Source organism: Ailuropoda melanoleuca, chromosome 11 (genome assembly GCF_002007445.2).
Source record: "Ailuropoda melanoleuca isolate Jingjing chromosome 11, ASM200744v2, whole genome shotgun sequence".
Lineage (NCBI taxonomy): Eukaryota > Metazoa > Chordata > Mammalia > Carnivora > Ursidae > Ailuropoda > Ailuropoda melanoleuca.
Window position 1 is genome coordinate 93239247 of NC_048228.1, and position 72089 is coordinate 93311335.

The window sequence follows — 72089 nt, forward strand, 5'->3', positions numbered from 1 at the left end:
CTTACTCTTCCCCATCTGCACACTACCATTGCAGCTGGACGCTTTTGCAGCTGGTTCATTCCATCCTCCGATATGGATTTATGTTCTAGGAAGGTAGCATTCTTGACGGCGATTTTATACATAAAATGCTTTTCAACTGCATTTACTGCATTAAGTAAACGATGGAGAGAATTATTATGATTTTAATTATTATAATTTCACAGGATTAAAAAGCCTTAATTTATGCAGCTCTTTATTGATGACAAAAAGAAAGGAACTCTAAGTGATGAAGTATATCTTACTTAAGAAATGAAAAATTAAGCTCTTGAACGACATTAGTGGCAAGGAAAATTCTTCAATGAAGAGAATTAAATGTAGCCTCTTGATCTGCTCTTTGATGGCAGAAGGATAAGTATGATGTGCTATGGTAATGGTATGATCATTTTATTGCAAAATGGCCAACAGCCAATCACTAACTGTGTCGAATCCTAATTCTTGACTGTGCTATGCATTCTTTAACTTGTGTTTCATGTTCGAAGCAAAATGAAAAAAAAATATATGATCCTTTCTGTGTTGATGGCAGACCTCAATGAAATAGTTCGTATAAACTAGTTAATCCCTGATGTATAATGGGTGCTTACCAAATGATAGTTCCTATTTCAAGACCAGATTTCAAAAACTTATGTTTTTGGGGCACCTGGGTGGCTCAGTCAGTTGAGCGCCTGACTCCTGATTTCTGACGGGGTCGTGATCTAGGGATTGAACATAGGATTGAACCCCGTGTGGGCTCAGTATTCAGCGTGGAGTCTGCTTGTCCCTCTCCCTCTGCTCCTCCCCTTTGCTTGTAGTCTCTCTCTCTAAAATAAATAAATAAAATCTTTAAAAACACAAAAAACTTAATTTTTTACCACCTCTAACTATTGATGTCATTTCTTTTTAAAACTCATACCCCACTCCTATGCTTATAATAAACAGCAGTATTATCTTCATAAAATATTTACCATCACTTTTCCATAAATCTTTTTAATTTTACTATTTGCTTGCTTTTAAATTTGGAATTATCAAATGCACTCTTTTCTTTCCATTCCAAAATTTTATATTCAGATTTCGTTCTAAATGTTTTTGAAATCAAGTTCCTCTCCTTTAAATATGAAATATTTTCACAACTTGCATGATTGTTCTTTTAAGGAATTTCCTTGTATTTCATTTTATCAGCAGCTGCTGTATCTAGAAATGGCAATAGCATGTAAATCACCATTTTTCCTTAACTTTGAATTGAGAACGTAGGATTACATCATTTTATTATCTTTATAAATTCTTCAATTTTGTTTCCAAGAAATAAACAACACTCACCATCCTAGCTTCCTAAACACTCAACAATTAAGTTAAAACTCAGACTTGAACATTTTGGAGAGAAAATGAAATTGTGTTTAAACTTCAAAGTTACTTAGATTTAAGAAAGTGAGAAGGGAAATTTTAAACATAATTTGTACACTATCCCAACTACGTGTTTTCTACAAGAAACCCACTTTTTAATATAAAAATGTATGCAGATTAAAAATAAAAGGATGAAGAAAAATATACCAAGACAGTAACAATTTGTTACGGTTGAACTTAAATGTGTCCCTTTGTGATGGTGCTTAATTTTAACTACATAAATTGCACTCAGGATGCATGAGTTCCTTTATCTAATCATGAGCTGCCAACAATCTGTTTAGACATTCACCTGGGTTAATACGCATGTTATTGTTCCTCAGTTTGGGAAATGAAGCTTCAGACAGAATCCATTATCTATGTGTATTGTTTGCCTGAGCAATTGTTTCCCAGATGCATATTAATTTTATTTTTATTATTTTTAGCTCCGATCCATCTGGGTTCTATTTAACTTTGTTTAACCCAGAGCTTTCTAAATTTATTTGAGCATGGAACCCTTTCAACAACACAGCCATAAAGACTTTTTTCCCCTTTTTCCTTCTATCTGTTTTCTGAGTTTTCTGCAGTGAACAACCATTATCAGAAAAGAAAGAAACAAATGTGTGGGAATGAAACAGTGAACGTTACACTAACGCAGCAGTATACCTGTGAGCAGTCTGTGAGATCCTGACTTTCCTCCGCACGTTTTTTCCATATACACGGTACAACCAAAATCTCATCTCTGACCCAGTTTATTGTTTAGAGTTGCATTTCTCGAAGCATATGCTATACACCATTAGTTCCCAGAGATGTTAGCTTCACAAAAAAAGAGTTTCAAAGTCAAAAAACTTGGAATCTCTAAAGCTGTGATTGAGCTTCTCGGAAATTTAATATTTTAATAATTTTGGTGTACTTTGTGCATTCCCAAGAGAGATGAGATTGCCGTATTTCACCTAATTTATTTGTCCATAGGTCAACTTCTTGTTAGTAATATCTTAATGGGCTTTTTCCTACCAAATGCACTTTGGAGAACACTGGTTTAAAATTTCAGCTGAGGAAGTGTGTGAATACACAGAAAAGGCAGGGATTAAAATGGTTTTTAGCAGTTGACCTAAGACCCTAAGCTATAAGTTCTTGCCAACAGAAAAAATATGGAGAAAATTGTCTAATAATTGTTGTGGATGGCTTGGAAATCCAGGGACTTTGTGTCTATATGTCAAGGAAAGATAAATGATATTTTCACGAAGATGATAAGAAACAATATATATATATGACCAAATGATAAGAAACAATATATATATATATGACCAAATATATATATTTCCCTAACTGAATGAAAGATTGGCGTATGTGTTTCTCCTTTCATTTCTCCAATTTAGTGCCAGTTTTTTTCCAAAAACAGGTGTAACACTAAAGATACAAAGGCACATAGGTGAGTTCATGACCTCTGAGAGTACTGCAGACTCTTATCTGCTTATACCATGCAGATAAGCCCAATACTGTGATAACTGTAGCTTTGATAACAAAGCTATGTCTAGACAGCCATGGGAGCAGAGAGAAAGGACCCAGAGCTTGCCGACCTTCAAGAAAATCTTTCTACGAGAGTATTATACTGAGCTGAGACTCCTGACTCACCATTCCAGCCACTTCCCACCCCACTTCCCACTGTCCCCTCTTGAAGATCTTTTAAAGCACGAAATTGCATCCTGTAAATTTATCTATTTTTTTGTACCTCTGACAACAGTGGCAATCTCTCCAAAATTTGAATTGAAAGCCGTGTTTACCCAGTGATAATAAAATCGAGTCATTAAGATAGTAAATGTGACCCTCCTGTGCTTTATATAGAACAAGAAATTATCTCTAATGAAGACAGAAAAAGGCTCCAAAAATGAGATGAGACTATCATTCAGATCATCCATGTTGAAGAAATACTGAAAATCCTCTCTTTTTGCTGACTGCAATCTGCTGCTGAATTGAACCTTTGAACCATTGAATCATTAATTTTAAAAAATCGCATTTTGCCAGCCAATTACTCAGCATTTCGTGACATGATCAATGATGTTAAAGGTTTTCAGCTCATTGTATTAATCAATTAAGCACAGAATATAAACAAAAAAACAACTGTCAGCTGATCTGGGTCCATTGCTGATGAAGTGCTACTTAAAACAATTAATAATGAAGTAATGCTGCAAAACTAAGGGCAAAGGCCTAATTGATTTTTCAAAAGTAAGAACACTCTAAATGCTCAATTAGTTAATAATTTGCCTACTCATTGATTTCTTCAAGGTGTCTGACTGGCAAAATTGAGAAAGATTCTATAACCGCTGTCCTTCTACAAAAAGCTCGTTTCTAGGCATCTAGGAAGGTTAGAAGATCAATTTAGACTTCCATTAATAGTGTAGGAAACTTTCTCCAAGGATGAAAAAGCAACTATCAAAAACAAAGAAATCATCAACTAATAAAACTCTGGGGAGCGCTCTGTGAAATGAACCAATTTCATGAAGAATATTAATACATTAGATAGGGAAAAATAATGAAATGATGCAAATATCTATTAGAAATAGCAGACATTTACCAAATGCAAAAGGACAAGTTTGAGACTGAGAGACTTGTGATTAAAATGCTTTTAATTGCTGGTAATGAACTCAATAAAGAGAAATGAACATATGAGGATACTGAGACTTCCTCTAATTATTTTTTTATTCCCTAATTCTGTCTTTTCACTGAAAAGGCAGGTTTTGGTAATGGAACCTGATGCATGGTATGTAGATGGTATAATAGAGATTATTGGTGTTAAAAAAAGAATCCAAAAGCATCCTGAGGATAGATTGCAATGCTAGCAATTATGAATAGGAGTAGCTGACATTTATTGAACGTCTGCTATGGGCCAGCCATTTTTCTAAGTATTTTACACAGATTAACGCATTTAACCCTCGCAATTTGCTATGAGAAGTTGTCTTCCCAGAGAGTAAGCAGTATTTCCAGAATTTGAGTACAATCTGGCTGCAGGGTCCAAATCCTTACCTTCCTACTCCTTAAAGAAACCATGCACTGTTTTAGCACTTGACGTAGGTTTTCTTGTTTAATCTCACAACCACCCTATGTATTAGTTACTGTTCTAGCTATATTTTACCGACTAAGGAATTCTGATCAAGTAATTTGCTCAAGGACCACAGAGCCAATGTATAGTGTCTTAGGAAATTACAGGGTTACTATCAGAACACGTGGTCTTTAGGCACAGTGTGGACAGACAGGCCAAGCTTCTACCACTAAAGTAGTTGGTGACCTTAGATTTTTTTTTAAAAGACTTTATTTATTTGAGACAGAGACAGAGAGAGAGCGCAGGAGCAGGGGCGGGGGAGAAGGAGAGGAGAGAGAATCTAAGCAGACTCTGTGCTGAGTGCAGAGCCCAACCTGGGCTTGATCTCATGACCCCGAGATCATGACCTGAGCTGAAATCAAGAGTTGGGTGCTTAACTGGCTGAGCCAGCTAGGTGCCCCAACCTTAGATTTTTAATGAAGGAATTTTATTCAAAGTCCTTACTGCCTCTTTTTCTCCTCTCTCTCCTCCCACAATTTTAATACAACCATCTGACTCTATTCCTTTTTCAGGGGTACTGTGAAAATACTTTTAACAAGCACAAATTGCATGTAAAAATTACAAAGTTGACTTTGGCATGAGTAAGAATATGTAGGTTTATGTGTATAAATATTCTAAAAGTTCACAACTGGAAATTGCCTTATAGGATGGACAAAAAAACAATATTAGCTAGAATATCATGCATATGATAGTTGCTGAGTTAATGGCCAGAAAATAATTTCAACCTTAAGAACCATCTTCCAAGTCAGGGATCCAGAGGATCAAGAAGCTAGAGGAAGGAGGATGATGGGGTCCACCCTGAGTTGAGTACAGGGGCAGGAGCTGGGACTTAGGGCCCAGGCTTTGGTATCCAATTTTAAGTCACCCATGGTAAGCAGCAGCGTCACCAGGCTAACTCCAGATGATCACCAGTTAGTCCCAAAGGAAGGTTGCAGATCTTCTCCTCCAGACCCTCCTATCTCTTGGTTTATCCTCTGGGTAAATACAGATGCAAATAGAGTGAAGCAATAAACACATTTTAAAGAATCCGGAGCATCCACATTTCTTCTTGGTTCATTCCTTAATAACCTTGGGTTGGAACTGTCCTCTATGAATAAAATGTAAGGACACTTTATTAGGATTTTTAAGATTCTAACCCAAGGTTTTTGTTTTTTGTTTTTGTTTTTGTTTTTTGTCAGAAAGGAATTTTTTACAGCTTTGTGAGAGTGACTTGCTTCAGGACAGGAGGAGGAAAGCAAACAACTGTGTGTGGTGAGTAGGACAGAATCTTTTTCCTTACTTTGGAATTGGACTGCAGCTTGCTTACTACTTATTGTAGTTGGGAGGATTAATTGGAAAATGTATCCTATGTGCCTGGACATTGTAAGTGTTTGATGCATGTCAGTCAGCCACCTCCCCCACCCCCACCTCCATGCACACACACATAACTCCACCAGCTCTCCTTCCCACTTACTTCCTCACTGCAGTGAAGAGACAGTTGCTGTACCCAAGTATTGAATTACTCACCCAGATCAAATCTTCCAAGCTACACGCTTTCTCACCATCTCCCTCCTTCCCCCGCAGTGGCTTTTTGTGGGTCTTCCCTTCCTGAGTGAGAATCAAGGGTCCTTTCCTCTTTCTCTTTAACACTGCCCCTCTGCAGTCAGTCACAGGCATCATCTGGGGGGGGGGGTTGCATGAAATATAGAGAACAAAAAGTTATCCTGGCTTTGGAGTTCCAGAATTTGCTCCTGAACCTCATAGTCTTTACAATCTCCTTGAAATTAAGTTGTTTTTTTTTTAATTTATAAATATGAGGATTTTTTTTCTTTTTCCTCTCTCTCTTTCAAAAAAAAACAAAAAAAATTTTTGGTTTTATGTATAGAAAGTCAAAGGAATTGAGTCACAAATTGTATGTCTAACCCCAGACTGGGAAATAGGTAGTTGAAAAATCGGAATACAAGCTGGGTAGATAGATGAGGGTTTTCTTCTACAAGAAGAAAATAGCGTCAATTTCTAGTACATGTGTCTAAGGAGGTGGGGCTTGCAATAGTAAGGAGGTAGAAGGAAGGTATGACAGAAACCACAGGTGGGTTTAGAGAGAATCCCAGGGTAGAGGGACTTCAGCCATTGAAGCTCAGTTGGTGGCCAGTCCTCCAAAGGCTTCACCATGACAACCAGCAGGGACACAAGCATGGTGAGGCAGCTTCAGAAACAGCGGCAGGGTGTGGCCAGAGAGAACCTGATTCCACCCACTGAGATTTCTTCGGTTCCAAGGAGCATGAAAAAGAGTGCGGAAGTGTCTCAATATCTTGAGAGGACCAGAGACATGCATGAGAGGGCACATCAAACCAGAAGGGACCTTTTATCAGGAGAGGGCAGATCTCGAGCAAGGACATTAATCTGTTACTAGCCACAAACAAAATGTGGTATGTACATACAATGGAATCAGCCTTAAAAAGGAAGGAAATTCTGACACATGCTATGACATGAATAAACCCTGGGGACATTCTGCTAAGTGAAATGAACCAGTCAGAAGGGACAAATACTGTATAATTCCATTTATATGAGATTTCTAAGGTAGTCTGATTTCTAGAGAAAGGAAGCAGGATGATGGTTGCCAGGGCTGGGAGGAGAGGGAATGGGGAGTTATTGTTTAGTGGATTCAGAGTTTCCGTTCTGTAAGAGGAAAAGAGTTATATGGCTACATGATGGTGATGATTGTACAACAGTGTGAAGGTACTTAATGTCATTGAACAGTGCACTGAAAAATAGTTCCAGTGGGGACACCTGGCTGGCTCAGTTGGAAATTCAGGAGACTCTTGATCTCTGGGTTGTAGGTTCGAGCCTCATGTGGGGTGTAGAGATTATGTAAATAAATAAAAATTAAAAAAAAAATAGTTCCAACGGTAAATTTGTGTTATGTGTATTTTACAATTTTAAAAAAATGTTTTTTTAAATAAAGGCCAAAAAACCCCACTGTTTTGTAGAAGGACAAGGAATTTCTGTTTTGTCCCTCTCCACACAGCTTCTTTATGGAAATCTTTAAAGAGTAGTGCTCTCTCTACAAGGAATTTATGAGACTACCCAAATCTATATAATTGCTAAATTCACATCAAAGTCTACTGAATCCAAATCCACTGCTTTCTCCATTTACTCTGATAAATATACATTTGAATATATGTGAGCAAACAGCATATACACAGTCATACAGATATATGTATAGTGTGTGTTATTCTCATTAGGAAACAGAACAATCGGTACATTTTGCTGAGCATTGTAATGTTACCTCTGATTTGTGAATTTCAGACCCATTTATTTTTAAATAACATACTTTCAGCGTGCCTTTGATGTCCAATAATTCTAAGTCAGTTCACAGACTTCATTCTTTGAAATAGTAAATCAAGGTTACCAAGTATCTAAGTGCTAAATACATTTTCATTGTCTCTGACTCTAAACCAACAAAAATTTATCCTTGCCTGCTCCTTTAAAAATGTATCTGAATTTCATGTCTTTCTCATTTTTATTGAAGCCCAGTAAAAAATCTATTTATTTTATATATACTTAAAATTGGAAATAGGTGGCTGTTGTTAAAATTAGGGACTGTTTTTATGTTCTACAATATTTAGACGTCATTAAAAAGAACTCACAAGTTCCAACAGGCTAAAAGCTTACATTTAAAATGGTACAAAGGACAAACATATATTTATGATTGTGTGCCTAAGTGCTTATTTTATTACATTTTGTATTCATCTCAAATTTTATTTTGCCATAGATTTTAAAAAGAAATAGGACTTTTTTCCTCTTGAAGTCATACTTGGAAGAGAAGCAGCATTTTATGGTAGAAGAGCATTGGCATGGGAATATAGGTATCCAGGCCCTTCTGCTGTACAATCTTGAGCAAGTGATTTTACCTCCCTTGAGCTCATTTTTCTCCCCAGTAAAGTAAGAGAGTGAGAATAGTTGGACTCAAATATTTTTCCATCTCTCATGTTCCAAGACCTCATGCTTCTGAGACTCTGATGGGCAGGCACATAGCAGCATGGGCTTCATCCAACACTTACACAGTAAACCCATGCTTCGTTCCTTCAGCTGAGTTAGACTAAACCAGTTCAGCTTAACCTATAATTACTGAGGGCCTTCAGTGATGATGAATGATAGTGGCAGGTAAGATTTACTGAGCACTCCCTGTGTGCCAGGCGCTGACTGTGGTAGATTGATCGTAAAAAAAAAAAAAAAAAAGAAAGAAAAGAAAAAAAGCCCCAATTTTCCAGTCCAATCCCACATCTATGCTCTTTGTAATGTGCCCTTACAGCTCCTTCCTGTCATGAGGTGGAGTCTTTCCCTGTCCTCTGAATCTGGGCTTGCCTTGTGACATACTCTGGCCAATAGAATCCAACAGGCAAAACAATGTGCCAGCTCGGAGCCTAGTTCTCCATGCTTACTCTTGGAACTCTCCCACCACCAGAAAAACAAGCTCAGGTTAGCCTGCCAAAAGATAAAAGAACATGTGAAACAGAGTTCTCCTAGTCAGGACTCCAGAAATGTGAGAAAGCCCAGCCAAGATTAGCAGAGCTTCCTAGCTGACCCACAGCGAGTCACAGACACACGAGTGAGGCCCTTGGAGTCCAGCTCAGGACAGCAGAAGCACCAAGCTGAAATGATAAGGGGTTCTTATAAGCCACTAAGTTCTGGTGTGGGCTCTTATGCAGAATTATTGTGGCAATACAGAACTGTTACTCTGCTCTAAACATGTCGTAAGGTTTTCTCATTTACTCCTCACAACAGCCTTATATGAGAGCTATTATAATTACCCTACTTTAGAAATAAAGAAACTGAGTCACAGATAAATTAATTTGCTCAAGATCATAAAACTGCTATATTTTACATATTATAAAACACCATCAATTGTAAGATGCACCATTATTTTATATACCACTAAGAAAGATTAAAACTTGAAATAAGACACACCTTAATTTCAGAGATAGCAAAACATGAAAAACAGGGGCACCTGGCTGGCTCAGTTGGTAGAGCATGTGACTCTTGATCACCGGGTCATGAGTTCAAGCCCCATGTTGGGCATGGAGCCTACTTAAAAAAGAAAAAAACGTGAACATCAAAATTCATGTTTCATGTTTCAGTGGTTCCCAAGGGTCCAGAGGAGAGAGAGAGAAATATTTGGAGCACAGAGGATTTTTAGGGCAGTGAAATTGTTCTATAAAATGTATACCACCAAGAAGAAACCCTAAAGTGTAAAGTGTGGACTAAGGTGATAAAGATGTGTCAGCGTGGGTCTATCAGTTGTAACAAATGTATCACTCTGGTGGGATGTTGATTATGGGGGAAGCTATGCGTGTTGGGGGCAGAGAGTATTTGGGAAATCTCTGTACCTTCCCCTCAATTTTTCTGTGAACCTAAAACTGCTATAAAAAATGAGTTCTTTTTTTTTTTTTTAGTAAGCTCTATGCCCAACTTGGGGCTTGAACTCTGGACCCTGCTATCAAGAGTCTCATGCTCTACTGACTGAGCTAGCCAGGTACCCCTAATTTATATTTCTTAAAAATGAAAAAGAAGAAATGCATCTTAGAATCGATGAAATAAGGAGTAAATGGTGGGGGTCAGGCCTTTGGGTTGGGCATTGTCACTTTTTTGAAATAATTTAAGTTACTTGAGTATTTAACTGGTTTGAGAATTTATGCACCTTTTACAGTTCTCTGGACTAGCGGATGATGTGGAAGGGATCTGCTCCTCTTAAAAATCCTGTTAGTGCTCTGAGATTTAAAATTGTTCTCTGCCCAGTTCTGTGAACTGTACTATATCCCTATGCTCTAACCAGGACTCCTATTCTTTGCTGTATACTTCGTTGCCTGCATTATTTCATTAACATTTCCTCTTCCTAAATCCCTCTCTGGTTGGTTGATCTTCTAAAAATTCCTCCAATTTATCTATGTCTCTTAAAAGAAATTAGGTGCTCACTTACTAAATATAGTATTAACGAGACCTAATCACCAGTGCTGAATTAGATTAATTACCTTGCTTGTTTGGAATGTGACACTCATCAATCAATTAATATTCCACATATGTGTGGTTCCCTCATTGTATTCCCTAAGACAGATTAGTCTGATGAGGGCTTTTGGAGGTAGACAGACCAAGATCAAATATTGCTTCTTTCTGCCACTTGCTATTTATATAACCTTGGATAAGGTACTTAACATCTGTGAGATCCAGCATCCTGATGTAAAAATGTATATAAATACATTCCAGCCTGAATCATTCAAGATTTGTTCAAAGAAGCACAATTACTAGAAGAAGATCGGTAGAGATATAAATATAGATATAGATGTGATTTATTCCAGAGACTGGACCGTATACAGTTGTGGTTTGATTAGACCATCTAGGTGAGGCTGTCACTCCTGTGTCTGCTGCTGTAACTCAAAATCAGAGGGCCGGCAGTCTAGAAGAGATGAATGGGAAGCAGGGTATAAGGACAAATAGGAAACGTTGAGCCTCCAGAGAATCCGCAAGAACGTTCTGGATCCCACATTGGTCTCTCGCTATCTCCAAGATTCCAACATCAATGATGGGGGTATCCTTCTGGATAAGTTTCTCCTTACATCCCCTTTTTAAAGGCCTCATAATATTCCACTGTGTGTTTGTAGCACATTTCTTTATCCATTCATCCCCTGATGAACACTTAAGCTAAACACACACCTGACCAAGGAACAAGTGAAACTGAAGGAGGACATACAGCAGTTGCTGGAGTTGCTGCAGATCTGGCCACTTTCTTTTAAAGATTTATTTACTTGAGAGAGAGAGAGAGAGTTTGGGTGGGGGGAGGAGCAGAAGGACAGAGACCGTGCTACCCAGGTGCCTCAGATCTGGCTGCTTTCTTATACCAAAGGATGAGCTACAACGGTGCTAGGGACGCTGCACTTACTGTTATATTTAGCAGATAAGAATGCTGAGTGCCTAGCTAAATTTACATTTCAGACAAATAATAAATAATTTTTAGGTATAAATATGTGCCTGATATTGCATATAAATACGTTTTAATGTAAATATGTTTCAGGCAGTATTGAGACATACTTATACTAAAAATTATTTTTGTTTAGGGGTACCTGGGTGGCTTAGTCAGTTAAGTGTCCAACTCCTGGTTTCAGCTCAGGTCATGATCTCAGATCAAACCTGGTGACAGCTCTCCACTCAGCAGGGAGACTGCTGGAGATTGTCTCCCTCTCCATCTCCCTCTGCCCCACCTCCCACTCATGCTCTCTCTCTCAAGTAAATAAATCTTTAAAAAAAATTCTTTTATTTATCTGGAATTCAAAATTAATTGGGCATCCTGTATTTATTGACAATCCTACCTGCTCTGGCCTTCAGAATCTAAAAAGATTATGCATGTTACTTTGCTTTTACCTTTCAATTCATACAAAAAGCCTCTTGTGGGCACATCAAAACCACAATGAGTTACTGCCTGAGACCCATTAATCAAAAGAACGGAAAACATGTGTTGTTTAAGGTACAGAGAAATTGGAAGCCTTGTACATTGTTGGTGGGAATGTGAAATGGTGTAGCTGCCATGCAACAGTAAAGGTATTCCTCATGGTACAAAAATAGAGCTACCATATGATTCAGCAATCCCCCTTACGGGTATATAGCCAAAAGAATCAAAAGCAGGATCTCAAAGACATATTTGCACACAATTCACAGTAGCCAAGAGATGGAAGAAATGCAAGTATCCATCGACGATGAATGGAGAAACAAAATGCGGTACATATGTACAATGAAATATTATTCAACCTTTAGGAGTTTCTGGCACATGCCACAGTATGCATGAACCTCAAGAACATTAGAGTAAGTGAAATAGGCCAGTCACAAAAGGATAAATACTAGATGATTCCACTCATATGAAGTATCTGAAGTAATCAAATTGATAGAAAGTAAAAAAGTAGTTTCTGAGGACTGAGAGGAGATTAATGTTTAACATAGTTTCAGTTTTGCAAGTTGAAAAAATTCTAGAGCTCTGTTGTGCAACAATGTGAATACACTCACCACTACTGAATGGCACACTTAAAAATGTTTAAGATGGCGGGGCACCTGGGTAGTGTCCAACTCTTGATTTCAACTCAGGTCATAATTTCAGGGTTGTGAGATCGAGCCCCATGTTGGGTTCTGCACTGGGTGTAGAGCCTGATTAAGATTCTCTCCCTCCCTCTCCCTTCTCCTGCACTCTTTCTCTCTCACTCTCTCTCTCCTTCTCTAAAAAAGATAAATAATAGTAATAATAATAAAATGTTTAAGATGGTAAATTTAATATGTTTGTAACCATAATTAAAAATAAGATAAAATAGAATAAAATAAATAATAAGATAAAATAATTTTTAAAAGTCCTTTGTGGCTCATGCTGATTAGAAGGAAATTCTGATAGGAGAAGGGAATTCTGGAAATATTAGCTCCAGCTTAGCCGGATTAACAGACAAATCCTCCACACAACACAATTCATAATATTTGGAGGATTTAATGGGGGAATGCACTTGAGACCACTTTGTAGGTATATACACTCAGTATCTAATCTTTACTATAAAGTCTCTACACTTTCTTATACAGCATAATTTTCTGGCCTCATATGTCACATATTCTTATGTGAAAACCCCTCATCAGTCCTTTCCAATGGCACAGTTTTAACCTCCCCTTCCCCTACTAGGGTAGAGTGCTATCCACAGCCAACAACAACAAGTAAAAAGGTGTAAGCAAACCTATGTGGTTCTAGAACACATTGGTCTATGACTCAGAGTTGGGGTCCTTTTAAGACCATGGTTGGAATGGGAAATTCTGTCCTTCAAGAACAGGAAAATTGAAGGGTGCCTGGGTGTCTCAGTCTGTTAAGCATCTGCCTTCAGCTCATGTCATGATCCTGGGGTACTGGGATCGAGCCACACGTCAGGCTCCCTACTCAGTGGGGAGTCTGCTTCTCCCTCTCCCTCTGACTCTCTCCGCCAGATGTGCTGTCTCTCACTCTCTCTCTCTCTTTCTTAAATAAATAAAATCTTAAAAAAAAAAAAGAATAGGAAAATTGAATTTTCCAGTGTCTCACTACAGAAGAATTTTAGATGCCAAAGTTGCACAGATGCCAATAAACAAAAATGTCTGTACCAGAAGTGGAATGTAAGAGAACATATCAGAGAAGACAACAGACCCTTTACAATATGTCTGCAGTGCAAGCCACAGGTAGAATTTATGAGCCAGGAGAAAAGAAAAAGGTTGACATAGTGGTACTGTGGCCCCGGGGATGACGGCACAGCCTCTGGCACGAAGGGCCAGGTGAGAGAGGGAGCACTGCATTATGGGAAATGGCATAGTATGGAAGGTATGGAGCCCTTTCACTCTTGAGTTTCTTAATTACCCTTCTCTTCTCCAGCATCTCTATTATGTTCTCTTAGTCTCTCTATTAGGTTTCCTCAAACTTCTTCCCTTTTTTAATTCTCCTATACCTCTTTCCACTATCTTCTACCCACAAGACATAAAATCCACTATTAACATCACTGTGCCCTCCCAATCATAGGCAAATGGGCTGTAACATATCAAAATAAGGGGTAAATCATTATGGATGATTAGCACCACACAGGACAACACAGTCAGTAGCATTCCACACTCTTCCCTCTAGCAGCAAGTACGTACCCAGATGGGATATGGTCTTTGGCAAAACTAGCCAGAAATAATATAGTTCAGATGGTATAACTATTAAAAGATTCCCCCAAATAAGGGAATATTTGTCCTCTTGTTCCCCTCCCTCAACCAGATGTTATTTCTGTTACCTGGATGTGGTTCTATTATCCATACCAAAGTCTTATATTTTCAAAAAGACACATTCTTCTCCAACAGACCCCATGCCTGAGGTGCAAGGTCATAGGATTAACCAAGCTTTATAGAGAGCTTATCCCAGTGGTTCACAGAGACCTGTACAAGAACTATACTCAACAGATGGGACGTGCTCAATACATATTTGGCAAGCACATGTTTGAATGAATAAGTGGTTTAAATGAATAAGGACTTGCTCGGGACTGTGCTGTGTGGTGTTCCGTAGGATATTTTTACTTCTCTGCCAGGTAACTCCCTTCTCTGTGTTCCTCTATCTCTGCTACAACTGATTTTGCCTCTTGTACTCTCAAATGTGTACAGTATGAGTAGATATTATTGTTGTGGCGGTGGTGTTTGCTGGTGTAATGGGAGAAGCTGGGTTTTACCTTGGGTTGATGGTGAACAAAATAGAGAGAGCACCAATTTGGAGAAAGAAGTAGCTATGAGAATATAGGCCATCTGGAGATTCAGAGAAATCTAGAATAAGGTATTGGAATTTTGTACATGGAATTAAGGGTAACTTTCAGTTAGATTCATCTAGGCCTCAAGGAACTGGGAGAATCCAGCTGACATCTGAATTATGCTTTATTTGTTTGTTTTAAAATTACCTTTCTCCATGAAATGGGTATGATAGCCATCCCTATTAAAACATCTTCCCAATGCAATCTCTTTTTTAAAAAAAAAAAGAGATTTTATTTGCTTATTTGACACAGAGAGAGAACACAAGCAGGGGGAGTGGCAGGGAGAGGGAGAAGCAAGCTCCCCGCTGAGCAGGGAGCCTGATGCGGGACTTGATCCCAGGACCCTGGGATTGTGACCTGAGCTGAAGGCAGCCGCTTAACCAACTGAGCCACCCAGGCAGGCACCCCTCCATTGTGGTCTCCTGATTAAAAAAATTATAATATTTTCCAGGAAAACACACATGCACACGCAAACACGCACACACCTAAAAAACATTATGAAAGAATTATACACTGAACTGTTAATGATTATGTGGAAATACAGGAGATATTCACTCTCAACTTTTTTTCCATATCATTTGAAGTTTTTTTAACTATTGTGTATTACTGTTGTAGTTGGGGAAAAAAAGGATTTATAAAATCTTTTTGTAAAAGAAGATTTACAACTGCCTTACAAGCTTGACAAGTACATCATCACAGTAAGAAATTTTAAGACACCTCTCTCAACAATTGAGAGTGAAGGGGATCAGGATCTGCCACCCCAAAATGTGACAGTTTGATTTAGGAATTACTTTGTGTTGATAGCATTTGAGTTCCTTAAGGCCTTTGCATGCTTAACAGCAGAGCCTTCCAGAGGAACTCAATTGTCATAAATCCCCTCCCCAAAGTAATGATAATCTTTTCTTCTCTGAGCGAGAAGTTGGCACCCACACCCAGACAGACATGTCACAAATGATCACTTCTCCTACCTGTTGTCCCAAGGGCCCATTTATCTTTCCAAATACTCATTTGCTTTTCCATAAGTGCTATTCTCCTCCCTTACCCCTACTAGTTAGATACACATAGTTAGATACATAGATGGTATAACTATTAAAAGATTTTCCATAAGTTATTCATCTTTGAGTTATTCATCTCTAAATGCTTCTGTGTATATGTGCAGTGCACATACTAATAAACTTCTGTTCATTTTTCCCTTCTTAATCTGTCTTTTCTTAGTCTAACTTACAGAGCCCCAGCCAATGAATCTAAAATGGGTAGGGGAAAAAGATTGTTACTTCCCCTGTCATAGCTAAAGTTGGAAAACAAACAAACAAACAAACAAAAAACTTTGCCAGTTGTGTTATTAGTAAACTTGACCTGATGGATACATGTAAAACATTGCACTCAGCAACTGAAGAAGATATGGGATGTTTATAAAAATTCACATGTGTTCAACCATAAAGCAAATATCAAGTATCAATAAATTCTTTAATAATCAGTATCATACAGACCAGATTAGTTGACCAGAAGATAATTAACATCAAAATCAATGACAAAAAATTTTAAGTAGCCTGCAAGAACAAAAAGAAATCATAATTGAAATGAATAAACACTTAATAATATTAATATCAAAAGTTGAAGGATATAGCCAAAGTGTTGAGGAGGGAATTTATAGCCCCAAAATGTATATCTAATTAGAAAAACAGAGAACTTTAAACCTAGGCTCTGAACATACAAAATAAGAAGGTAAGGGAGGACTGCAATAAACCCATAATGATAGAAAGAAGAAAATAATAAAGATGGGGGAAAAATTAATGAAATAGGAAACAAATATGTAGCAGTGACAGTCACCTCAGCCAAAAGTACGTTGCATCAAAAAATTAATAAAAATGACAAACCACTGGAAAGATTGATCACTAAAAAGAGAAAACAAAAATAAACAAGATGAGGAATTTAAAGAGATACAATTACAGATGCATTAGAGACAAAAATACCACAAGTTTTTAGAAACTTTTGGCCAATAAATTTTAAAACTTCAGTGAGATGACAAACTCTTTAAAAATACTGGGTTACCAGAGCTGCCTCAAAAAGAAATAGAAAACCTAAAACCAATTTTAAAAAATCACTCATTTAAAATCTTCCACAAAGAAGCTCAGTGTCAGTTTTACAGTTGTGATCTATCAAATTTTCATTTTGCTGTTACACAAATTCTATGAAAGAATAAAAAAAGTAGGAACATTCATCATAACCCAGGTAGGTTTCTTACAGGAGAGGCCTCTGGTTCAACTTCAGAAAATCTTATAATGAACTGTTTCTGGCAATATGGCAGGCTGGGCTCATATACTGACACTAGCCCTGAAACCAACTGAAAATTCAAGATTTTTAAAAATCATCTTCTAAGCATTGAAGGGCTGGATAGAAAGCAAGTAATGCTCTGACCAGAAACGGAAGGGATGTGGATACTCAGAGAGCAATGGAACATTGAAGCTAGCCTTCAACATGAGAGCATCTACTAAATCCTACAGAATTAATCTTTGGTTTGTCATAGCCTTACTGGTATAGGAACTAGGTCCAGGGCCACCCAAAGTAAAAAAAAAAAAAAGAAAGAAAGAAAGAAACTAAGAAAGAAAGAAAGAAAGAAAGAAAGAAAGAAAGAAAGAAAGAAAGAAAAGAAAGAAACATTCTCTCCCAAAGCTGAGACTTCAAAGGACCTCATCCTCAAAATAAAGGTGAACTAGAAATAAAGCTTCCATTTAACACACTCAGGTCTACAAGGACAAATGACTATTTGTCTATTTCTTTAGCAAAAAGGAAAAACTCTTTTTCTTTAAAAGATTTATTTATTTGAGAGAGAGAGAGAGAGCATATGCACAAGTGGGAGGGGCAGAGGGAGAGAGGATCTCAAGCAGACTCCCCACTCAGTGAGGATTCTTTGAGAATCGAGATTTTGTGTTTAACCTTTAGAACACGCGGCAAGAATTTCTGTTGGTTGTGGAGAGGCGACTTCCACATCATAAGCCCCTCTCTATCTGTCTTGTTAAAGAAACCCATCAGTTTTTTCTTGGATATTTATCAGGCTATAAATCTGCCTTTCCAAATCTTGTAATAGCTCATTGTGGCCCTTCCTACTGGCAGCCACGAAAGAACCAAGTGGTGTTCTAGTTTGCAGCTGTGGTGCTGAAGTCACTGGTTTGCCCTCCCCCAGATTTTTGAGACTTTGTTGTGGTCTCCCCTCCACCAAGTGGCAAATGCCCCTCGATGATTGCCTTTTCCCGTTTTAAGTCTGAGGCTGACACAGGGTCATAAAAACTAGGAGTCCCTTTCTGGGCTTTTCAAAACTTAAGTGGCATCTGTGATTTAAAGAAATCCACCTTGTCTTCATGGTCATTTTTTACATAGTTAAGATCTAGAGTTCACAGATCCCTGGCTTATAATACAAGGAGATTTACAATGAGATGCGTCAGTATACAAGTGTGATCCCAAGGACAATTCAGGCATAGGGGTAGTCAAGAGAAGGTCACAGAGCACAGTCCATCCAGGTGCAAGGTAGTTTTAGGCTAGAATTCTGGTCTCCAACTGGAAAGAACATGTTGATGTGGATATTGACCTGGTATTACACAGATCTGCAGGCAAGGAATATGGTCAGAACAATGCCTTGTCAATGACCCTCCCATGTTCTCCACTTGCATCAGTCACGATAATTTCGGTGACCTGAGTTCAGCAGAGAGCAGAACTGCAGCTCACATGTCCATCCTGATCACTGGAGGGTCTCAAGCCACTTGCGCTTTCATTCCACGAGATGTTACTTAGTTTTTCCTTAATGTCACACTTTCCCTTCTCCACTTTGTCAGAGCACTTCAGAGTGGGGAAAAAATCCAGTTGATATTTGATATTTAGGGTTTCACATACATGTGGAAATTGTGTCCCATAATACAAGAACCTTGCTGTAAGTCTGTAATCCTCAGCAAGAAACCTTTCCCCACATCAAGTTATTTTTGATACTAATAACTCTTTGGTGAATCCATGGAGCAAATATAGAACAAGCAGGACATGGGTAAAAAATTCATTGTCATTTTCTGAGTGAGGGACCTACACCTGCCCAATGGAAGGAACCCTTTTTTGCCCTCGTACTGGCTTCCCTGCCTTATAAGTATTGTAAGTGGCAAAAACGGAGCAGAGCACACAATGCGGTCCTACTTTTGGGGAAACTAAAGCAGTCTGTTATTATCGTTGTTATTCTATTATTCCCCAAGTGTGTCACTAATTGGAATGTATAGACTAGGACAAGGAGCAGGGGATGAGGCCATAGGAAGCTAATCTGCATACAGCCAGAGCCTGTGAATAGGACACACTGAGTCACCTAGTCTGTGTAAGTAGCCTTTTAAGAATTAGGGCTCTGGGGCCCCTGGGTGGCTCAGCTGGTTAAGCATCTGACTCTTGATTTCAGCTCAGGTCGTGATCTCAGAGTTGTGAGATTGAGCCCCACGTCGCTTGGGCTCTGCACTGGGCATAGATTCTGCTTAAGATTCTCTCTCTCCCTCTCCTTCTGCCTCTCTTTGATTTAAGGTGACAATTTATGGTATCATTCTATTCATGTTCCCTTTAATCAGAAAATACATTTGCCTGAAGTATCTATCTACATTTTTTGTTTCTATACTCTTTAACAATACAACAAATTAGGCACTAATACCAACATGACTGAAAGTAGGAGTCAACACTTTAAGTTAGCTTTTCTCTTTTGTACAAAATTATATACTAAGAGTTTTTCAGCCTTAAAGTGTGTTGGTTGACCAGAGCCATTATCCTCCTTTTGGTGTTCAAATTGTCTCAAGTACACTTTAAATGGGTTCCTGTGGTCTTTTGACACAACACCATTAATCTTTAGAGGCTTCCGAGCTTTCTGACACAACTAGATGTTCAGTCTCACATCGAACCTTCCAGCACAGATGTAAAATCAACCATTTCTCCAAGAGGTCCTGTGCTCCTGGGCACTAAGTGTGCATCACAGAATGACCTTGCTCCTGGGCCACGTCACTGAACAGGGCTAAAAATCATGTATTTCCCCCGCGGACTAGTATGGATTCTTTTTTTTTTTTTTCCCAGCTTTGTTAAGGTAAAATTGTTAAATAGAAATTGTATGTAATTAAAGTATACAACTTAATGTTTTGATATTCACACACATTGTAAAACAAACACCACAATCAAGATGATTAACAAATCCATCACTTCACAGTCACTATTTTCCCCCTTCCTTCCTTCCTTCCTTCCTTCCTTCCTTCCTTCCTTCCTGTGTAGTGAGTATGCATAAGATTTACCCTTTTAGTAAATTTTAAGTATACAGTACAGTATTGTTAACTGAATTATATAACTATAGTCACCATACTGTACATTAGATCTCCAGAACTTACTCAGCTTGCATAACTGAAACTCTGTAAACTTGGACAACAGCTCCTCATTTCCCCGTCCCCCTCACCCCTGGTCACCACCATTTGGCTCTCTCTTTCTATGAAACTATTTTAGATGCCACATATAAGTGAGATTATGCAGTATTTGTGTCTCTGTATTTGGCTTATTCACTTAGAATAAAGTCCTCCATGTTCATCCACATTGATGCAAATGGCAGGATTTCCTTCTTTTTTAAGGCTGATAATATTCCACTGTATACACAGACGAAACAGATGTAGACACCTATATCCTGTATGCATTGCCACATTATTCACAATAGCCAAAATATGGAAACAACCTGAATGTCTACTGATGGATGAATGAAAAAAGAAAAGGAATAGGGGCGCCTGGGTGGCACAGCGGTTAAGCATCTGCCTTCGGCTCAGGGCGTGATCCTGGCATTATGAGTTCGAGCCCCACATCAGGCTCCTCTGCTATGAGCCTGCTTCTTCCTCTCCCAGTTCCCCTGCTTGTGTTCCCTCTCTCGCTGGCTGTCTCTATCTCTGTCAAATAAATAAATAAAATCTTTAAAAAAAAAAAGAAAAAAAAAGAAAAGGAATAAATAAATAGGAACTGTACGTCATTGGAAAAATTAACCTGAATTCATGCCATTTCACCATGAATGAAGAAAAGGACAGATTTCTGTGGACAACTAACAGTCTCTGTGTTAGTCTATTACATTGGAGCAATTATGAATGAAATCAAAATGTTATTTTTCTTGAATTTTAACATAAATGATTCTTTAGGTGCAGAAACGCTATATCCAAATATTGATCTAATAACATGAAAATAAAGATAAATTAAATTTCCTGACATGCCTTAATTTATGTCTTTCATTAAAGCATAACATATCTTTCTGAAATGTTTATTAGAATGTTCCTTACTTAATGTTCAAAATTTTTTCAACTTAGTGAAAATTAGATATCAATTGCAGACATTTGTCACAAAATGGTCTCCTTTCATACCTACTGAAGCCAACAAAACTGAAAAATATTTTAAAACTTTGTGTGATAAAAACAATAATTTATTTTAATTGGCTTTATGTGGGTAGGATAATGTCAATTGTTTAGAAAACCTTTATGGCCTATCATTTCCATGTAAATTAGGTGAACCATTTAACAAACTGAATATATTATCCAAGTAAAAGAAGCAAGAATGCTGTGATACGACAATGGAAATTGGTGATTGAGTACATCAATTCTCTGAGAGCCCTTAAACATGCCAGTTTAATCAAATTTCTGTTTCTGCAGCAATATAAGTAAGTAGAATCGGTAGAATAAATCAAGAAGGCTTAAAGATTTAATCTAGGAATGTGATTGATTAAATCAGGCCCCTAATTCTTTGACACCCTTCCCATAAACAATAGGGCCTTCTCTTCTTGAATCTGGGTGGGCTAGAGGACTGTTTGACCAATAGAATATGACACAAGTGACAATGGGCTAATTCTCAGACCAAGAGATTGACAGTTGCTACTTCCTAGCCTCTTGGAGCAGTGGTTCTTGGAGCCCTAAGTTACCATGTCTGAAGTCTGATGACGCTGCTGAAAAGATCCTAAAAATAGACCCTGAGACTACACAGAAAGAGAAAGCAAGTCAACTGAGCCCAGTCTTCCAGCTGTCCCCACCAGGGCACCAGATATGTGCCCTTGGAGTCTCCAGACCAGACTAGCCTCCTGTCGAAAAGCACTAGGTGAACCCCGTTGGTACCATGCAGAGTAGAAGACTCACTCAGCTGAGCCCTGTCCAAACTCCTGACCCTGCAGCTCAGGAGCATAATATATTGATTGTTTTTTACAAACAACTGAGTTTGGAATATTTGTTACACCGAAATAGATAACCACTTGTGTGCCTGGGTGGCTCCGTTCATTATCTCAGGGTCCTGGAATGGAGCCCCATTTTGGGCTCCCTGCTCCACAGGGAGCCTGCTTCTCCCTGTCCCTCTGCCTGCCTCTCCTGCTGCTTGTGTGCATGCATACTTTGTCTCCCTGTCAAATAAATAAAATCTGGAAAGAAAGAGAGAGAGGGAATAGGAAGGGAGGAAGGAAGGAAAGGAAGGAAAGAAGAAAGAAAGAAAGAAAGAAAGAAAGAAAGAAAGAGAAGAAAAGAAAAAAGAGAGGAAGAAAGAAAGAACCAGAAAAAATAGATTGACTTTTGGGTATTTAANTAGAAAGAAAAAAGGAAGAAAAGAAAAAAGAGAGGAAGAAAGAAAGAACCAGAAAAAATAGATTGACTTTTGGGTATTTAAAATGGGAACTCTCCTTCCAGTAACATCGTAGTCTACGTGTCCTGAAAAACCTCCCATTGCAAAACACTTCAAAATACTGGATTAAACATTTTTTGAAAAATTAGTTTAAATGCATAGCTAAGCTCACAAGAGGATAAAAAAGTATTCAGAAGTGAAGGAGCCCAGGATGAATCTGGACTAGTAAGCAGGGCTAATGCTGGCAGCTGTCCAAGGACATTGGCTCCAAAAAGTGAGCACCTTGGGTTTTAATGGCTGAGAGAGAGAGTCTTGGGCCTTCACAAAATAGCGAATTGGAATGTAGGTGCAGAGTAAGCCAAGAGCCTACAGGGTTGTGCCCTGAATGAGAGACTGAATAGAAAAAATATAAGCTCTGCAAAGGGATATAACTGGGAAACTATTTTTGGCCTTCAGCTAAGGAAAAGCAGAAGAGGAGATTTCTTCTGAGACTCTGTTAATAGAATCAGTCCTCAAATGGATTTGGGGCTCCAATTCAAAACTACCTGCATCCTCCAGAAAAGCAAAGAAATTAATTTAAAGTGGTCTGAAAATGGGAACAATTTCAGGTACCTAACAAAAGTCAAGGCAGATCTCCTCTAAGGAACAGACTCTTCATCATGATCTAGTTCAAATTCTTACAAATAAGGGAAGTAACAGGCTGGAGTGGACTTGTGCCAACTTGCAAGAGCCATTGTCCACATCTCTTCCCAGCTCCATATTCGGCAACACCACACTGGTCGTTTGAAATTAGCTGTGTTGGGGGTATCTACCCCACAGAAATTGGCAAACACCACAAATTGGGTCTTATTTTTGTTAAGGGAGCCACTCTATCAGCACAAAAGTAGATAAAGGCCCATATCCATGAACATTAGAGACTCCACAACAAACCACAAACAAGAACCAGTAGAAAACAGCACGGTTAGGCTCCTAAAGGTTTCATATGATTGAACTATAAGATACAGTATATGAAGTAAGAATCTTTTGTATGCTTACAGAAAGAATCACAAACACGGACAAAGAACAAGAGATTATAGAAAGTGATTCATAGATTTGAAAAAGAGCTTAAGATTTTGGAACAATAATTCTAGAGTACTCCACCAACTACAATTCTGCCATTGGTCCTTACCCTGTTCTAGAAAATATGCTTCTGATGTGACATTTTTTTACTGGCTGGACAAATGGCATTATAGCCATATCTGATGAATTAAAACAATACTAATTTTTTGTTGGTATTTTTGTATTTTTTATGAAATATATCATCTTTACAAATATTTATGAAATGTATCATCTTTNATTGGTCCTTACCCTGTTCTAGAAAATATGCTTCTGATGTGACATTTTTTTACTGACTGGACAAATGGCATTATAGCCATATCTGATGAATTAAAACAATACTAATTTTTGTTGGTATTTTTGTATTTTTTATGAAATATATCATCTTTACAAATATTTATGAAATGTATCATCTTTACAGATATCATCTATTACAAAACCATATGTTAGGTCTTTATCCCCAGCTTCTGAAGCCCTTCAGGAGTGAAAGAAGGGATAGAAGTAATTTGTGCTAAGAAGGCAACTCTTGGCGTGCCCCTAGATAGCGTTAGAATGGGAAGCTAGTTGCCAGAAAGAACAAAACTTGATTCAAAGCTTAGAACATTCAGCCACACATGTCAGGAGTAAAATTGTTGGGTCCTACAGTAAATATATACACAACTTTGAAGAGGTTGGCAGTTTCTCAGAGGGCATTATTTTATATCCTCTCTAGCAGTGTGTGAGAGTTACAGTTCTTCTGCAATCTTGCTTCTACTTGCTATTGTTGGTGTATTTATTTTTAGCCATTCTGGTAAATATATAGTGACTTGTCTCTTGTGGTTTTAATTAGCATTTCCCTGATAAGTAACGATGTTGAAGATCTTTTCATGGACTTATTGACCTTGGCCTATCTTCTTGTACAAAGTGTTTGTTCAAATCTCTGCCCACTCTTTGTTGGCCATCTTTTGTTGTTCATCTTATTATTGAATTAGAGTTCTTTATACATGTATATATTTATATATTATGGATATACATCCTACGTATATCAGATATATGTATTGGAAATATTTTCTCCTAGTTCATGGTTTGCCTTTTTATTTTCTTAATAGTGTCTCTCAAAGAGCAAAAGGTTTAAATTTTTATGAAGTTAAATTTATCACAATTTTTTTCCTTCTGTTTCATGATTTCTGTGATCTAACTAAATATTTTGTCTATCCCAAAACCAGGAAGGTTTTCTACTATGACTTTAGCTTTATAGCTTTATATTTTATGTTTCATTTCAAATAAATTTTTGTGTGTGGTATATGATGAAAGTTGGGTTTTATTTCTTCTATTACATATATCCGGTTATTCTAACACCATTTATTGACAATGCTGTTCTTTCCCCTTGATTACTTGGCACCTAATTGAAAATTATTTGACTATATAAGTGTGCAGGCATATTTCTGAATGCTCTTTTCTATTCCATTAAACTATGTTTAGATCTTAATATCAACACCCCTAGCCTTATTATGGTAGTGCTATAATAAAACTTCACATTAGATAATGTTAAGTCTTGCAACATTGTTCTTTTTTCAAGGTTTTTTGTTTTGGCTATTCCAAATCCTTTTCTTTTCCACATATGCTTTATTATCAACTTGCCCATTTCTACAAAGAAATCTGGAATTGCACTGAAACTTGAGGTCAAATTAGGGAGAATTGTCATCTTAACAGTACGCATTCTTCCAACTCATGAGTATAGTATCTCTCTCAAATTATTTGGGTCTTCCTTATTTTTGCTCAGCAGTGGAAACTATTGTACAAGTCTGGCAGATAGTTTACCAAATTTATGCCTAAGTTTCATGGTTTGGGATCTTATTCAAACTAGTACTTTTAAAATTATATTCTAATTGTTCATTGCTAGTATCTGAAGATACAACTGGTTTTTTTGTCTCTTGACCTTAAATCCTCCCAATTTGCTAAACTCCCTTGTTAAATTCATCTCCAAGTCTTATATGATTTTAGATGGCTTTGCAAATGATTTTTGTATCTCAATTTCCAATTATTCTATATTGATATAAAGATACAATTGGCTTTTATAAATAACTTGTATCCTGAGAATTTGCTAAACTCACTTATTAGTTCTAGAAGTTTTTGGTATATTCCTTAGGACTTTGTACCTACAACCTACCTGCTTTATAATCATGATGTGAAGATTATAGTTCTTTTCTGATTTATATACATTTTACTTGTGTTTCTTGCCTTATTTCATAGACTAATTTTTACAGTACAATGCTGAATTGTAGTATTAAGAGTGGATATTCTTACCATATTCCCAATCTTAAGATTTTGTGAATGTGTGTCCTTACACCATTAACAATGTCAGTAGGTTTTGTTGTAGATGCCTTCCATCAGGCTAAGGAACTTCACTTCTATTCCAAATTTTCTGAGTTATTTTTCTTATAAGATGGTATGAATTTTGTCAATTTTTTCTACATCTAATGATGTACAGTTTTTCTCCTTTATTTTGTTAATATGATTAATTAAATTTATTTTTAATGTTGATATTAAATCAACCATACATTCCTGGCTCACATTCTATTATACTTTCATATACTGCTAGATTTCATTTGCTAATATCTTATTGAGAATTTTCTGGGCTTTGTTCATGATGAATATTGGCATGTAGTTTTCTTTCTTTTAATTGTTTTGTGTGGTTTTGGTATCATGGTAATGCTGATTTCATAAAAATAAGTTAGGAAGTATTCCCTCCTCCTTCCTAAAAGGTTTTCTATAAGATTAGAATTATTTATCTCCTAAACATTCCATGGCATTGTGTGAAGCAATCTGTCTCTGGAGATTATTTTGTAGAAAGTTATTTATTATTTGTGGAAAACAAATTTAGTTTATTTAATTGATATGGAGCCATCCTATGTTCTGTTTCTTATAAATCAGTTTTGGGGTGCACCTGGGTGGCTCAGTCGTTAAGCATCTGCCTTCGGCTCAGAGTGTGATCCCGGAGTCCAGGGATTGAGCCCCACATCAGGCTTCTCAGCTGGGAGCCTGCTACTTCCTCTCCCACTCCCCCTGCCTGTGTTCCATCTCTCACTGGCTCTCTCTGTCAAATAAATAAATAAAAATCTTTTTTAAAAAAATCCATTTTGGTAGCATGTATTCAAGGAATTTATCCATTTGCATTGGTTGTAGGATGTATTTTCCTGAGATTATTGATAATATTCCTTTGTTTCAATGTCTATATTCTTTTTTTTTAANATATTGCTGTTTTATCTCTTTTTTTTTCCCTTGATTTAGCCAGAGGTGTTCCTGTCTAACCAGAGATTTATCAATTTTATCAGGGTTTTTTTCCCCTCCAAAGAATTAAGCTTGGCTTCATTGGGTTTTTAATTTTTTTTAATTATTTTTTACTCATTTTATGTATGTGTTTTCTTCTCCTTAGTTTTGTTTTAATTTGTTCTTTTTCTAGGCTATTACAGTGGATGCTTAAATCATTGATTTTTAAAATTTCTACTTCCTAGTAGCTATAGATGTCATTGTGAGTACTATGTTAACTATATCCCACAAATTTTTATATGCTTTTTACTTTTCCATTCCATTCTAAATTTTTTTGTGATTTATTCTTTGACCCATGGATTGAACTTCTATATGTTTGAGGATTTTTGAGAACTCTTTTATTATTGGCCTTTAACTGAATTTTGTTGTAGTCAGGGAACATATTATGTATGAAATATTTTTATTCACACTTCTGACACCAAATGTGTGGGGTTTTTTCCCCACACCAATTACAATACAATTCAATTCTGACACTAACTATTCAGAATTAGCACAGACCCCACAAGTAAAGGGCTCAGTCCCACAAGACGGCACTACTTTACTTACCTATCCTAAGTCTTAAGCCTCCTATACTTATGACTGATCAGCTATAAATCAGAGGTTCCCATGACCCCTCTTCAGGTTTAATAATTTCCTATAATGGCTCAGAGAATTCAGAGAAATACTTTATTTATTATTAATAGTTTATTATAAAGGATACAACTCAAGAACAGCCAAATGGAAGAGATGAATACAGCAAGGTATAGGGGAAGGGATATGAAGCTTCCATGCCCTCTCCAGCTACACCCTACTCCCAGCTCCTCAATGTGTTCCCCAACCAGAAGTTTTCCAAACTCCAACATTTAGAGATTTTTGTGGAGGTTTCATTATGCAGACATGATTAAGTTAATCATTGGCTATTGGTGATTAACTCAATCTCTAGTCCCTCTGATCCCCCCAAAATTTGGTGTGTGGAGCTGAACATTCTAACCCTCTAATCATGTCTTGGTCCTTTTGCCCCATTTATTTTATTTTATTTTTTTTTAAGTAGGCTCCACACCCAATGTGGATGTTGAACTCATGACCCTGAAATCAAGGGTAACATGCTCCAACAACTGAGACAGCCAGGTGCCCCCTCACGTCTTGGTCCTTTTGGTGACAAGCCCCCATCCTGAAGCTATCTAGGAGCCCACAGCCACCAGTCATCTTGTTAATGTACAAGACACCCATCATTTTGGAAATTCCAAGGGTTTTAGAAGGTATATACCAGGAACCAGGGACAAAAGCTAAATATATATTTCTAATTTATTTCTATATATGATTTCAATTCATTAAAATGTAGTGACATCACAAGCAACAAAAGCAAAAACAAACCAGTAGGACTACATCAAACTAAAAAGCTTCTGCACAGCACGAGAAATGATCAACAAATGAAAAGCAACCTATGAAATGGGAGAAAATATTTACAAATCAGGTATCTGAACTCATACAACTCAATAGCAAAAAAATAATAATCTGATTAAAAACGGGCAAAAGACCTAAAGAGACATTTTTCCAAAGAAGATATTCAAATGGCCAACAGGTATATGAAAAGGTGCTCGACATCACTAATCATCAGGGAAATGTGAGTTAAAACCACAATGCAATATCACCTCACACCTATTAGAATGGCTATTATGAAAAAGATAAGAGATAACAAGTGCTGGCAAGGATGTGGAGAAGATGGAACATGTGTGCACTGTTTTGGGAAATGTAAACTGATATAACACTATGGAGAACAGTGTAGAGCTTCCTAAAAAATTACAAATAAAACTACCCTATGATCCAGCAAGCCCACATCTGGATATATATCCCAAGGAAATGAAATCACTTTCTCTATGGGATTTCACTTAAATGTGGAATCTAAAAAGAGCTGAACTCCTAGAAACAGAGTAGACTGGTGATTGCCAGGGGCCATGGGTGGGGTTGGGAAAATGGGTAAAGGTGGTCAAATGGTACCAACTTCCAGTTACAAGAGGAATATATTCTGGGATCAAATGTGTAGTCAAATTGACTATAACAATATTGTGTTATATAACTGAAAGCTGCTAAGTGAGTAAATGTTAATTTCTCACCATACACACACACAAAAGGTAATTAATTGTGTGTGGTGATAGATGGTAACTAACCTTACTGTGGTGATCATTTCACAATATGTACATATATCAAATCCTCACATCATACACCTTAACCTTACACAGTGTTATATATCAATTATACCTCTATGAAGCTGGGGGAAGATGTGTTGACACTTATTTTATGCACTAGTTTTTGACCCCTTTTAGTGAATGTTTTGTGTGCATTTACAGCAATTTGTGTTTTGATTTTGTTGGATGAAGTCTTCCACAAATGACCATCAGGTGAATTTGGGTAATAGTGGTTAATAGTTTTAAGTTTTCTGTATCCTTACCAATTTTGTCTACTCTCTCAGCTAGTGGGAGAAGATAGTTGAAACCTCCAGCTAGGACTCCTGGGTGGGTCAGATGGTTGAGTGTCTGCCTTCAGCTGATCTTCAAGTCCTGTGTTCAAGCCCCATGTTGGGCTCCCAGCTCAATGGGCTCTGCTTTTCCCTCTCCCTCTGCCTCGCCCTGATTGTGCTCTCTCTCTCTTTCTCTCTCAAATGAATAAACTCTTAAAAAAAATGAAACCTCCAGTTATAATCGTGGATNTGGGAGAAGATAGTTGAAACCTCCAGCTAGGACTCCTGGGTGGGTCAGATGGTTGAGTGTCTGCCTTCAGCTCAGGTCATGATCTTCAAGTCCTGTGTTCAAGCCCCATGTTGGGCTCCCAGCTCAATGGGCTCTGCTTTTCCCTCTCCCTCTGCCTCTCGCCCTGATTGTGCTCTCTCTCTCTTTCTCTCTCAAATGAATAAACTCTTAAAAAAAATGAAACCTCCAGTTATAATCGTGGATTTTTCTGTTTTTCTTTTCAGTTCTGACATTTTTGCTACATGTACTTTAAAACTCTGTTACTGTTATATACTCATTGATGATTTTTATGTCTTTTTGATGAAAGAATCCCTTTATTATCATGATAAACTGTCACTCTTTATCCCTGGTAGTATCCCTTATTCTGAAGTCTATTTTATGTGATATTAACATAACTATTCCTGCTTTCTACCTCACTGTCTACATGCCAATCCTTTTTTCATCCTTCTCCTTTAAATGTATCTGTATCCTTACATATAAGTTGGGTTTCTTATAGCCATCATGTAATTAGGTAATGCTTTTTCACCTAGTCTGGCAATCTCTATCTTTTAACTATATAATTATATTTAATGTAGGTGTTCACATAATTTGACTTATATTTACTTCTTTTCTATTTTTTTCTATTATTCATATGTTCTTTTCTCATTTTATCCTTTTATCTTGCCTTCTTTGGAATTAAGTGTATTTTAGTATTCCANTCTATTATTCATATGTTCTTTTCTCATTTTATCCTTTTATCTTGCCTTCTTTGGAATTGAGTGTATTTTAGTATTCCATTTATCTTCATTATTGGCTTATTAGTGATATCTCTTTGATTTTTTTAGTGGTTCTGTGGGGTTTAAAATAAGCATCTTTATTACAACCAAACTTCAATAGTTTTATATTATTTCATGTATAACAAAAGACTCAAAATGATATACGTCTGTTTTTTCACTTCTATATTTTGTGCTATTGTCAATAAGTCATATACTAATTCTATACGTACTGTATACTCCACAGTATATTGCTATTGTTTTGCTTTAAAAGGTTAATTATATTTTCAGGAAATTTAAAAATGACAAGTAAGTATTTGCCCACATATTTACCACTTTCAGTGTTTTTGTTTCTTTGTATCAGTTCAGATTTCCATTAGATATCATTTATGTTCCACCAAATAATGTCATTTAATATTTCTTGTAGTACAGATTTATCTGTAATGAGTTTTTCAGCTTTTGTTTATCAAAAAAGTTTTTATTTTCCTTTCACTTTTGAAGGATATGTTTACTGGATATAGATATCTTGGTTGAAAATCTCTGTCTACACTTGAAAGATACCAATCCATTGACTTCTGCCTGGAATGACTTCTGATGAGAAGTTTTTGATCAGTTTTCTATTTGATCTACTGTGTGGACACTATCTCTTTTACTTATATTGCTTCTAAGATTTTCTATTTTTCTTTCTNAAAGATACCAATCCATTGACTTCTGCCTGGAATGACTTCTGATGAGAAGTTTTTGATCAGTTTTCTATTTGACCTACTGTGTTGACACTATCTCTTTTACTTATATTGCTTCTAAGATTTTCTATTTTTCTTTCTTTTTTTTTAAAGATTTTATTTATTTGAGAGAAAGAACAAGTGAGTGAGGGGCAGAGGGAGAGAGAGAAAGAGGAGGAGAGGGGAGAAACAGACTCCCCACTGAGTGGGGAGCCTGACATGGGGCTCGATTCCAGCACCCCAAGATCATGACCTGAGCCAAAGGCAGATGCTTAACTGACTGAGCCACGTAGGCACCCCAGATTTTCTATTTTTCATTAGTTTTCACCAGTTTGATTATGATGTGCCTTGGAATAAGTGAGGTAATGGAGTGTTTTTACCTTTCTTGGGGTTCATTGAGTTTTTGTAACTGTGCGTTTATACTATTTATCATCTTTGGAATTTTCCTCCATTGTTTTTTCAAGCATTTTTTCTGCCACACAGCCTCCATCCCCCAGAAAGTACCAATTAGTGTAGGTTAGATTGCTTGATATTTTCCCACTGGCCACTGAGACCCTATTAGTTTTTTCAGTTTACTTTTTCTCTCTGTGTATCATTTTTCATATATTGTATCGCTAAATCTTAAGTTCTCTGGTCTTTCTGAAATTTTTTCTGTTAGTACCATCCAGTGAAATTTTCATTTCAGAGATTTTACTTTTCATCTAAACTCTAAAGTTTCCATTTTTAAATCTTCAATTTCTCTCCTCATGTTCACATTTTCCTTTACATGCTTGAACATAATCATATTATTCTTTCCATGGTTTCATCCACTAATTCCATCATCTTGGCCATATTTATTTTTGTTGTTATTGACTGATTTCTCTACCCTATGAATCACAGTTTCTTATTTCTTGAAATGTCTAGGAATTAATTGTATACTGAACCTTTTGAATGTTACTTTTTGAGTGTCTGAATTTTGTTGTCTTCTTAACAAGAGTCAAGCTTTGTTTTGGCCTTTAAGTGCCCATTTTTAAGTTCTTATAGAATCCTGGGTGATTTTAAAGATTGAGCAAGGCCTTCAGTAAATGGCAATTTTCATTAGTCTCTCCCTACTGCACTGATCAAACTTTTTTTAAATTCATGAGATCTGTGCTTTTACAGTAACTCCCATTTTTACTTGAGCATTTTTGTTTACATTTCTTTTTCTTCAGAAAAAAAAAAGAAAAGGAAGAGAAAAGAGGGAAGAAAAGAGAAGAAGGAAAAGAAGGAGAAATTAAATAGATAACACTTGTATGGAATGTATTATGTGCCAGGCACTATTCTAACATCTTTACATTAATAATCTATTTTTATAATAATCTATTCATATCCTCAAGCAAATCAACATGAGATAAATACTACTGTTACATTCATCTTCCAGAACATGAAGGAGAAGTACAGACAGGTTAACTAACCTGCCCAAGTTCACACAATCAGTGAGGAATGAAGTGGAAATTTTAACCCAAGCAATAAATTATCTAGAGTTTATGTTTCTAATCACAACATTGTAGTCACTTTCTGCACATGTCCCAGTATACCTTTGCTCTGGCTGCCACAACAAATACCACAGACCAGTTAGCTTAAACAACAGAAATTTATTTCTCACAAATTTGAAGGAAGCTAGAAGTCCAAGAACAAAATGTTAGCAGATTTGGTTTCTTCTGAGACCTGTAATAGTTGGCTTGCAGATGACCATCTTCTCACCATGTCCTCTCATAGTTTATGCTCTTTACACACATACACCCGCTGTCTCTTTCTTGTCCTGTAGGGAGAGCAGTCATTTTGGATTAGGGCCCCACTTTTATGACCTCATTTAACCTTCCTGATCTCTTTAAAAAGTCTGTCTCCAAATATAATTACATGAGAGGTTATGAATTTTGAGGGGACACAAGTCAGTTCATAACAGTCCCTAAATCTTCAGATGAAAATCTAACCTCAGAAAACTGGGTTCATAATGCCAGGGTAAATCTCTTAGATAAAACGAATGCAGAAAATAGTGGAAAACACACACTGCTCCCCAAAATATCCTAATTTCAGATGTCAATTTTAGGGTAGCTAATTTTAGTTCTGTAAGAGGTAAGATCATAAGCATGTTATATATGCGCTAATGACTTACAAGAGGATTGGGAATCCTTTAGCCTATAACCACAAAAGCATCCTTGCTCCATTTATATCATTAAGTTTTTGTGAGGACAAAAAATAAATTAGCTAATAATTATTTAACATTGTATGTCTTTCTCTATCCTTCATCCTCCAGTAAGAACCACTAATTTCTCTTCCATGACTACAAGAAGAAAAAAAAGAGAAAGATAAATTAATTTCATGGTCTACAAGATATATTGCACTGAAAATTTGAGTCAAATTGTAAGCTTAAAAAATTATAATAAGGTTCATAACCCTATTATTACCCTGAGTTACTGCCCTGAAGCCTCAAATTTTATTTTTCTAAAAATCTGTGAGGTATAGGGGATATTTTCAGAAACAACCTTACTTTATGTGTAATTTTTGTAATGTATGTATTGTACATATCTTCACTTTACCTATTGTTTTGCAAATTAGTCATTTTTACATTCCTCAATTGTGCATGCCCTAAGGGCTGAGCTTAGCCCTCTGATCTTTATGAATCTCTGAAATGTCATTTTCAATAGAGATTTTCTTTTAAATAAATGTATGATTTCTATTATGAGCAGGTAGTGCCAATTGCCAAAAAAATGACAAGGAAAAAGCAACTCTTAATGTGTCTGTTAAAAGCAAAGCTTGGGAATATATTATTCCAAAGTCATTTCAAATAGCTAGTAACTAAAATTCTAAAATTAAATAAATTTACTTAGTCTAACACCATTTTCATTTCTTAAAAGAGTTATATAAAGAAATTGACTCTTTGGAGAATGTCATGGTTTGGACAATCATTTAAATTAATGTTCCATAAATCACAATTAATCTTATTTAGCAGATTAGTTCATATAATTAGTTTACAAACACATGATTGGAACAATAAAATGCTCTCAATTATATAATTGTTTATAATTAGAATGTTAAGTTACTGCCCTAGTTTTTAAATTNCTCCCCCTGCTTGTGTTCCCTCTCTCGCTGGCTGTCTCTATCTCTGTCAAATAAATAAATAAAATCTTTTTAAAAAAATTAATTAATTAATTTAATGTTCCATAAATCACAATTAATCTTATTTAGCAGATTAGTTCATATAATTAGTTTACAAACACATGATTGGAACAATAAAATGCTCTCAGTTATATAATTGTTTATAATTAGAATGTTAAGTTACTGCCCTAGTTTTTAAATTTCCAAACAAAATGTCTAATAATTATTTGGCATTTACTTAGCTTATGTTTTTATTGCTAAACTTGGATTTCTATTTGGAAAGCTCAGAAATCATTTGTTTATGGGAGGGGGAAGATAGCACATTTAAGTAAATATCAGTATAGATGAATATGTAAATCTTGGAAATAGATACAAAGGATTTGACTCCTTTCTGACAGCATTCAAAAACTGAAAAAAGGAAAAAAAAAACCACATATCATCTTAAAAGCCTTATCCACGCAGAACACAGACTTATTAGACTTTTGCTCGAATCTGACTTTATAATCTATGGTAATTCTGAATCATTTGTCTCTGACAGTCATATCACCAGGAAAGAATTAATCTATCAGAGTCACTGTCTCTTCCTCTTTTTTCCCTCCTCTATCTGCCGCTCATATTCTTTCTCCTTCTACCTTTCCACTTTCTTTTTGGCCTTTTTTCTTTTTTTCTTCTAATGCCAAAAAAAGCTTATTTAATTAAACCACCGCTACTACACCTGACATCCTCAAATTCCATAATTAAAGGCTTTTACTTCATAGAAATATCTGTCCCAGCCACGGCAGGAAATAATGGGTTTTGCAATGTATGGTAGTTAGTTCTAATCCAGGCTCTTTCTAGCACCAAACAAGAAAATTCAAATAAGTAAGAATTAGTCATACTTAAACTTTATTCCATGAATAAGAATTAAATATTGAAAATACAAAGATGTCATTTTAAGTTTATTATTTTAAGACCTTTTTGAAGGTTCTACAGAAAGGCTTTAGAAAACAATTTTACTCACTTCTCAGAAGGTAGCTCTTATAGATTCAGTTGTGTCCCCCAAAACTTATATGTTGAAGTGCTAACCCACAGTACCTCAGAAGATGACCTTATTTAAAGATAAGGTCTTTAAAAGGTCATTAAGTTAAATGAAATCATTTAGGGCGGTTCCTAATCTAACTGGTGTCCTTTTAGAAGGAGAAATTTAGCGGCTGATACCACATACACAAGGAGAATTCTATGTGAGTATCAAGGCAGAGATCACTGTGGTGCATTTATAAGCCAAGAATAGCAGAGATTGCCTGAAAACCACCAAAAGTTAGGGGACAGACATGGAACAGATTCTCTCTCAAAGCCCTCAGGAAGAACAACCACAGGACAATCTACCAATACCATGATCTCAAGCTTCCAGCCTTCAGATCTGAGAAAAAACAGATTTCTGTGCTTAAGCCACTCAGTTAGTGGCACATTGTTATGGCAGCCCAGCAAACTAATACAGTAGCTAACTTTCACATTATTTCCATTTTTTACTTTTAGGTTTCTAATTCTTTTTTTTTTTAAGATTTTATTTTGAAGTATTCTCTACACCCAATGTGGGGCTCAAACCCACAACTCTGAGATCAAGAGTTCCACGCTTTACTGACTGAGCCAGTCACGCACCCCTAGGCTTCTTTTCTAAGTCTGATGTTTGATTTGGATTGAAGACTTATTGCCACCAACGGTGAAAAAATCAGAATGACAGCGGAGGTAGGAAAGTGAATCTCTATTCACGGTTGGATTATCAAGATGTATCATACCTTCAGATTGGAGAATCTCAATAGTCCAGGCATCATAGAACCAGTTCTACCCCATTATAACAAGCTATCTGATCTCGCTGATATATTTCAACATTATGGCATCAAAAGAGCACCGGCTCAGAACTTTAAAACAAGGTTTTCCACAGAATGCAGGGTTGGTATTGTATCTAAAAATCAGTTAGTGTAATCATCATATCAATAGAATAAAGGACAAATGCTACAGAATTATCTCCACCCATGTAGAAAAATAATTTGATAAAAACCAACACTTTTTCATAGTAGAAACCGTCAACAAAGTAGGAATAGGGAGGAACTTCCTCAACTCAATAAAAGGCACTGATGACCAAAAAAAACCCACAAAAGGGGCGCCTGGGTGGCTCAGTCGTTAAGCCTCTGCCTTAGGCTCAGGGTGTGATCCCGGAGTCCTGGGATCAAGCTCCACATCAGGCTTCTCCGCTGGGAGCCTGCTTCTTCCTCTCCCGTTCCCCCTGCCTGTGTTCCCTCTCTTGCTGGCTGTCTCTCTCTCTGTCAAGTAAATAAATAAAAAATCTTTTAAAAAAACCACAAAACACAAAAAACCAAAAACTATAGCTACCATCATACTTAAAGTGAAAGAATGAATGTTCACACTGACACTTCCCAGTTTCAAACTTAGTACAAAACTGCAGAGATCAAGACAAATGTGATACTCTAACAATAGATATATAGTTTCTTGGTTAGACTAGATAGTCCAGAAATAAACATTCATATGTATGGTCAATTCATTTTTTGACAAGGGTGATAAGACAGAGAATAGTTTTATGAACAAATGGTACTGAGACAAATGAATATCCATATGTAAAAGAATGAAGTTGGAACTATTTCTCACACTGTATACAAATTTAACACAAAATGGAGCATAATCCTAAATATAGGTGCTAAAACTATTGAAGTCTTAGAAGATGATATAGGCATAAATCTGCATGATCTTGGGTTAAGCAAAGCCTTCTTAGATATGACATCAAATCATAAGCAATAAAAGAAAAATAAACAAATTAGACTGTATTAGTCAGACTTGTCTAGAGAGACAGAACCAACAAAGTCAACACACAGAGAGAGAGAGGAAGGAATTATCTCATGCAATTATGAAAACTATTAAGTCTCAAGATCTGCAGTCAGCAACTGAAGACCCAGGAGAGCCCGTGGTGTAGGTTCCAGTCCAAAATCCTGCAGCCTTGACACTCAAGAAGAGCTGATGTTTCAGTTCAAGTCCAAAGGCAGGAAAAGATGATAATCTTACTCCCGCAGTCAGGCAGGAAGAGTTCCCTTTACTTAAGGAAGTGTCACTCTTTTTGTTCTATCCAGGTCTTCAACTGATTGAGTGAGGGCTACCCACATTAGTTAGAGCAATCTGCTCTATCTGCTTTAAATGTTAATGTCACCCAGAAACAGCCTCATAGATACCTCTAGAATAATGTGTGACCAAATATCTGGGCATTCTCTCCATGGCCCAGTCAAGTTGATGTAAAATTAACCATCACAGAGACATTATCAAAATTTTAAAATTTTGTGCAATGAACATTACAATCAAGAAAGTGAAAGTCAACCCACAAAATGAGAGAAAATATTTGTAAGTCATATATCTCAAAGAGGATTTATGTCCAGTAAAGAACTTGTTATAAAAAGATAAGTAACCTACATTTAAAATGAGAAAGGAGCTGTACAGGAATGTTTCCAAATAAGAAACACAAGAGAGCATAAGCATGTGGAAAGAAGATAAACATCATTAGCCATTAGGGAAATGCAAATCAAAACCACAATGAGGGACTGTCTCATACCCACTGGGATGGCTATAATAAAAAAAAGGAAGACAATAATGAATTTGAGAGAATGTGAAGAAAATGGAACTCCCACACTGCCGTTGGGCATACAAAATGGTGAAACTTAACGTTCTTTAAAATTTAAACCAAGTCACACTATGTGACCCACCAATTCCACTCTTAAGTACATGCACATAAAAACTTTACACAAATATTCATAGCAGTATTATTCATAAAAGTAAAAACATGGAAACAACGCAAATTTATATCAACTGATGAACAGATAAATAAAATTAATGTATCTATACCACGGAATATTATTCAGCAACAAAAAGGAACAGAGCATCGGTACGTGCTACAACATAGCAGGGTTCTTTTTAAAAAATTTTTACATTTTTAAATTTAAATTCAATTAATTAACATATAATGTAATTTTGGTTTGAGAGGTGGAGATCAGTGATTCATCAGTCTTATATAATACCCAGTTCTCATTACATCACGTACCCTCCTTAATGTCCATCATCCAATTACTCCATCCCCCCTGCCCCCCTCCCCTCCGGCAACCTTCAGTTTGGTTTCCTATAATTAAGACTCTTTTATGGTTTGTCTCCCTCTCTGATTTCATCTTGTTTTATTTTTCCCTCCATTTCCCTATGATCCTCTGTTTTGTTTCTTAAATTCCACATACGAGTGAGATTATATGATAATTGTCTTTCTCTGACCGAAATATTTCACTTAGCCTAATACCTTCTAGTTCTATTCATGTTGTTTGCAAATGGCAAGGTATCATTTTTTTTATGGCTAGCAGTATTCCATTATATATATATATATCTTCTTTATCCATTTGTCTGGCAGTGGACATCTGGGCTCTTTCCATAGTTTGGCTGTTGTGGACATTGCTGCTATCAACATTGGGGTACAACTGTTCCTTTGGATCACTACATTTGTATCTTTGGGGTAAATACCCAGTATTGCAGTTGCTGGGTCGTAGGGAACATAGCAGGATTCTTAAAAATATATGTTAAGTAAAAGAAGCTAGTCTTAAGATTTCATTCTTTTTTTTTTCTGTTTTTTTATGGCTTAGTAATATTCCATTGTATATCTATACCACATCTTCTTTATCCATTCATCAGTTGATGGACATTTGGGCTTTTTCATAATTTGGCTATTGTTGATAATGCTACTATAAACATTGGGGTGCATATATCCCTTCTAATCGGTATTTTTGTATCCTTTGGGTAAATACCCAGTAGTGTAATTGCTGGGATCATAGGGTAGTTCTATTTTTAATTTTTCCAGGAACCTCCATACTGTTTTCCAGAGTGGCTGCACCAGTTTGCATCCCCACCAACACTGTAAGAGTGTTCCCCTTTCTCTGCTTCCTCATCAACAACTCTTGTTTCCTATGTTGTTAGTTTTAACCATTCTGACAGGTGTGCAGTGATACCTCATTATAATTTTGATTTGTATTTCTCTGATGATGAGTGATGTTGAACATCTTCTCCTGTGTCTGTTAGCCAATGGCATGTAAAGAAGCTAGTCTAAAAGGATACATTATATGCTTCCACATATACAAAAAGTCCAGAATAGGAAATCTACAGATGGAAGGTAGATTAGTGATGGCCTGGGGCTGAGGTGGGCTGGGCGGGGAATGAGGAGTGTTGCCACTATGTAAGAGACTTCTTTTGGGGTGGATGAAAATGTTCTAAAATTGATTGTGATGATGGTTGCAGAACTGATTATACTGAAACCCATTTAGTTTTGCACATTCAATGGATGAATTGTATGATGTGCAAATTATATTTCAATAAAGCTGTTAAAAATAAAGAGTACATTTTTTAAACATTTATAATTGACTTGTCCCATTACAGGAACTGCATTGCAGAAAAGAAGGATTATTCTTCTCACCCAGGTCCATCTTCTAGTTCCTTACCACATCAAAATTATAAATATTTATTTATACCTGAGTATATCCAAGGTCCTCTTCAAGATTTGCTGTGTAGTGCACTAAAGAGAAGGAGCCCTGTGTCACTAAGGGAGGGGAAGTGAGACCATGATGCTCATCAGGGCAGAAAGTTAATCTTCTCGTCAAAAATCATCAAACCTCCAAAGAGTTATTTTAACATACATTTGAATTCATCTAGAGGAGTAAAACATTAAGAATCTCTGTGTTATTTGAGATTTTTAACTTCTAAAATATTTGACTTGGAATTCTATTGTTTATGAAAAGACTGATAACCCTACAAGTCTCCCCTCTAGAAATGTACAGATCCACGTATTTTACCATATAGTCTTTCTTTTTCCACAATAGATTTTTTAACTATATATACATCTTTCCAAGGATGATCATTTCTTACCATCATTTTCAAAGTAACTTAAGGAAATTGGACATGGTGAGAGGCATAGGAGAGAACATTTCTGTAGAGAGCAGCAGACTACACATGGAAGTAAGGTAAAAGCAGTTAGGAAATCTACAGTGGTTTCCAGTTTATATAGTAGTTCTGAGGTTATTTGTACTATGTCAACACGCAGGTCTTTGAAATTTGGGGTAACGACAAAGCATCCTTTCTTCTAGTCTGTGTGCTACACAAAGGTGAAAATATAATGACTTCTCTTCCAGCGCTGCCCTTAGGCCTAGGCAGTAATGGCCCTTGCCCTTGGACCCATGGTTTAGAAGACCAGTGTAAATTACAAAATACTCCAGTACCACCCCCGTCCCGTCCCCTGCCCCAGGCCCCAAAAGCGTTTAAGAGCACTTGGGCTCCTGCATCTTTTAGGACTGATGCTAAACAGCCTCTCTTGTGAATAACACTCTTCGGGGCTCAGGGAGATGCTTCCCAGGGTCTCTTCCTTTGTGTCCTTGGGGTAGAGGTAGGGTTGAAAATTTGTGGTTGTAAAGCTAATGATGTTGGAGACAGACAATGCTTCAGAGTCCAGGAAGAATATACTCTAAGAGAGCCAACAGAATTAATCTATCAGCTCCTTCCTCTCAACATAAATGCCATACATACTTTCATAAGAAAGTATCATTTCCTATCAGTCTTCCAAACTGTGCTTCAAGAGGTACTTAGGAATTAATTAGCATAGTATTTGCAACATTGCACACGACAATTGATGGACATTTTGTAATAGTAATTAATACTGCTCTCACATCTGCATTGTGTAATTTGAGACATAATATGTGTGAAGCTTGACAATCTTTATGTGAGCAATTTGATGGACAATGAATACAAGGATGGGAATAGTTTTATTTTTGTGCATGTATTTAATATGACACTTATATTTTCAAAAATGAACAAATTTCAACTTTAAAAGTTTTGAATTAAAATGTTGTTTATTATTTGGGTTTGTGTTTTAGTTTTGAATAATCCAGAATAAAAATAACTTTTTGAACACTTATGAAAATCATCTTAATTTTTTGACATTTTCTATTTATTTGTATGAAAATATATTGAAATTTATTCATCTTGAGTACAATAGAATTGTTTAATCATTTGTATAATTGCTATTAATAGAATATAACTCAAGGGAAAAAATGATTGTAATAACATAATTATTGATATTGGTGAAATGAAGGCAAGAAAAATAAATTTCATGGAATAAATACATAATAATTTATGAGTTTTTATTTTATCAGTCATCCAAACATCACTATTCCATCAACACAAGACCCAGACACATATAACTAATAATTAAATTGAGTTGTCTCCACTATTTTGCTACCATTCATATAAAAACGATAGTTTCCCACGTATTTTTGAGTCTATTGTAAAGGTGTATCTGTCAAGGTAGGCAATTAGAACATGCTTTTACGTAATAATTCATTAGCTTGATTTATAACCTTTAAATATTTAGACCTATGGTAAATAGGTTTGCATTTGCATTTTTGCTTCAGGGCTACATAAATATTAGGGGTAAGACGATTCCCTTATAACTTTGGAGATCTTACAGATCATTTTTTATTTGCACCTTGTTTTGGTGGTGGCTGTAACATAATTTGCTTCGTTTTCCATGGCTGTCTTAGAACAGACTTTCAGTGAGATTTGTGTATCCACAGGCATGGTCTGCTGCACCGTATGGTTCTGGGGGTCCATAGAGCCCAGCTAGCCAGCACAAGGCAGGTATATCTTTGCAATTCCTTTCTATAGACCATGGCTGCAGAGATGTGCTGATATGGAGTCCAGTATTGGCCAACCCACATTCACACTGAAAATGAACTTGGAATACTGAAGCCTTTTTGGCAGTAACAGCAACTTGCCCACCAGTTGTCAGAGGGTTACAGTAGGAATATGAGCTGGGACCGGTAAATCCCATCTTAGCATGGTTTCATATCATTTGAGACCTACAGTCCTTTGAATTGCAACTCCCATGTTAGCCACATTAGTTGAAAGTACTTCAAACTCTACAACCTGTTTTGTTGCAGAGTTACTATAAAGTTTCCTATGGCTACTATAATAAATTAGCAACAAACAGTGGCCTACAACATAAACTTATTCTTTCACAATTCTGGAGGCGACAAGTCAGAAATCAGTTTCACTGAGCCAAAACCAGTGTCTGCAGGGCCCTGCTTTCTCCAGAGGCTGTAGGGGGAAATCCACTCCTTGTTTCTTCCATTTTCTGGTAGCTGCTGGTATGCTTTGGTTTATGGCCATATCACTTCTGGCAAGGCCAGGTGATTCCCTCTTTGCTCTGTCTTCACACAGCTTTATCTTCCGGGTGTCGTGAAATCTCCCTCTGCCTCCCTCTTACAAGGATACACAGGATTGCATTTAGCGTCCACTGGATAACCCAGAATTCTCTCCCCACTTCAACATTCTTAACATAATCACACATCTGTAAAGCTCTGCCATATAAAGTAACATTTACAGGTCTAGGGATTAGGATCTGATATATTTAAGGGGACTATTTTTTTAATCAAAACAGGTACATAGTCATTTTAATATCATAGTTTTTTAGCCTACTTTTTCAGAGTTAATACAATGAAACTAAATTCTCTTAGCTATTTCATTGCTGAAAATTACTTTTAAGATCTTACCTGAAATCATAAGTCTACATCTATTTCTTAAATGTACATTTCAAATTATAGTTAAAGGGCTATGAGTATAATAAGCCAGTAGCAGACATTATAGTATATGAAATTTCAAATATTCACAGCTATTTTCTTAATAAAAACTGTTAACACATGACACTGATTCTCTTACATGTTTTAATACTTAATTTAAATTTTTCCAGGCTTAAAATTTCAAATCTAAAGGTTGAGAGTAACCATCCTAGTTAATTGATGTTGTCACTATTAGTGATTTAACAGTGCTCTTTTGGGGGGCTACCCTTAACATGTTAATTACTCATGCTCTGGATTTTCATACCAAGGTTTGCAGTATATAAATCCAAGTAATCCTCCAAAATTCTAGTATCTTTACTGAGTAATATGCGGAGGGTTGTTTTTGTAATATGTGTTTTTTTCTTTAAGTAATTGCTCTGTGCCCAATGTGGGGCTCAAACTCAGGACCCTGCTCCAGCCAGGGGCCCCATGTGTGATAGTTTTAAAACTATATCCACAAACTCTTTGCTTCTCCTTCTTTTAAAACTTGAAGCTTAATTTCCTTCCCCTTGAGTGAGGCTGGACTGAGTGACTCACTCTTACTTCAAAGACTAGATCATCAAAGGCATATGGCTTTTTGCCTGCTCTGTCTTGGATCACTCACCCTGGGGACTGCTAGCTGACATGTTGAGATGATACTCAAGCAGCCCCACGGAGAGGCTGACACAGCCAGGAACTCAGGCCTCCTGCCACCAGCCAGGGAAGAAGAGGCATCTGGCCAAGAGTTCCAAGAGTTCCTTGAGAGAGCATCTGACTCCTGATTTCAGCTGAGGTCATGATCTCTCGGTTGTGGGATCAAGCCCTGTGTCAGGCTCAGAGCTCAGCAGGGAGTCTGCTTGGGATTCTCCCTCTCCCTCTGCCCCATCCTCCTCCCCCCCCCACATGCACTCTCTCTAAAATAAATAAATAAATCTTTAAATAGAAAAAAAAAAAGAAGTGGATCCTCCAGCCCCTATCAAACATGCAGATGACTGCAGATCAGACTGACATTTTGTCTGCAATTTTGTAAGAGACTGTGAGCCAGAACCACCCAGCTACATTGCTCTCAGATTTCTGACTCTCAGAAACTGTGGGAGATAGCCTGTGTTTGTCATCTTTAGCCTTAAGGTACGGGGTAATTAGTTAAGCAACTATAAATAATTCATATAACTGGATGAAACCTCCAGTTTTTTCTGCTGGAGGATTAAGGATACACCTTGAATTTTCAAATTGCATCTGATTAACAGTGAACAATTCATGCCAATGGAGGCTGCTGGGATTTTGCCTAAATCATTATCTGACTCAGGATCAAAATGTAAGAATTCATTTATACATATAAATGAGTATATATATATATATATATATATATATCTTCATATTCTTATTTTAATTACAAATAAACCAAATGTAGAACTCAGAAGCCCCTGGATATATACAAATATTTATTATTTTAATATTATTCAAATATATATGACAATTAAGAATGTTATAAAATATTAACCAGAGTATATCAAAATAAAATACACTCAAAAAATAAAATACAATTAAACTTTTAAAAACTGGCAATTATATGAGATATTACACAATTATGTTGTACTGTTGGACTGAACTGTGTCTCACCAAAATTTTTATGTTGAAGCCATAACCCCCAGTATGTCAGAAATTGACTGTATTTGGAGGTGGGCCTTTGAAGATGCAATTACGTTTAAATACAATTGTATGAGTGGGCCCTAATCCAATCTGAGTGGTGTCCTCATATGAAGAGGAAATTTGGACACACACACTCTGTGTGCAAGGAAAAAACGCAACGTGAGGACACAGAGAGCAGGCAGTCATCTGCAAGCCAAGGAGAGAGACTCCAGGAGAAACCTACCCCCTGACAACTTGCCCTTACACATCAAGCTTGCAGAATTGTGGGAAAATCAATCCTGCTATTTAAGCCCCCCCATTTCGTAATGGCAGGTGGAGCAGTCACACACCTATCCGAGAAAGGTCAAGGAAAACTTCTTTACGTATTCTTTACCAGGTCACCCGGGTCGTGCTCGAATGAATACACAATACTAATTTGGGGGCAACATTTTAAAACATTGTATGAAACCGAATAACATACCCCAAACACACATCACATTTTGTAATAACTGTCCTTACTACTATAGAACCAATAAATTTGCCAATTTTTAAAATCAGATTCTAAAATATAAAACATTTGTTTCTAACTATTCTAAAATATCTCAGTTTGAAATAAGTGTTGTAGGAAATAAGTATAAGATTCCAAAATGAGGGGGCACCTGGGTGGCAGTGGTTAAGCGTCTGCCTTCGGCTCAGGGCGTGATCCCGGCGTTATGGGATCGAGCCCCACATCAGGCTCCTCTGCTATGAGCCTGCTTCTTCCTCCCCCACTCCCCCTGCTTGTGTTCCCTCTCTTGCTGGCTGTCTCTATCTCTGTCGAATAAATAAATAAAATCTTTAAAAAAAAAAAAAAAAGATTCCAAAATGAGTCTTTTGAGCAAGAAGAAAGTTTGTTTGATCCAAATGTCTCTTTCACTCATCTTTTATTATCTTCATTCTAAAATCTGGGCTTTTGCTGATACACAAGATTTCTTTTCTTTTAATTTCTTTTATTGTGGAAAAATGCACATAACATGATACTTACCACTTTAACCTAGACAAGATTTTAAAGTGTCATTTTTTTCTGGGATCATTTTATGACCTTCATGTTTATCAATTAATTGGTCCATAGTTTGTCGTTAGCCACTGGAAGTTATATTTATCGTGTCTGAGTTTAAAATCCTGTAAGCAAAACAGGATGTTGTTTTTAAAAGTTTACTTCTTATACTTTTTTAGTATCATACAGGGACACTCAGGATCTTCCCATGTATATGCTCATTCTGTGTTCTTAGCTTACCTGACATCCCAGTTTCTTTTTTTCTTTTTCCCACATGCAGCGAACATCCCAGTTTTTAAACACGTCAAAGCCAGAAGTTTTTTGTTTGTTTGTTTGTTTGGTTTTTTGCTTTTGTTTTTGTTTTATGTGCGGTATACCCAAGAACTCTCACCTGCTTTAAGATTTGCCTTATGATCAGCACAGGAAGAGGCCTCATGACCTTCAAGAAAGTTGAGATATCGTGGCACTCAGCAAGCGATAGGGAATGTAGAACTTACTGTCTTGAGTTGGTAAATTGCAAAAAGCCATTTGAAAAAGTATTGATGTCATATATTTAGAAGAGTTCATAATACTTTTCAGGTAAAACATTTAGGATCACACAAGAGGTTACAGTGTTCACCCACTAAAATAAAAGATTGATGATCCAGGGTGCCTGGATGGCTCTGTTGGTTGAGGGTCTGACTCTTGATATTGACTCAGGTCATGATGTCAGGGTCCTGGGATTGAGACCCACTTTGGATTCCATACTCAGTAGGGAATCTATTTGAAGATTTCTCTCCCTTTCCCTCTGTTCCTCACCCCAACCGGTGCTCTCTCTCTCTTTCTAAAATAAATAAATTAATCTTTGAAAAACGAAACAAAACATTGATGATCTAGGAGTTGCATGATTGTCGAGGAAACAAATAATTAGGGATCTCTATTCTTTAAGAATTCTAAGTTTTAGGGGTGTCTGGGAGGCTCAGTCAGTTAAGCACCAGACTCTTGATTTAGCTCAGGTCATGGTCTCAGGGTCGTGAGATCAAGCCTTGCATCGGGCTCCAAGCTGGGCATGGAGTCTGGTTAAGATTCTCTCTCTCCCTCTCCCACTGCCCCTCCCCCCTTCAAAAAAGAGAAAACAATTTCTAAATTTTAGATTATGTGACACCATTTTGTTGATTATACAGAGCAGCTGATTTCCTCCTGAGCACTGCCTGTTGAATTTTACTTTTCCATGTAAATTCTAACCCACTTAAAAGTCTTTGAATCTAAAGGTTTCCAACAAGGAAAAGTAAAATCCACACATACAAAAGTATTCAAACAATGGATAACTTAAATTTGACCCATGCGATATATCAGGTACTCATAGACAGCATTACATAGTATTTATGAGAACTTTCAGGATCTTAGAATTTAAAAATTATCTGGTTTTCCTCTTGAGGGGTCTAGCTGCTGGTAAAAAACCAATGTGTGATTGTTTAGACCTGATCATAAGCAGTTACAAAAGCCCTACCTGGCAGGTCTCACAAGGGAAAGCTGCCCCTCCATACCAGACTGGGTACACAGTCAGTGCTTTGCAGTGTCTGAAGGGACTTGTAGTCAAACTCTCAGGCTCTCCTGGCTGGTCATGCTCTTATATCTATCTGCATTCCTAGCTCAAGCTTCTATATTCCTAGGTTTCTTTATCCGTCTGAGGCCTTGGGCTGAGGCCTTCTTATCAGGCAAACGGGCAAAACCTTGAAGACATTTTTCCCCTTTCTCAGTATTCAGTATTCCCCCCCAGCCACCTACGGACTGTAAAAATCCCACAGTCTTTTGTTCAGGCTTCTGTCAACAGTAAGACAACCTCACACCACAGTGATGTACCAGGTCCTGGACCAGTGTGCCATTTTGTGGGGGGAAATGAATCAAGGGGAGTTGGCACTTTCTCTGGTTTTAGTCTCTTACATCATCTCAGTAAACAGTTAAAAGCTTAACTCTTTCATTTTTGGCTTGTTGCTTTCATCAGTTACTCTGATACCTAGCTGCTTGGCTCTCTTGTTCCTGGCTCAGTTGATCTCCTAATACCCCTGTTGATGCATCCAGGTTATCATATAGCATAAGCAATATAACTGGTTCAGCTCTGAAATCCCCTACTCTTGAGTTTGTCAGGGGTGATTCTTCCTTAAAAAAAAAAAAAAGCCAGAATGGACCCTGAGCAAGAGTATGATGGGCAAATCTGACTATATAGTCTGCAGAATTAAGACTTTATTGTCTTTAATGTGGCTTTATTACTTATTTTGCAATACTATGGATCAAATACATTTGTAATCAAATATAAATACCAAAATGTATTTCTCATAGTCAAAGAATCTTATCCATTCTGCCACACATAGGAATGGATACATCAGAATGTTTTGGTTTCGAGTAAGAGAAAACACAAGGTGACCATCAGGCAGGCTTTAGACATGGTTTGGTTAAAGTGTAATCAATCTATGTCTCAGTCTTGATTTTTTCACCCCTTTCTTACTCTATGTGGCCTTCTTATCCATAAGCAGGTTTTGCTAATAAAACAAAATGGCTTCCCGAGCTCTAGACATCACGAAGCTGTGGGTCATCCTGTCTGAAGCAAAAGAAGGTCTTGGCTTTCCCAGGGTTCCCTCTCTCAGACTATACTAGCTGTGCTCACATGCCAACTCCTAAACCAATCATGGTAGCTGGAGGAGAGCATTGTTCCAATTGGGTTGGTCTAGGTCATTTGCTCCATTCTTCAAGCTGATGGATGGAGTTATTATCTTCCCTGAAGCTACATGATATCCCAAATAGCAGTCAGATTCTATTGAGAAGAGGTGAATGGATACTGGGGAGGTAATAAAAGATGTCAAATAAATTGTACAATATAGAATTGACTGCACCTTTTTATTCGGCCCAGAAATTAACATATAAACCACAAATTTTCTTACTACTCCCAGCTTGCTTAATTAGTACAACATTTTGCACAATCGCTATTTCAGGGCCATATTTAAAGTAGTGTACATCAAAACTCTTTAAGGAAAATGCTTTGCCCTCAACAAATTGTAAAACGCATCATCATTGTAATCACTTTCTGGGGAGGGAAAGCTTTCCATTTTTAAATTACTACTGGATAAATTAACCTGAACAAGATTATAGCAACTTCAAAAGGATCTCAGTTGTTTCCATTCCTAAAAATAAGTTGGTGATGGGAGATGACTTGAAACACTCAGAGATAGTGTCAGTTTTATGTGGGTTGGCCTATGTACATATTTAAACAAGATGAGTAGCAAGTGATATGTTCTCAGTATGTCAAAGACAAGGGGGGGGGAAGAACAAAGAGGAACAGCCTCAAGACTTCCAATTTATTAGCCTTCCCTAAACATTGAGTAGTTTGTGTAGATCTAGGATCAAATAAATGAATGTATTAGCTACTTGTTCTAGTCAGTGCTGATGGCATGATATTTAACCAATTCTAAATTGTCATTGGTATAAAATATGTAACCTTAATTGTGTTATTCTTATCTATCCAATTCATTCACACTGAAAGAACAGCAGGGATTTCCACCTTAAAAAAAGTTTCAAAATATACCTCAGGTGTACATAAACAAGGATGACTAATACCGTCCTTACTGGAATCTATGGAACACAGTTATATAACAACAGCTCATCTGTACATTTTTAAAAATCTGAATCAGATATATGGATGGTGTCATCATCTGTAAAAACAAATATTTATAGAATATCTCAATGTGGTAGCACTGGGAATATAAAGATAAACAAGACAGTCTCTGTATTTAAAGATCTCACAGTCTACTGTTAGAGGCAGAGATATAAGCAGAAATTAGCCCCGAGAGCCCAGGAGATGGAGAGACTAGCTTTACCTAAATTTATAAAAGGCACACAGAGGAGGTAACACTTGAACTAGATCTTAAGTTATGGGTAACACTTTTATAGTTAGAAGAGAAAAGGCATGGCATTCTAAGAAGAAAGTCAAACACAAATGAAGGAAAAGAAGTTTGGAATTTCTGGAGCAAAGGGTACTAGGGTATTTCTGAACCTGGAATTGTGGTGAAGTCTGCAAAGGACACTGAGTCTGAAAATGCTAAGGCTTGAGACTTGATTTTACATGCTTTGAGAGCCGATAAAGTATTTAAGAAGGGCAGTAATACAATTGGTTTTGCTTTCCAGAAGGATGGCCCTGGTAGAGTGTGGCTCTAAGGACGGAGGCCAGCTGGGCAGGGTTTTTAAAGTCCAGGCGAGACATAATCAAGTTCCTAACTATACTGGAATTAAAATAAAAACTTAATTTAAAAAATAGATATATCCAGAATCTGATAAGAAACAAGGTTTTTGGAACTATTTAGCAACCCACACCACAAATAGCCACAGAAGTATCAGTACCCCAGTAGCATCCTAACTGATCTTGTGTCTGTCCTTGCCTTCTGTGATTGACTGCTTCCGACATGGCTCCCAGTGATCCCACCTCTTGGGAGCCATGTCCTCCTGTAATCCCTTTCCCTTGAATGTGGGCTAAATGTATGACTTACCCTAAATGAACCAAACGTAGTAAAAGTGATGGCACATTACTTCTGTGATTGAGGTACAGAAGACTCTGCCTTTCATCTTGCTGAGATTTCCCTCTCTGCCCATCATGCTTGCTAGCTCTGCCGGACAGGACTACCTGGAATGGCACAGAGGACAGCCTCTGGTCATCAGCCAACAAGGAACCGAGGTCTTCAGTCCAACAGCCCATGAGTAACTGAACTCTGCTAATAACCACTCAGTGAGCTTGGAGGCAGATCCTTGACCTTGAGAATACCGGTCCCAGCCAACACTTTGACAGCAACATCGTGAGGCCCTAAAGCAGAGGCCTAATCCATGCCTGAAATCTAAACCTATAGAAACTATGTGAAAACGGATGTGTGTGTTTACCTCACTAAATTTTGAGGCAATTTGTTACAGAGCAATAGCTAACTAACACATCTCTCCAAAGTCAATTCTGAAATAGCAGTCAAATGACTGCTGAAAGCACTCTTCCACTTAAAACCATTCCACAGTTTGCAATCTCACTTGGAGCATCAGCAGAAGTCCTACAACAGCTTCACACTGACCTCCTGGCTTTGTTGAATAGACCAGCGTGCTCATTTTCCAGAATATTTGCACTTACTGTTTCACCTGCTTGGAAGACTTTTCTCCAGAAGCCACATGGTTTGTTCCTTTACTCCTTTTAGTCTCTGTTCAAAAGTCTCCTTACCAGCAAGACCTCCCCTGATTACCCTATAAATTATCCATGATTTCCCTGCCTAACACTTCCTATCTTCCTTCCTTTATCTTTCCTAGCATCTGACCTACACCTTTACTTGTGTACTTGTGTATTTCCTTCTCCCCTTACTAAAAGAAAAGCTCCAGGAAGGAAAGGACTAATTTATTCATTGCTGTATCCCCAGCACTAGAACAGAGCTTACAACATAGTAAGCACTCAGTTTGCCGAACAAATGAAGGAACTTCTGGCTCTTCAGCAGTGAAGTTGGTACATTTGAAAGTTGTAAATGTTTAATGAGAGGAAAAACAAGAATGGGACAGGGCCCTACTCAGGAACTATGTAGCAAGCAACATATAAATAGCCATAGGAATATGAATTGTTATTAACAACCTACCATTGGTTAGGATATGAAGCAAAATTATAATTTAATGCTATTATAAGCTAGTAATTTTTCACATAAAGAAAAAAATCTGTTCCATAATCACAGACTGTACCCCTAACCTTGGCTAATCATCTTGCAAATGCATGTGATTAGTCACAATGGATAATGTGAAAGGGAGTGCCAGTGGCTCAGGCAGCACAATCCATCACCAACACAGGGGAAATAACTCAAATTTCGTGTCCTACTAATGGCGGGTCAGTAGCATCAATTTCGTATTTGAAGGGCATTCCAAACCAAATTCCCTAAAATGCACCAAAATTTTGATAACTACTCTCTTCTAAAATGAACATTATCTAGCAAAACAACAGATTTAACATTGTAAGAATTTGTAGCAGTTGGGAAAGCAACCGAATTAAAAACACGAGAGCAAATCATGCAAGGCGATCTTGTTGGTTGTTTTGATAGGACGTCTAAATGTATGGCTTTTTAAGCGGACAGTATTTTATCAAAATGTCAGAAAACTTCACTCATTTTTTATGGAATCTAACAATTTGACTCAAATCGTCCTTCAGTACAAAAACCGTACATTGAAAATGGGTCAAAGGTACAATATACCGCCCTGTCTGGAATTACCTGTGCATTAGTCCTACAATAGAATGTTTTAAGGCCGGAAGGAGAATATAAAAGAGCTAGAAGACCCTCTAAAAATAGTCAGGAAGGTAAAAAGCTAAGTAAATTAGGGTATCAAAAGACATTAAAGGTGACAGAAAGGGATTTTCAACTGTTTGGAGCTAGAAAAAATGATGGGCTCGGCCTACCATTTAAAGAATATAATGCTAACGGCTGATAAAACACTAAAATATTTCTATTTGGTCTCCTTCAAGTTGAAAAGGTCCAATTTAAAAAAAGGAATTATAGCCCCAGATAGTTGAGAAGATAGTAAAAAGGGCACATAGCCACTTTAAGTGAATTTAAGTCTGTGAGACCAAGCAAATTACATCTTCAGAAGCTGAAGAAATTTGTAGATGGAATCTCAGCACCACTGTTTGGTATGAAGAAAGGAGGAGAAGCCAGAAAATTGAAGGTAGCTCTCTGTTGCTCTGTTTTTTTAATAGGAGTACTGGAGTGTTTTGTTTTGTTTTGTTTTGTTTTGTTTTGTTTTGTTTTAAGTAGAAGACACAGATGGCAGGCCAAATCTTCAGGGTGGATTTATTAAGCATATGCATTTCGAACATCTAGAAAATCATGCAGTGATGGTGATATGCCCATAAAGACTTACACACACAAGGTCTAAACTAAACTCATTCGCATTCTTGTTTTGTTTGTGGTTTGTTGCTTGTCTGTTTCCTTTTCAGAAGGCCCAGATTTGCTAGAAAGAACTCCTGAGCTTTGGAGGGCAGGGAACTGAATTTAGATTTGAATCCTGGCTCTACCACTTTCTTCCTGGGAGACTCAAGGAAATTCTCTCCCTCTCTTCTGTCTGTCCTGTTTACTCATAACCCTGCCTTAAGGGGCTGTTGTAAGGCTCCCGTAGGCTAATTGAAATAAAACACCTTGCACAACTTGGAACACATAGTTGGCTTAGTATTATGGGTTGGTGGAAATCCTCCATTTCCCTAGTTTATATTCCTTGGAACTAGTCTATTTGAAGGCTATGTGAATTCAGGTTGCTTTCTGTGCTGAGCAGGAAGTTTATTCAGGCAGTTTCCGTTTGCACGAAGGCGAGGCGTATATTTCGCGCAACAGTGCCCCTGACCAGGTAGATGGAATGACTTAATTCATGTAGGAAAAGATCAGGAGGCCCCGGTGGCCACAGATTAAACCACATTCTTCAGTCTTTTCAACAATAAAGCTGATATTCTCATCCCTATCTCCGTCATTAGGGAGGAAATTGGGGTTGGGGTGAAGAAGAAAGTGTTATTTATCAGCCAACTGGAACCTCAATAAGATAACAACAGCAATGATGAGAAAACAGTAAATTTGGAATAATTCTTAGAAAGTTTACACTTGGATCTCGGTTCCTTAAATGACAAAATCTTTGCATTCTGATGAAAAAAATAGTTAAATGTATGTAGTTAGATAAGTTAATAAATTATATACCAAAAGAGCGTCGATTAATAATACTTAATATTTCCTTAGCACCAGGACACCTGGGTGGCTCAGTTGGTTAAGCATCTGCCTTCAGCTCAGGTCATCATCCCAGGGTTGTGGGATCGAGCCCCAATGTGGGCTCCCTGTTCAGAGGGGAGCCTGCTTCTCTCTCTCCTCCTCCTTCTCCCCCAGCTTGTGCTCTCTCTCTCTCTCAAATAAATTAGTAAATTCTTTAAAAAAATATATTTCCTTAGCACTTAAAGAACCCTATTACTTAGCTAAGGGCTTCATGTGTATCATCTTATTCTTCTCAACTGTCATCAGATGCAGATCCTGTAATTCTCCATTTTGTGATTGAGAAAACTGGAGCTCAAAGGTTAAGTGAATTGCCCAAGGTCATACAGATACGTAGAAAATAAGGATACAAACTCAGATCTGTATAATTCCAAAGCTCATATTCTGACCCAGGGCTTGGCAAACTACATCCGGCCAAATTCAGTCTGTTGCCTGTTTTTGTGAATAAAGCTTTATTGGAACAGCCATGCGTGTTTGTTTGCATATTGTCTCTGGTTTTTTCAGCACAACAGTGGCAGACTGGACAGAAACCATATGGCCTACAAAGCAGAAAATGTTTACTATCTGTGTTTTTGTGGCAAAAGTTTGCCAACCTCTGCTCTAGTATAAACCATTACATGATGGTTTTTTCAATGGAGTATCTTGAGGGTTTCCATCTCATGCCATAACAATGATTCATATCTGGCCCTTCACTTACCATGGAGTGATGAGAGAAAAGCTGGGAGTCTTTCAAGTGGACTCTTCTTCAGAAACTGAAACTAAACAAAAGACTCAGTGGCCCCCATGATGTTCTTTTTTTTACTTTTTTTTCCCCTCCCTAGAGCTTCAGCATTGTTCTCAAATCACCGTAAATCCCTTAAGTGGTATCTCTTGACAATACCAGATTTGACCTTTGGGAAGAACGGAGACAATTCCAAACCAGTACAACTGTTCCAAACTGCATGTGGGGTTTTTTCCTCTTGCTATTAGGAAAAATTCAAATAGAGAGAAAATATATAGAGTGAACAGTATGCTAAAATTCTACACACCCATCACCGAGCCTCAAAATTATCATTTTTGAGGTTAATTTCATTTCATCTAGAAACTAGGCTTTCCCAAGTCCCTACACCCAAACCATTTGAAACAAGTTGCAGACATCATGGCATTTCAGTCATAAATACTAAGAGTGATTTTCAATACAGACCGATGGGTTATCAGTGCATAAAAGCCATATACTCATTAATATCAGCAGACCTATACCTCTGCTCACCTTTAAATATTTACACGACGTCTCTGCCTCTAGCATGGTAATGTATACTACGTTTCCTGTCAGAAAAGGGTCACTTGAAGAGGACATGCTGTTCAAAAATCCATTAGGAAAAGAGCTCAGAAACCATTACAGCAGTTCATAGCGTGTGATAGCAGGTGATCTCAATGACCCACCAGCCAAGCTCCCAGGGGCCAAGAATAAGAGTCTATGGAATAAATGAACATGAGGGAAGAAAGCAAGCAACCCTGGTCATGATGTGCCAACAAAAATAAAAAATACATCTGCCGTACATTCTTAAAAGACCCTATACCTAACTTACTGGGACCATTATATATTTCCCAAGACTACAATGATGATACAGCTGTCCCTTTTGGAAGCTGTCTTGTGAGCATGCAGAGAGACATTATAATCTATGGTTTAAGGAAGCCAGCACAAATTAACCATCTATAGATGTTCTCGAAAGCTAGAAGTGTAATTTTGCGAAACAATTAAAAAAGATCCGTTGCTTGCTGGCTCCTCAAATAACCCCCAACACAACCTGTGGATAAGACAACGCTAAGTATATTGCTTACATATTAACGAAGAACACACCTCTGCAAAACTTTGGTAATGTCTCTGTGGGGGGACAGATTCAGAATTAATTGAAAATCAGAGATTTTGCTCAGTGTTTCTGTGCAAGGGGGATTGACGTTAACGGTGTAAAGATTAAAAGACCATAGTCCAGGATTGTCCAAAGCAGTAGGTAAGAATTTTTGAGGCAATACATTCAAAGAATCATAGGATGCAAACTGTGTGTTGATGTTTTCCATGGAAGAATCGATCAGTCTTTTGAAAGTCGCACCTGTGAAAACAATGGAAGAGTAAAGTCATGTTAAGGGAAATAGTTAGTTTAGCTGTGGGGAGTGAGGAGAACAGGCATTTTAATTCCTCAAGTGTCCAAACTGTGGGTAAGGGTTGGCAGTTTGAATTCTCAACCTTCATCTTCAGGTCAGAAAATTTGTCTTCAAATAAGCTAGAGATAGGTAAATAAGCTAGATAGTGGATGGATAGAGAATCTGTCTATATACATGTATGTTTTTAATATAATGTAATCCATATAGTGTTTAATTAGTCTGCCAGTTTTGTGGTTAAGATGCTGTAGAGACTGAAAATGATTCATTAGGTATCTTTCTTCTTTATTTTGGAGTTCAGCTGATCTTTCTTGTGTCTCCTGAGGTGTGGTCCCACTTAACTTTCAGTACCCTTCGTCAGAGGCTTCTTAGCAATGACAAAGAACTTTCAGTGTCTGCACCTGCAATTTTGTTCAAAGTTCAGATGGTTAATGCAGACACATCATCAATTGTAATAAAAGTTGTGTATTTCATNGGAACACAAGCAGGGGGAGTGGGAGAGGAAGAAGCAGGCTCACAGCGGAGGAGCCTGATGTGGGGCTCGATCCCAGAACACTGGGATCATGCCCTGAGCCAAAGGCAGACGCCTAACTGCTGTGCCACCCAGGCGCCCCAATATACATGTATATTTTTAATATAATGTAATCCATATAGTGTTTAATTAGTCTGCCAGTTTTGTGGTTAAGATGCTGTAGAGACTGAAAATGATTCATTAGGTATCTTTCTTCTTTATTTTGGAGTTCAGCTGATCTTTCTTGTGTCTCCTGAGGTGTGGTCCCACTTAACTTTCAGTACCCTTCGTCAGAGGCTTCTTAGCAATGACAAAGAACTTTCAGTGTCTGCACCTGCAATTTTGTTCAAAGTTCAGATGGTTAATGCAGACACATCATCAATTGTAATAAAAGTTGTGTATTTCATCTAATTCTTGCCATCTCATGCTTGCCCCTAGTTACTTAGGCCCCAGAAATGGTTTTTTAATTCCTCTGTGTTATGCAGCATTTCTGAGATGTCATGGACATCAACACTATTAAACCTACCCAAGAAGAGCAGTGTAAGGGTTAGAGTTTGGTGCTGCTTCTTCTTAGCTTTAATCCACTATTTCTATGCCATATTTCTGGTATTGTTGAGAGATAGAAGCAAAAGAAAAAGAAATGTTCACATTTAATCCAGAAGCCTGACCTATAGCCTGCATCGTTCTGATAAGGATCAAATACTACTGGTTGCTACATCCTTAAAAGAGCTCATGACTGCCTCTATATCTCACCGATAGTTTATATCGAACTGAATGATAAGCACCAAAGAAATCCTGAGAAAGTCGTTTTATGAGTAGGAATTTGAAGAAAACATTTATGATCTAAAACCACATTCCCTCCCCCTTGAGCACTAAGCATATAGCCATACAACAAAAGTGCAGCTCTTTCTGCCCAGGAGTCCTGTCCCTGTGCTACTTAAATAAACTTACTAAGTTGTACTGTAAATGGTTCAAGAATTCTTTCTTGGCCATTGTGCTTGATGACCTCACAGCAGTATCAACAGATGATGAATTACAGAGACATTTGGGAGGTCCTAAATCATTTTGCAGTTACAACAGAGGGAAAAATCCAAACAGTTAAATTTCCAGTGTCTCTTCCTTAAGCGATCATATCAATATGGCTAATGTTCACCCATACTGCAAATATTCCCCACCTACCCTTGATGTGAAGAGAAAAATCTAACCTTTCTTTAGGCTGTTAGTGTTTTACTTTGAGTCCAGCTTACTGGAGGATTTGGTCTCTTAAATCATAGGAGAACTAACTTCTGAGGTGAGACGCTTACTGACTCCTGAACCAACTTACCCTCAAGGCTCCAGTGGAGTAGTATCCTGGTTCATGTAAACACCGACCACAGCAGCCCCTCACAGCTGCCTTACCTGACGAATCCAGCTTTGAGCCTTAACAGTCTTCCCCTCATTAATAGACCATAGCTTCTCAATTATCTGGCCATCTGTTCTGTGTTTATCTTGCACAACCTCTCTGTCTCTCTAATAGTCAGAGCGTGCTTCCAAACCACCAATATTTTCCTGTTAATTGGATGCCTGGGGCTTGAATTTCATATTAACTCATATTCTATATAAGGGGCTACCAACTCTTGTTCTTTTCTTGTGTAAGGAAGCTACTTGTAATGAAATTTAATTCAGCTCATCAGAAATTGGCAACTCAGGAAGAATATCTGATGGGGAGAGAGACAGATCTCAAAGACTTTGGACTTGTTCTTGGGGATTTCTCATTAATTTCCTCTGCTACTTAAAGAAGGTATTATTCCCAGGGCACCTGGCTGGCTCAGTCAGTAGAGTGTGTGACTCTTGATCTTAGGGCTGTGGAATCCAACCTCATGTTGGGTGTAGAGATTACTTAAAAAAAAGAAGAAGGGGGAGGAAGAGAAGGAGGAGGAGGAGGAGGAGGAAGACGGGGAGGGGGAGGGGACAGGGAAGGGGAAGGAGAAGAAGGTGTTCCTTCCTCTTTGGCATTTTTTTCCAAGATGGAACACAGGACTCTCCATAGTTCAGCTAGAAGCAGACTGAAAAACTAAAAATAATTTACTGAGTACTAAGAGTGAGAAGATACTAACAGGGCTAGAAATAGCAGAAGTAACCTGCTACAAAATAATCAGTATTACACTAGGCAATTTATCTATTGTCTACTGGGGGTTTCTTGCAGAAATTTCTCCTTGACTGGTTCCTAGTCTCTGCCTAGCCCCAGATCTACCTCAGTGGAGCAAAAGTCATTTTCTTCTGACTGCCTGGAAATATACTAACTCATGACTGGACTCTTTGGAGACCAGATGTAGTAACACTATTACCAAAGAAAGATGCAAATGCTTCTTCCCATCTACCTAAGCTCTGTCAAAGACAAAAGGCGAGCAACTAAAGGAGAATGATTTTATTCATACTATTGCAATAGGGAGAGCATCTAGATTAGAAGATGAGTTTCTCAGGGTGGTTTCACCCTAGACTTTTATTTTTTTTTTTTTTAAAGATTTTATTTATTTATTTGACAGAGATAGAGACAGCCAGCGAGAGAGAGAACACAAGCAGGGGGAGTGGGAGAGGAAGAAGCAGGCTCCCAGCGGAGGAGCCTGATGTGGGGCTCGATCCCAGAACGCCGGGATCATGCCCTGAGCCGAAGGCAGATGCTTAACGACTGTGCCACCCAGGCGCCCCCACCCTAGACTTTTAAAGGGAGAAGTAGCTAAGTTATAAATGGGGCGATTCACTGTTGGAATTGTTTTTGCAGTCAGAGGAAGTCTCAGTCAGCTCAACAGGAAATGTTTATGTCTGTGTCCAGCTAGTTTCAAAGGACACAAGTTTTAATGTTTGCTAATCACTCATGAGACAAAGAATTAGAAATTGGCTAGGGGCAAAAGGGGAAGGGTTTGTGTCTGGCCTTGTTAGCAGGTTCAGGCAATAGGGGAAAGCTATGTGTTTGACCTTGTTACAGCTCCCTTCCCTCTTGTGGAAGACAACAATAAGGTTGTCCTTAAATAATTACAAGGGAAACAAGGCAGCAGGAAATGTCCAGATCTTATACACCTTTGTCAGTCCAGATTTGATCTTGGTATTCAAAGCTATCAGTTCAAATTCAGCCTCTGCGTGAGAAATTAGTTGGAAGTGCAGTTGTTTGGCGGTCACATTGTTGAATCATATTTTGAGACCATGACTGCATAGTAGCATTTAAGACTGTGGACAGGATGCATCACTTAAGTGCAAGGCATAAGATTACAGACAGAAGGATTAGTATTCCTTGCAATATACCTCAAAGCCAGGATCCTGCATTTCCATTTCCCATCCAGAAGAACATGTCTGATAGGACATTTGGATCAACTTTAAGAGGGCCAAGTAGCCTTTCCTTGAGTTTAGTGGTTGACTGCTCTACTTGGTCTGTGATGTTTATGCAAGTGCAACAAGAAGTATTAGTTATGGAGCAGACAGCTCCCTGCCTAGCTGGGAAGAGTTTGAGAGCTATGTGATGTCTGTAACACCACTAGCCAGTGAGTTTAGGCTTATTTGTTGGTTTTGTGGCAGAAATGGTATCATTTATTACTTCTGCCTAGGTTAGGAGAGCTTTCTATTTTTTCAAATCATATTATTCCTGTGGTAGATATAATGGCCTTTATAGCATACATAAAGAGAGAATTGATGACCCCCCCAGGAGTTCTCCTGAATAAATTATAGTTGGCTCATTTTGAAGTCACTATTTAAATCTTCAGATGACACATGGTCAACAGGTGAACTGGTGAATTTAGTTCCCAAAACTAAAGGTTCCCAAAGATGTAGGGGGAAAAAAATGTGTGGGGAAGGCAGGTGTAGGCTTGCTACCACATAAAAAGTAATCTAGTTGGCAGGGGGCCATAGGCACTTTGGGGGGTGTAGAAATTAATAATAATAGTTGGTACTCACCAAGGGGTAGATCTGGCAGAAGGCCATAGTCATTGCTTAGAATTCAACAAAGTCTGCAAGGTTAGTTGAAAAGTAGTGAAAGAGAACAAGGTTATTAGAAATAAAAGAGCTGATGTGTTTTGTTTTTTTTTTTCTTATACCTGTTCCTGAGGAGGTAGAGTCATGAATTTTGGAGATTTCAAGAGAAGTATTAATTAGGTTGGGAATTAAGTTCCAGGTAGTACATGCTGAGAGGCTGAGGTTGATGAAGTGGGAGGAGTTGAATTACCAATACAGACCATTAAGGGAAAAGTCTCCCTGGGATATGTTGAGGGGAACAGCAATGGGGTGTCTATCCTGGTGGTCAGATGAGGGATGGGTTGAGAGTATAGGGACAGTTGGAAAACATGGAACAAACGGAATGAGAGAGTGTTACTCTTTGTTTGTATGGTGGGGCAGGAAACATTTGAGAACAAAGAGGGGCAAAATCATGTTCAGGTATTGGGTAACAAGAGGAACACCTGTTCAGAGATTGATGGAAGAGAAGAAGCAGCTTGACGAAAAATAGACAAAGATGCCAGGGATTAAGCAGAGGAACCGTGTAGGGTCTTGTTTTGGCAGCTTAGGTAGAAGCTGACCATTTTGTGATGCTCTGTGTCTGGTGGGTCTTGGGAAAGCAGTGTACTTCATGCTGTTGTCTGCTTTTTGAGGCTCTGGAAAGAGCCTCTGTTAAAGGTCTTCTGGTAGATCAGATTTCTATTCAGAGTGAAGCTGGTATTTTCCTTGATTGTGCGGCATGAGCCCAAGGTTTACCCCTTGTAGATTTGCAGCAGTATTGGTGGTTAGGAGGACAGAGTTAAGTCCCTTCTACCTGGACTTGGGATCACTTTTTCAGTTCTCTCTTTTCCAGAAAATGAGGCATCCAATCTGAAAAATCACTTGAGGGCTGCTTTAGGATGTCTGGGGGAAAAGAGAATTGACCTGCTGGTGATAAATATGAGTGCATTTAATAAGACCTTGGCAGTATTTAAGTTTATTGGATTGAATCAAATTAGATCTCCTAAGGTCCAAGAGGGGTAATGGATCTTCACTGGCCTGCCTGTAATTATTTCATAAAGGCCTAAGTGAGAGAAGCAAATAATGATCAGTGCTAAAGGAATAACTTTGATCCCAGGCAAATGTGAGTTCCTCAGGGAATTTGGTTGGTTTGGCCCATTCCCTTTTTCCAGAGGACTGATAATGGTAGGATGAATGCAATTTTGTGAGAGCAGAAGTACCTGTTGAACACCCTGAATAATCTTACCAATGAATTGAGTGTCTCTATTGCTAGAGAGGAACAAAAGCACTGTCCAAATGGTTACCCTTAGCTACCACGGTGGTAGTGCCTGTTTGCAGGGAAAAGCTTTCAACCATCCTGCAAATATGAAGACCATGGTTTAGAACATATTCCTATCCACCAAACCTTGAGAACTGAATAAAATCCATTTACCAGTGGAAAAATGAGCCAGAATAAGCTGGCTCTCATCCTCGTCCCACATTTACGTTTTCCCCAGAATTGTGTTTCTGGTAGATTGAGCAAGTGGAGGTTACCTGCTCAATGTGAAGGCAGGTGCACTCCCACTAATATTTGTGCAGGAGAGCTTTACCTCCTTGGCCATGGTGTGTAATCTCACAGAGGCTGGGGACTAAATTGCAGGCAAGGGAAGAAGACAGATGGACCTGGGTGTCTCCAAAGCTCATTTGAGTGGATAAAAATCTACCATTTCCAATTAGTTTTTTCAGCTTCTGGTGCTACCAGTTCCTATGCCTTAAATTCCGCAAGTAGAGGGGTGTCTTGCTGGCTCGGTGGGTAGAGCATACAGGGTTTTGAGTTCGAGGCCCATGTTGGTGGTAGAGATTACTTAAAAATAAAATCCTTAAAAAAAATTCCTTAAGTAGAATTTCTGTGTCTAAAGGAGACTGAGGAAGAGGGAGTAAGTGGTGGTTGAGGAAAAGGGTTCTTGGAAAGCAGCTGTGTTACTGTATTTGTCAGCCAAGGAGTTTTCTTTAGCTTCAAGAGTCTGGCTACTAGTCTGAGGTTTGATTGTGAGAATTTTTCTTGGAATGCCTGGGGATTACAGATTTTTTATCATGCCCTTGTTATCGACATCTGAGGGCCTCTAAGTGTTTATGTCTTTTGGCTGATCCTATTATAGAATTATCTTTCTAGAAGATTCCATTTGATCTATGTCTCAAATTAGGTAAAGAGTGGGAATATGAAATAAAGACTTGATCCCAAGTCATCACCAGGAGTTAGTTTTATATAAAGGATGCATTTTGTAGAGAAATAATATTGATTTTCTGAAAGGGGGTCATCAGATCATCTTGGGTGTAAGACACTTAGAAGAAATTTGCATGACCTCATTGCTTAAATTTACATCAGGTAGCCTGGGACAAATACAGATAATAAGATAATAACAGACTGTAAAAAGAGTTGTACCACATTCTGGCCTACTTGATGGTACTGGCCCAAGGTCATTTCAGGCTAAGGCCTCCAGAAGCATTCAAAATTCATTTTGAGGATTCATATTGATTTTGCAGGCTGATACCAAAAGAACTTCTTGGGTTAGACTCTCTCTCAAAATGGCTCTAAGTGCTTATAATTGCATTTCAAACATCTGCTGTAGCAATCAGCTCTGTGCTCGTTTCTGCAACACGTGGATTGACAGACACCATCCTTACTGACAACAGTTCTGATTCAACCTCAGCATGAGTGGTGAGAATTTGTAGTTGGGAACCTTATCTGAGCTGCCACCATTATGTATTATCAACCCCAAGCAAATGGCCAACCCCGGACGGTGCAGACTACTAAGGTTGTCTTCAGTAAGAATGTTGGAAGAACTAGACTCCAGTATTTGCCAGATTTTTTTTTGTCCCCAGGGTTAACATTTTCATTTTCAACAACTGGAACTGAATTTTCTGAATTAATTATTGGGGGGAGGGATGGAGGGGGTGACAATTCAAGACCTGCTGTGATGGTCTCGTCTAGAGCAGAAGTCAGTCTACCATCTATTTTGATGAAGTCCGCAAGCTAAGATCGTTTTTACATTTTCAAATGGATAGAAAAAGGAATCAAAAGAAGAAAATTATATGAAATTCCCATTTCAGTGTCCATAAATAAAGTTTACTTGGAGCACAGTGGCATTCATTAATTTATGTATCATCTATCACTACTTAAGTCACGATAGTTGTAACAGAGACTCCATAGCTGGCAAATGCTGAAATATTTACCATTTGGTTCTTTACAGAAAAATTTGGCTGACCTCTGCTCTAGCATGCTGATGACAAAGAAAAACTCCCTCTGGAAGTCAGTCCCATATTTTTACCTGTTTTTGCCAAAGGGCAAAATTTTGCTAGATATTATAGAGGACCAGACTAGATACTTATCTTTAAAAGACAGAAATGAGCAAAAGGCCCCAATGCAATGATTGATTGATAAGGTCTTCTTCCATTATGACTTGGTGACAACAGAAGCCTTCAACGCGCCTCCCCCAGTGCCATCTGGCGTGGAATTTTTAGCTCTGTCTTCTAAAAACTGAGCAGAGACACAAAGAAAAGAAAAGAATCATTTTCCTTGATTCCCGCAATAGCTGCAGAGGAGTCAGCTGGAATTTCCATACTTATTAGTAAAACTCAGAGACACTCTCATAAAAAGCCATGCCATAAATTGGAAAAGGATTCTGTTAACTCAGTGGTGGTGGCGGCGGGGATGGTGTGTGGCAGGTGCGGTAAGTAGCACAGGTGATTTTGTGCTTTTACTCTTAGTGCTTTAAGTTCCTTTGGTGTTTAAATTGGTGTTCAGCATCTTTGGTGGTCCAGAAGGTAATTTAAGAAAGGTTCATTTAAAATAGATATTGGTCTTGATAAATAACAAATCTTATGTATCACTAAGTGATCTCATTAACTTTGTAACACAAGGAGAAATTAAATGATCATGGGAAATAATCAGCAATCACTTATTATTACATTATCCATTTGTGAAAGGCTTTATTCAACTTGTCTCTCTTTCTCTGCAGCCAACTCCTCCTCTTAAGACTACTCTGCTGCCTTCTCTTCTCCCACCATTTAAAAGTTGACTTTCTTTAGGATAGATGATCACCAATCCCTTTTCCTTTCTCACTTTTATTTTCCTCCTTAGGATATTGCATCCTCACCTATGCTTCAAATAAAATGCTTATGCTCTGACTTTGAAAAAAATTAATCTCCAGCCCTTGCTGAAAACGCCAGGTTATAACAGTGCCTACCCAACACTGCCACCTGAATGTTTAAAATGGACTTCAGGGATGCCTGGGTGGCGCAGTCGGTTCAGTGTCTGACTCTTGGTTTCAGCTCAGGTCATGATCTCAGGGTCTTGAGAGCCAGCCCCAATGGGAAGCCATGCTCTGCGCGGAGTCTGCTTGGAATTTCTCTCTCCCTCTGCCTCTGCCCCTCCCCACTGCACTTGTGGTCTCTCTCAAATAAATACACGAATCTTAAAAAAATAAAAGAAATAAAAGAAAATGGACTTTAATCTCAGCATGTCCAGCGAGCACCCCTGATCCTCCCATGCAAATTCGTCTTCCTCCAAGTCATCCTATCTTGATGAAGGCCATCCCTATTCAGTTGGGTAAACCAGAACAGTGGGAGCCATCCTTGACATCGCCCTCTCCCTCGTGCCCTCCATCCAAATGACTACAAAAATGAGTCCTGTAGTTTTTAAAATATTGTATCATTTATATATACCCACTTCTCTTCATCTCCATCCCCATCCTCCTCATTTAAGCTGCCAGAATGATCTCTCATTTCTGGCTACAGACACTGAAATTGTTTCCTGGACTCTACTCCTGTGTGCTCTCCATTCCCCTCCTACCTCTATGCAGGAGCCAAAAAAGCATATAAGCCTGCAACTTCTATTGTGTCTTCCCTCTCCTGTAAACCCTTCGATGGCTTCCAACCTTTGTTAAGGTCAACAACATTCTTAATGACCAAAACCACAATCCCTGCAAGATCTGACCCTTGCCTGCCTCACTGGTCTCTTTGGATGGCAAAGAGTTCTCTGTTGGAGTCCCTGCCAGATTGGTCTTTTCTCATTTTCCCAAATGTTCTATTTTCTTGTAGGCTGCAGGAACCTTCCATAGGCAGCTCTCCTTGCATTCAGCTAAAATGCCACTCACAATAGAACCCCCTCAAGACCACTGAGTCCATCAGAGATATAAAACCATTGAGCCTCAGAAGGGTTCTTGTCCTCAGTCTCCATCCGTAAGCTCCCAGGAATCTCCTTTGTTCCAATGCAAATTTACTCACCTTNTTTTTTTTTTTAAAGATTTTTTTTTTTTTTTTTTTATTCTACAGAGATAGAGACAGCCAGCGAGAGAGGGAACACAAGCAGGGGGAGTGGGAGAGGAAGAAGCAGGCTCACAGCGGAGGAGCCTGATGTGGGGCTCGATCCCAGAACACTGGGATCATGCCCTGAGCCAAAGGCAGACGCCTAACTGCTGTGCCACCCAGGCGCCCCAATATACATGTATATTTTTAATATAATGTAATCCATATAGTGTTTAATTAGTCTGCCAGTTTTGTGGTTAAGATGCTGTAGAGACTGAAAATGATTCATTAGGTATCTTTCTTCTTTATTTTGGAGTTCAGCTGATCTTTCTTGTGTCTCCTGAGGTGTGGTCCCACTTAACTTTCAGTACCCTTCGTCAGAGGCTTCTTAGCAATGACAAAGAACTTTCAGTGTCTGCACCTGCAATTTTGTTCAAAGTTCAGATGGTTAATGCAGACACATCATCAATTGTAATAAAAGTTGTGTATTTCATCTAATTCTTGCCATCTCATGCTTGCCCCTAGTTACTTAGGCCCCAGAAATGGTTTTTTAATTCCTCTGTGTTATGCAGCATTTCTGAGATGTCATGGACATCAACACTATTAAACCTACCCAAGAAGAGCAGTGTAAGGGTTAGAGTTTGGTGCTGCTTCTTCTTAGCTTTAATCCACTATTTCTATGCCATATTTCTGGTATTGTTGAGAGATAGAAGCAAAAGAAAAAGAAATGTTCACATTTAATCCAGAAGCCTGACCTATAGCCTGCATCGTTCTGATAAGGATCAAATACTACTGGTTGCTACATCCTTAAAAGATCTCATGACTGCCTCTATATCTCACCGATAGTTTATATCGAACTGAATGATAAGCACCAAAGAAATCCTGAGAAAGTCGTTTTATGAGTAGGAATTTGAAGAAAACATTTATGATCTAAAACCACATTCCCTCCCCCTTGAGCACTAAGCATATAGCCATACAACAAAAGTGCAGCTCTTTCTGCCCAGGAGTCCTGTCCCTGTGCTACTTAAATAAACTTACTAAGTTGTACTGTAAATGGTTCAAGAATTCTTTCTTGGCCATTGTGCTTGATGACCTCACAGCAGTATCAACAGATGATGAATTACAGAGACATTTGGGAGGTCCTAAATCATTTTGCAGTTACAACAGAGGGAAAAATCCAAACAGTTAAATTTCCAGTGTCTCTTCCTTAAGCGATCATATCAATATGGCTAATGTTCACCCATACTGCAAATATTCCCCACCTACCCTTGATGTGAAGAGAAAAATCTAACCTTTCTTTAGGCTGTTAGTGTTTTACTTTGAGTCCAGCTTACTGGAGGATTTGGTCTCTTAAATCATAGGAGAACTAACTTCTGAGGTGAGACGCTTACTGACTCCTGAACCAACTTACCCTCAAGGCTCCAGTGGAGTAGTATCCTGGTTCATGTAAACACCGACCACAGCAGCCCCTCACAGCTGCCTTACCTGACGAATCCAGCTTTGAGCCTTAACAGTCTTCCCCTCATTAATAGACCATAGCTTCTCAATTATCTGGCCATCTGTTCTGTGTTTATCTTGCACAACCTCTCTGTCTCTCTAATAGTCAGAGCGTGCTTCCAAACCACCAATATTTTCCTGTTAATTGGATGCCTGGGGCTTGAATTTCATATTAACTCATATTCTATATAAGGGGCTACCAACTCTGTTCTTTTCTTGTGTAAGGAAGCTACTTGTAATGAAATTTAATTCAGCTCATCAGAAATTGGCAACTCAGGAAGAATATCTGATGGGGAGAGAGACAGATCTCAAAGACTTTGGACTTGTTCTTGGGGATTTCTCATTAATTTCCTCTGCTACTTAAAGAAGGTATTATTCCCAGGGCACCTGGCTGGCTCAGTCAGTAGAGTGTGTGACTCTTGATCTTAGGGCTGTGGAATCCAACCTCATGTTGGGTGTAGAGATTACTTAAAAAAAAGAAGAAGAAGAAGAAGAAGGGGGAGGAAGAGAAGGAGGAGGAGGAGGAGGAGGAGGAAGACGGGGAGGGGGAGGGGACAGGGAAGGGGAAGGAGAAGAAGGTGTTCCTTCCTCTTTGGCATTTTTTTCCAAGATGGAACACAGGACTCTCCATAGTTCAGCTAGAAGCAGACTGAAAAACTAAAAATAATTTACTGAGTACTAAGAGTGAGAAGATACTAACAGGGCTAGAAATAGCAGAAGTAACCTGCTACAAAATAATCAGTATTACACTAGGCAATTTATCTATTGTCTACTGGGGGTTTCTTGCAGAAATTTCTCCTTGACTGGTTCCTAGTCTCTGCCTAGCCCCAGATCTACCTCAGTGGAGCAAAAGTCATTTTCTTCTGACTGCCTGGAAATATACTAACTCATGACTGGACTCTTTGGAGACCAGATGTAGTAACACTATTACCAAAGAAAGATGCAAATGCTTCTTCCCATCTACCTAAGCTCTGTCAAAGACAAAAGGCGAGCAACTAAAGGAGAATGATTTTATTCATACTATTGCAATAGGGAGAGCATCTAGATTAGAAGATGAGTTTCTCAGGGTGGTTTCACCCTAGACTTTTATTTTTATTTTTTTTTTAAAGATTTTATTTATTTATTTGACAGAGATAGAGACAGCCAGCGAGAGAGAGAACACAAGCAGGGGGAGTGGGAGAGGAAGAAGCAGGCTCCCAGCGGAGGAGCCTGATGTGGGGCTCGATCCCAGAACGCCGGGATCATGCCCTGAGCCGAAGGCAGATGCTTAACGACTGTGCCACCCAGGCGCCCCCACCCTAGACTTTTAAAGGGAGAAGTAGCTAAGTTATAAATGGGGCGATTCACTGTTGGAATTGTTTTTGCAGTCAGAGGAAGTCTCAGTCAGCTCAACAGGAAATGTTTATGTCTGTGTCCAGCTAGTTTCAAAGGACACAAGTTTTAATGTTTGCTAATCACTCATGAGACAAAGAATTAGAAATTGGCTAGGGGCAAAAGGGGAAGGGTTTGTGTCTGGCCTTGTTAACAGGTTCAGGCAATAGGGGAAAGCTATGTGTTTGACCTTGTTACAGCTCCCTTCCCTCTTGTGGAAGACAACAATAAGGTTGTCCTTAAATAATTACAAGGGAAACAAGGCAGCAGGAAATGTCCAGATCTTATACACCTTTGTCAGTCCAGATTTGATCTTGGTATTCAAAGCTATCAGTTCAAATTCAGCCTCTGCGTGAGAAATTAGTTGGAAGTGCAGTTGTTTGGCGGTCACATTGTTGAATCATATTTTGAGACCATGACTGCATAGTAGCATTTAAGACTGTGGACAGGATGCATCACTTAAGTGCAAGGCATAAGATTACAGACAGAAGGATTAGTATTCCTTGCAATATACCTCAAAGCCAGGATCCTGCATTTCCATTTCCCATCCAGAAGAACATGTCTGATAGGACATTTGGATCAACTTTAAGAGGGCCAAGTAGCCTTTCCTTGAGTTTAGTGGTTGACTGCTCTACTTGGTCTGTGATGTTTATGCAAGTGCAACAAGAAGTATTAGTTATGGAGCAGACAGCTCCCTGCCTAGCTGGGAAGAGTTTGAGAGCTATGTGATGTCTGTAACACCACTAGCCAGTGAGTTTAGGCTTATTTGTTGGTTTTGTGGCAGAAATGGTATCATTTATTACTTCTGCCTAGGTTAGGAGAGCTTTCTATTTTTTCAAATCGTATTATTCCTGTGGTAGATATAATGGCCTTTATAGCATACATAAAGAGAGAATTGATGACCCCCCCAGGAGTTCTCCTGAATAAATTATAGTTGGCTCATTTTGAAGTCACTATTTAAATCTTCAGATGACACATGGTCAACAGGTGAACTGGTGAATTTAGTTCCCAAAACTAAAGGTTCCCAAAGATGTAGGGGGAAAAAAATGTGTGGGGAAGGCAGGTGTAGGCTTGCTACCACATAAAAAGTAATCTAGTTGGCAGGGGGCCACAGGCACTTTGGAGGGTGTAGAAATTAATAATAATAGTTGGTACTCACCAAGGGGTAGATCTGGCAGAAGGCCATAGTCATTGCTTAGAATTCAACAAAGTCTGCAAGGTTAGTTGAAAAGTAGTGAAAGAGAACAAGGTTATTAGAAATAAAAGAGCTGATGTGTTTTGTTTTTTTTTTTCTTATACCTGTTCCTGAGGAGGTAGAGTCATGAATTTTGGAGATTTCAAGAGAAGTATTAATTAGGTTGGGAATTAAGTTCCAGGTAGTACATGCTGAGAGGCTGAGGTTGATGAAGTGGGAGGAGTTGAATTACCAATACAGACCATTAAGGGAAAAGTCTCCCTGGGATATGTTGAGGGGAACAGCAATGGGGTGTCTATCCTGGTGGTCAGATGAGGGATGGGTTGAGAGTATAGGGACAGTTGGAAAACATGGAACAAACGGAATGAGAGAGTGTTACTCTTTGTTTGTATGGTGGGGCAGGAAACATTTGAGAACAAAGAGGGGCAAAATCATGTTCAGGTATTGGGTAACAAGAGGAACACCTGTTCAGAGATTGATGGAAGAGAAGAAGCAGCTTGACAAAAAATAGACAAAGATGCCAGGGATTAAGCAGAGGAACCGTGTAGGGTCTTGTTTTGGCAGCTTAGGTAGAAGCTGACCATTTTGTGATGCTCTGTGTCTGGTGGGTCTTGGGAAAGCAGTGTACTTCATGCTGTTGTCTGCTTTTTGAGGCTCTGGAAAGAGCCTCTGTTAAAGGTCTTCTGGTAGATCAGATTTCTATTCAGAGTGAAGCTGGTATTTTCCTTGATTGTGCGGCATGAGCCCAAGGTTTACCCCTTGTAGATTTGCAGCAGTATTGGTGGTTAGGAGGACAGAGTTAAGTCCCTTCTACCTGGACTTGGGATCACTTTTTCAGTTCTCTCTTTTCCAGAAAATGAGGCATCCAATCTGAAAAATCACTTGAGGGCTGCTTTAGGATGTCTGGGGGAAAAGAGAATTGACCTGCTGGTGATAAATATGAGTGCATTTAATAAGACCTTGGCAGTATTTAAGTTTATTGGATTGAATCAAATTAGATCTCCTAAGGTCCAAGAGGGGTAATGGATCTTCACTGGCCTGCCTGTAATTATTTCATAAAGGCCTAAGTGAGAGAAGCAAATAATGATCAGTGCTAAAGGAATAACTTTGATCCCAGGCAAATGTGAGTTCCTCAGGGAATTTGGTTGGTTTGGCCCATTCCCTTTTTCCAGAGGACTGATAATGGTAGGATGAATGCAATTTTGTGAGAGCAGAAGTACCTGTTGAACACCCTGAATAATCTTACCAATGAATTGAGTGTCTCTATTGCTAGAGAGGAACAAAAGCACTGTCCAAATGGTTACCCTTAGCTACCACGGTGGTAGTGCCTGTTTGCAGGGAAAAGCTTTCAACCATCCTGCAAATATGAAGACCATGGTTTAGAACATATTCCTATCCACCAAACCTTGAGAACTGAATAAAATCCATTTACCAGTGGAAAAATGAGCCAGAATAAGCTGGCTCTCATCCTCGTCCCACATTTACGTTTTCCCCAGAATTGTGTTTCTGGTAGATTGAGCAAGTGGAGGTTACCTGCTCAATGTGAAGGCAGGTGCACTCCCACTAATATTTGTGCAGGAGAGCTTTACCTCCTTGGCCATGGTGTGTAATCTCACAGAGGCTGGGGACTAAATTGCAGGCAAGGGAAGAAGACAGATGGACCTGGGTGTCTCCAAAGCTCATTTGAGTGGATAAAAATCTACCATTTCCAATTAGTTTTTTCAGCTTCTGGTGCTACCAGTTCCTATGCCTTAAATTCCGCAAGTAGAGGGGTGTCTTGCTGGCTCGGTGGGTAGAGCATACAGGGTTTTGAGTTCGAGGCCCATGTTGGTGGTAGAGATTACTTAAAAATAAAATCCTTAAAAAAAATTCCTTAAGTAGAATTTCTGTGTCTAAAGGAGACTGAGGAAGAGGGAGTAAGTGGTGGTTGAGGAAAAGGGTTCTTGGAAAGCAGCTGTGTTACTGTATTTGTCAGCCAAGGAGTTTTCTTTAGCTTCAAGAGTCTGGCTACTAGTCTGAGGTTTGATTGTGAGAATTTTTCTTGGAATGCCTGGGGATTACAGATTTTTTATCATGCCCTTGTTATCGACATCTGAGGGCCTCTAAGTGTTTATGTCTTTTGGCTGATCCTATTATAGAATTATCTTTCTAGAAGATTCCATTTGATCTATGTCTCAAATTAGGTAAAGAGTGGGAATATGAAATAAAGACTTGATCCCAAGTCATCACCAGGAGTTAGTTTTATATAAAGGATGCATTTTGTAGAGAAATAATATTGATTTTCTGAAAGGGGGTCATCAGATCATCTTGGGTGTAAGACACTTAGAAGAAATTTGCATGACCTCATTGCTTAAATTTACATCAGGTAGCCTGGGACAAATACAGATAATAAGATAATAACAGACTGTAAAAAGAGTTGTACCACATTCTGGCCTACTTGATGGTACTGGCCCAAGGTCATTTCAGGCTAAGGCCTCCAGAAGCATTCAAAATTCATTTTGAGGATTCATATTGATTTTGCAGGCTGATACCAAAAGAACTTCTTGGGTTAGACTCTCTCTCAAAATGGCTCTAAGTGCTTATAATTGCATTTCAAACATCTGCTGTAGCAATCAGCTCTGTGCTCGTTTCTGCAACACGTGGATTGACAGACACCATCCTTACTGACAACAGTTCTGATTCAACCTCAGCATGAGTGGTGAGAATTTGTAGTTGGGAACCTTATCTGAGCTGCCACCATTATGTATTATCAACCCCAAGCAAATGGCCAACCCCGGACGGTGCAGACTACTAAGGTTGTCTTCAGTAAGAATGTTGGAAGAACTAGACTCCAGTATTTGCCAGATTTTTTTTTGTCCCCAGGGTTAACATTTTCATTTTCAACAACTGGAACTGA